We start from the raw sequence: 68,812 nt of genomic DNA on the forward strand, positions 1-68,812 counted from the left end.
CTCGCAGGCCGTCTCTCCGCAGGCCCAGTGTCCCGGCGGGCTGAGGAGCCGCTGCGGGCTGGGGGGCAGCGGGCGCAGGGCAGCCCTGGGAGGAGAGGCGCGGGCTGCCTGTGCCCGCCTGGCAACAGCCACGCCATTGGCCACAGCTGAGCCAATGAGCGGAGCCGGAGGCGGCCTGTCAGTCCCAGGCAGCCTGGGGCGGGGCCGGAGGGGGCAGAGGCCGAGCAGCCTGAGGAGAAATGGGGGGGGGGGGAGTGGGAGGAGGAGGAGAAAGAGGAGGAGGAGGAGGAGGAGAAGAAGGAGAAGGAGGAGCAGGAGGAGCAGGAGCAGGAGCAGGAGCAGGACAAAGAGGAGGAGAAGGAGAAGGAGAAGAAGGAGAAGGAGAAGGAGAAGGAGGAGAAAGAGGAGAAAGAGGAGGAGGAGGAGAAAGAGGAGGAGAAGGAGAAGGAGAAGGAGAAGGAGAAGGAGAAGGAGAAGGAGAAAGAGAAGGAGGAGAAGGAGAAGGAATCTCCCCGTGCGGGTGGGCCTGGGGACAGGGACCTGGAGACCTCAGTGCCCTGGGCCCCAGCATGGCCCAGCTCCCCAGCCCAGCCCCGAGTGCTCAGCCCCAGGGCCAAGGCCACAGGCAGGGTCCGAGCGCCTCCTGCTGCTGCCCCGAGGGTCGCCAGCCCGAGCCCTGAGAGCTGGAGGTGGGTGTCTGATGTGCGCAGGGCAGGGGAAGGCGGAGTGGCCTCCTCTCCAAGAGACGGCTGCAGGCTGTGGAGCGGGCGTGCTGTGGTGGGGACAGAGCAGGTGCCTTTGCTGTCCCCAGGCCTGCACATGGGTCTCGTGCTCATGGTCGGCTCCACCTCTGTTGACAGCCTTTGATAACTGGGGATTTGCAGACATGGAAGTTGTTTCTCCCTCCAGGTGCCTGGCAGCAGCCAGCAGCCGTCGGAGGCCTCCAACAAGGATGGGGCGGCCATTGAAGACAGTGTCCCTGCTGCCAGCCCCCACCAGCATGCCCTGGCTCCGCCGACCTGTGGAACTGCAATAAAACCCGAAGGTGAGGTTTGGGGGGTGGCAGAACCTGCAGGTGGGTGGCCAAGCTGAGGAAAGCCTGCATCGCCCCAGGGTTGGGTTGCCTTTGTTTGCTTTTTCAGCAGTGGTGACCACCCCGACAGTCCCAGGGAATCCCACGGATCTGTGCGAGCAGGGGCCAGACACCTTTGGCGAGGCCCTTCCTGAGCAGGTAGAGGACACCACCACCAACTGTATGCTCACCTGGCTCAACACCACAGACAGCGAGGACACTGTCCCCGATGTCCCTGACAGCCCCAGCTTGACTGCCTTCCCCCACCAGCTCCCCAGGCTCTCCAAATGTGTGGCAGAGGGCGGCTGCCCCAAGGAGCAGGCGGTGGTGGCAGGGCTGGGGGACAGCAAGGACACCGTCCCCGATGACCCCAACTTGTCTGACTTCCTCCATGAGTTCCCCGAGCTCTCCCAGTATGCGGCAGAGGGCGGCTGCCCCAAGGAGCGAGCGGTGGTGGCGGGGCTGGTGGGTGGCGAGGACGCTGTCCCCAGTGTCCCCGACGTCCCCCACTTGACCTCCTCCCTCAACAACCTCCCCCACCTCTCGCACTACAGGGCAGAGGTGGCTGCAGCAAGGAGCGAGTGGCGGCGGTGATGCCCCCAGCTGCGCCCCAGCACCATCCACCCCGCACGGCCCCAGTGCTGGAGGAGGCGCTGCGGAGGCAGCCCCGGGGGCCTTTGACCCGCTTGCTGCTGCCGCTGGGCGCCGTCTCCTGCCAAATGGTGCCCAGCTCCGGAGAGGCGGGTGGCAAGAAGGCCAAGGGCCCTGTGCCAAGCAGCAGGAGAGCGTGGTGAGAGAGAAATGGGAGAGGGATCAGGACAGAGGCAGAGAGGGGAAAGGGTGCGAGGGGAAAGGAGAGGGAAAGGGAGAGGCAGGGGGACAGTGCAGGACACAGAGCAAGGGAAGGACGGGAAGCAGAGGCAGCTGAGCAGGGGAGAGAGGCAGGAAAGAGGGGACAGGCTGCAGGACAGAGAGGAAGAATAAGGCCAGGAAGCAGGAGATGGTGATAGAAAAGATGAGAGAGGTGTAGAGAGAGAAGAAAATAGCAACAGGCTGTAGGGCAGCAGAGGAGGAATTAGAAAATACAGACAGGGAGCCAGAGAGAGTAAATAAAAGAAGGAAGAAAATAGTGATGGGCTAAAGACAGAGAGGGAGGAATTAAAAAATGGGTGCAGGGAGCTGGACAGAGAGCGATGGGGAGAGACCCAAAACAGCAATGATGGGCACCTGCCCCCATTTCTTGAGCAGTCCCCAGGAACTGCATTACTGGGGGCCTCAAGGAATGTGCTGCCTGCAAAAGGCCTGCCCTTGGGCCTAATCCTGCACCCTAACATTGGCATCACCTTGCAGGGTGGCCAGGAGTGGGGAGAAAAGCCCAGCTGGGAGGAAAACAACTGCCCAGCTTTGGGTTTTTTCTTGGTTTGCTTGTTGGTTTTGCTTTTAAAATAATACTATTTAGGCTCTAAATACAACCTGCAAGGAAAAAGGTAGCAGGCATACCAGGCTGGCCACATTTCAAGCCTGAATGCATTCAACAGCCGCACAAACCACCGCTCGCTCCCGCTGTGCACACTCCACCGCCTGCCTGCAGGTACAGGCAGCCGCCCTGTTTCTTGAGCACTCTCCAGGAGCGGCACCACCAGGCATCTCAAAAAACCCTCCTGCCTGCAAAACCTTGAGCAGGGGTTAATGGGGGACAATTTCTCCTCTCTTCAGGCCTGCTGGTTAAAGACTCGTCCATGGAGAGATGGCTCAGGACCACGGCAGGGCCAGCAGCGCTGCTTTCTGGATGCCATGGTGACAATGGGCAGAGGGACCGGTTGTCAAATCCCAGGTCTGGGTACCCGTGTGGGGTGTGAGGGTCCCCCCTGCCTGGCTTTTCCCAGCAAAGTCGCAGCCGGTGCTGTCCCCGTGCTGCAGCCCCGGGGCCAAGGCTGAAGGAGCCGGGCATTTCTGTGGGCGCTGCACCCTGCCGGGCCCCAGCGCTGTCCGCCCTGGGCTTCCCCCGCTGTTCTCTCCATCTCTGCTTTCTGCCAGGGCCGGGGCACCGCAGAATGTCTTGCCCGCTCCCCACAGCCATCCTGACCCACGTCTGCAGCTTGTACATTGTGTCCACAGCACCCAGCGTGTGATTTGGGGGTGGCAGGTCTCTCTTGTGGCACCCTGGGAACAGGGACAAAGCAAACGCCATCGCTCTCTTTTGCTCTTTGTCCCCAGGGTGAGCAAGCGGAGACGTCCCGTGTGCTGGAGAGCGTCCTGCAGGGAGGTGACAGTGGATTGCAGAGCAGCACTGAGACCCGCCTGACAGCCAAGGCGCGCGGTGGCCGCAGAGCAGCCCAGGTGAGCTGGTTCTCTTGGAGGCCCCCAGAGCAGCCACGGCTGCCCCGAGGGGTCTTGCGGGGTGACGGGGTCATCTGCCTGGTGGCTGTGGCACAGAAACGATGAGCTGAAGCCCCGTGGTCATGGCTGGCCGGGTCAAAGTCTCCGAGTGCCTCAGCCTTTCTCCCCAGGGGCGTTTAAGCTGGGCACTTTTCCAGGGTGTGAAGATGGATGGTGGTGATGTCCTGGTGGCTCTGTCTCACTCCCACTTCAAAGTTGTGATGTCCGAGATCCGGGGCCACGTGAAGGCCCTGGTGGAGATCTCCAGGGAGTTTGTGATCCGTTTTCTGCTACTTTAGGGCTACAATGTGCTAGGGTTATGGGGTGACAGGGTTATGGTATGCCAGAGTTTAAGTGAGTTACAATTAAAGCTTGTTTCTGTTATGGAGAGAATCTGGGTTTGTTGGCCCTGGGTTCCTGGGGTTATGTTATTTTTAGCTTACCTTGTGTTCTGTGTGGTCTTTTTTTGTGGCAAGTCTTTTTTTTCAGCTTGTTTGCCTTTTTAGGGTTTGGAAAGGGGCCTTTGGTTTGTGTGCGATGTTTCTTCTGGTTGTTTTTTGCTGTTCTGGTGGATTGTGCTGTGTTTTCTGTCTTGAAAGCGTCATTTCTGGTGTAATATGTCTACTTCATGTCAGGCAGTGTCCCTTCTGGTGCGGTCTGCCTCATTTCTGGTGAGTCGGTAGCTGTGTTGGTAGGTAGGTGGGTAGGAAGGTCCATGTGGTCCATGGAGCATGACTGCCAGCGACTAACGGGCAGTTCTGGGGAGGGGTGAGAGGGCTTCTGGCCCATGGGTAATGACTGGCAGAGGACTAAGTGTGCTTCTGAGCTTGTGTGGACTTCCAAATGCATGGTCATTTCTCGTGCCTTGAGGAAGAGCCCTGGGAAGACACCAGCCGCACAGAAGGACAAGGGTTTCCCCAAGGGTACGTGGCTTTTTGGTTTTTGCTTTTGAGTAAGCAACCTGTAAAGAGGCTGCTGTCATTAATTTTAGTGACATTTTGTCAAGTCCTGGACTGAGTTTCATGTGACTTGAAGCATTGCTGACAAAATGGTGGAGGTTTGTGTGGGTGTTGTGGATGCTTCAGGTTTGAACGCCTGCTCATGGTGGTGACTGCATGCAGTCCTTAGCTCCTGTCTCAAGGCACAGCGTGTGCTTAGGGTGAGGTTCATCATCCATGCTAGTGGATGTGAATCTGTATTTCAGATAGATTTCTTGATCGTTTTGGATAGTGGGGGGTGAATTTCTTGTCAGATCTGATTCCAGCATCCTTGGTTTTGCATCTTCACGTGGCTGGCGAAGAGCTCGTAGGAGGAGTGGGAGAAGGGTCAGTGGTGCCGTTTCCACATTGACCGCTTGTGCTGGAGTTATCAGGGTTCTCTTCCATTGGCGGTTTCTTTGCAGGCATCTCTTGAAGCCACTTGTCTGTTTTGTGAGGGGTAGTGGACTTAACGGGAGACCTGCTTTAACTTTTTTTGGTTGTTCTTGCATTCTTTGGCAATATCTACTTAAAAGTCTACTTCAGGAAAAGAAGAGGAAATCACTTTGTGTTTCTGTGTCTGCCTGAAAGGACTAAGCTGATGACAGAGAGAACTGATGTGAAGAGCCATTTTTTGGCGATATTGGGTGCCCCATCTGACTTGTCTGTCTTTCCCTGTGGGTAGGGTGGTGGTTTGCGCATGGCACTGCTCTGTGCTGCTGGGTCCACGTCCCTGTTGGTTGCCAGATGCAAGGCAAAGGGCTTATCCTCATTTAAAATGACTTGTCTAATTTCAGAAATTGTCTGCATAGAGTTAAAGATGAAAGTCTTCCTCATCTCTTTGTGCACTAGTAGAGAAGCGGTGGGGGTTTTCAGGGCAGTGCCTGTGAACGAGCCTTTAGGAGATGCTGTCCCTTGACCCTCAGATGGGGCAGTGAAGAGTTTGAGAAAGTTGTGGGTGTTTTGGTGTTCACCAAAGCAGGTTTGTTTTTTTTTTTTTTTGTAGCTTATGTTTCTTATGTAGGAGAGCTGGGAGGCTGGGAGGACAGACTGTGGGTAGGAGGAAATGTGCTTAGTTACCTATCAAAGGAAGATAAAATAAATATCTGAGTAAGGGTCAGTGTAGCCATTCAGAGCTCTGGATGTTTAAATGTGGACCTACACTTTTACCACAATGGATTTGCTTACACTTTTTCTTCTCTTCTAGTTCATGCGTGGGTACAGGAAAGAAGGCAGCAAACGTATACACTGGCTCAAATCCCTTTTTCTTGCTGGCCATAAAGGTGCCTGTCACTGGGAGCCTGAGAAGGACACCGTGTTACAATTCTTGATTCCTTATATGCAGTCTTAAGGCTACTCACATATCTGTTTTTACAGTCTAAAAACTCTCTTGGATTTGACCTTGAGGTAGCCTGTTAGCATTCACTTTTGAGTATTTGTTCACGTGAACCCCTGTGCAAGAACGCTTAATGCATATTTCCCAGCTGAGTTGGCACTCTTTTGGTGCAACTTTGCTGCTTTCAGCTGGTTTCCGTCTGGTTTCTTCTAACAGTAGAGCCACTTGTATAGGCGAGGTCACGGTCGGTCAAGTTCTCTTGCGCATGTCTTTGAAGCCATCTTTACATAGGAGCTTTTCTTATGTACCGCAATGTGCTGGTCAGCTTTTTCAGCCGGGCTAGTTCAAAGCCCCCTTCCTCCCACTCCTCCTCCACAACTTCATCCTAATCCTCCTTCTCCTGTTAAATGTCCTTATTCTCCTTTTCATCCTCTTGCTCATCTTCTTCTTGTTTCTCCTCCTCCTTCTTCTCTTTTTCCCCCACCTCCTCCACTGCCTCCTCTTTGTTCTGTTCATCTGTTCATCCTGTATGTCATCCTCCTCTTCCTTCTCTTCATCTTCCTCCTCCTCATCGTCCCATTCCTCTTCGTTTTCCTTCTCCTTTTCCTTCCTCCTCCTCCTCTTCCTGCCCCTCTACCCCCTCCTTCTCGTCCTTCTCCTCTTCCTCCTCTTTTTTCCTCTTCTTTCTCATGTTTGTCCTCCTCCTCCTGTTCTGTGTCTTGTTCCCCTATCTTCTGCTCCTCCTCCTGCTCCTCCTTCTTCTCTTCCTATTCTTCCTCCTGCTCCTGGTGCCACCTGTTCCTCTTCTGACTGTTCCTTGTGCTCCTCCTCCACCTCTTCTTTCTCCTCCTCTCACTCCTCCTCATGTTTGTCCTCCTCCTCCTGCTCTGTGTCTTGTTCCTCCTTGTTCTCATTCTCCTTCTGTGTTCCTCGTCCCCTTCATCCCCTTCCTCCTCCTCGTGCTGTCCATCAGTTCATCCTGTTTGTCTTCCTTCTTGTTCTCCTCCTCCTGTTTGTCCTCCTGTTAATTCTCTGTGATGGGGTCATCACAACGTGGTTGGTTGGGTGCCTGGGAGTCGGTGATAGATGAAGGGATTCCCCGTTTAGAAGAGGCTTTCCATATGCCCTTTTCTCCTGTCAACGTGACAAAAACGACAGGCTGACAGTGGGGGTTTTAAAGGGTTTGTGGGTTGGAGAGAGCAGGGAAATGAGCTTATTCCACTGGGCACTCTGTCCTGTGCTGCTAAAAGGTGGTCTCGGGCTAATCGATTCTGTGTTACCATTTGTGGTGATAAGTTGATTTTTTCCTGTAGGGCTGTAATACTCCCTGCGGTTTCATTACTGGCTTTTTCTAGTTCTCTTGACACATTTGCAGTAGCTCGCTCTAGTTTTGCAACCCCTAAGCGTGGGATAAAAGCTGTTACAGACAGGGGGAACTTAGTGCCACGTGCCATCAGAGGGCTGTAACACTTTTTCCCATAGCTATCAGTGGCTGGGAGCTCCAGAGGCAGAAGAGATGCTGGTTCTAACCTGTGCGGAAGGTGTTATTGCACTCTAGAATCCACTTTTCAGCTCAGCTGGAGGGTTAATCCTCAAGTGCCCTTTCTTCACCTATCCAATATTGCCCTGGTAGTTGTGCAAATAGGGCAGTCTGATCTTCAAAGCAGTCTGAATGATGCAAATGATTTCCTGTGCAAGGGTTAGCATGTGCCGGATTGGGCTGTTCAGGTAAACCAGTGAGGTTGGGACCCAGAGGAGATGGCTCAGAGCATCAGGATCCTCTAGGCCCGTAGTGGCAGCCAAGTACCATTACCTTTAGTTTGATTGTGGCTTCCTGCAGAACAGCAAGTGAATCTCTCTGTGAACATCCACGTTGTCTGGCAGTGTGCAGGGCCGGATGAACTCCCTCCAGGAAGAAATGGCCAGCGTGATGGCTTATTCGAATGGGTTTCATGTAAGGGCTTCTGGAGAATCTCCCTTGCCCACTCAGTGGATGTGGTAGATGGGAAGGTTTGGAGGAATGTGTGGAGGAATGGCGATTGCCTTTAGGGAGAGCTCAGGGTTAGGAGGAAGAGGGCGGGGCCGCTGTGCCCCCATGACGCGCGCCTTTTGTCATAATGCGCTGGGTGAGGTGAGGCGCTGGCGGCAGCCCGTGCACTTGTCGTCCAGGAAAGCCCTGGGCGGAACGCTGAGGCCAGGCGCCCGAGTGGCCGTAGCGAGCGGTCGGGCCTGGGAGCGCTGCGTGCGAGAGAGGGAGCGGAGGAGGAGCCGGGGCCGCGGGGGCCTCTCCCCATCTTGTGGCCGCCCGGCCGGGCTGCAAGGAGGAGCATGTCGTGCGTCCACTACAAGTTCTCCTCCAAGCTGAGCTATGATACGGTCACCTTCAGCGGCCTCCACATCCCCCTGTGTGACCTCAAGCGCCAGATCATGGGCCGCGAGAGGCTGAAGGCGGCCAACTGCGACCTGCAGATCAGCAACGCCCAGACCAACGAAGGTGCGTGGGGGCGGCGGGCGCGGGGCCTTGGGCACCTAAAGCTGCCTGTTTATCTGCAGATGTGTCCTGGTTTTGTCTGGGCCAGAGTTGGTTTTCTCCCTAGTAGCTGGTGTGGTGCTGTGGTTTGGATTTAGCATGAGAATAATGTTGATAGCACACTGATGTTGTAGTTGTTGCTCAGGAGTGTTTGTGGCAGTCAAGGACTTTTCCGCTTCCCATGCTCTGCCGGGTGCAGAAGAAGCTGTGAGGGGGCAGAGCCGGGAGAGCTGACCCAAACTGGCCGGAGGGCTGTTCCATACCATAGGGCGTCATGCTCAGTATAGAAAGTGGGGGGAGTTGGCTGGGGGGCAGCGATCGCTGCTCGGGGACGGGCTGAGCATCGGTCGTCGGGTGGTGAGCAACTGCGTTGTGCATCACTTTGTGCTTTGTATGTTCTTTTATCATTAGTAGAAGCGGTATTACTATTTCTCTTCCTCTGCTGTCCTATTAAACTGCCGTTATCTCAACCCATGGTTTTTACCTTTTTTCCCCCCCAATTCTCTCCCCCATCCCCACGGGGTGTGGGGGGAGGGTGAGCAAGTGGCTGTGTGGTGCTTAGTTGCCGACTGGGGTTAAACCACGACAAGATATTTAAACTATGTTCAGGAGAATGTCTGTGAAGAGACTTAAGAGCACACTGTTAGGGGTCTCAGGAATGCCATTGGATTGCATGGCACGCGTAGGTAGAGATCCATTTCAGGAGTCTTGAATTTTTCTACTACTGTTGAATGAAATTGTCAAGAGCTTTTGAAAAATGGTTACTTTGCCTGAAGGGCTTTGCTGCAGAAGGGTCTGTGAATGTTGTCTTGGGTTGCTAAGGTACTGTCAGCTTCACACATGCCAGCAGGCTGAGTGGCCAACTGGCTGGCGTCACTACTGGAATGGTTGGGTCTGTGTCAAACAGAGCCTTAAAACCAGACTGATGGATGGTCCTAAATGTGATGGAGCCCAATTCTTATCCCCAAGGAGAAAAAATGTTTTGAGATAGGCGAAAGGTGTATTCTGTTATAGCAGGTGAGGAATGGAAAGCAAAGTTTTAGAAGAAAAAGTGATGCTCATAAAGATGTTCCCCCGTAAAGTGTTACTCTAATGTATATCATACCAGTTTTACAAAGTGTGTTGCTTTGTTTCCATACGTAATCAGAATCCGGTGAAGAAAAAGTGTCTGCTTCACTAGGTTCTGTTAAGCGTGGTGTTCCCTAAAGGTGAGGTTAAAGAAGGAGTATCTGTCATGCTTTAAAGAGCATCCCTCTTGTTCACCAGTGAGCAGATCCTCCTCTAGGTCGGTTGTGTTGCCCTTTGACAAGGAGTAAAAGGAGTCTAAAATTTTCAACTTGGTCTATTAGTGACACAGGTGCTTCCTGAAGCTTTCCTAAGGGTGTTTCCCATGTGAAAATGCAAAAATCCCCCCGTGGTTTTCAGAGCAAAGCTAGAGAATACATTTCAGTGTAATGTATACGTATGCCAAATTTTTGCTTGAAATGCATAACCATGAATTTCAGTTTTTATTCATCAGATGTAGATGCTTAAACTCACTAGAAGTAAACAGGATTTTAAATATGACTGGAAAAAAATGATATGATGGACTCTTTTGAAGATCTGGGAAGGCAAACTGGATGGTTGAGACCTATTTTGAATGTCGGGGGGGCAGGGGTGTCCTCTTCCATGCTTCCTCTAGAGGCGTGTTCTATAAAGGCAGAATTCCCTTCAAAAAGCCTGCACTCAGGAACGATGCATTTCAGCTTGCCTCCTCCTCTTAATTTGATCTGAACTTCTTGACCTGTCTTTTAGAATGGATGTTCTCACAATGTTGTGGAAGAACTGTGAACTGCAGAGCTCAGGATTCCTGAGTGCTCTTTCCTGCCCTGTAACATTCTGACTCCAACCCCTTGGAGCATGTGCTATTGTGCTTCTCAGGCAAGAGACAACAAACCAACAACCAAACAACAAACCCCAGCTGGGACCTGACCTGGTCTTAGTGCAGTGGCAGGCTGTCTTCTGTGTTCTGTCAGTCCTGAGTGACCTTGGAGACCAGTGTGCTGCTGGCATTCAAACTGTTTTAAATGAATGGAAAAGATTTTGCTGCTTGTGTGTGATTATCAAACCTGAAGACTTCTAGGAATGTCCCGTTAGTGTGTTGAGACGATAAAAGTGCAGTGTTACATAGAAAGCTTTGCTTTCATCCCTGTGAAGGGATTGCCTGAAGTGCTATGTCATTACATAGTAATAGACATTCTTACAAACTGAATACTGTTTTGTTCTGTATTTGTGTTGTTTTCAGAATACACAGATGCTAATGCGCTGATTCCAAAGAACTCATCAGTGATCGTTCGAAGAATCCCTGCTGGAGGAGTCAAAGGCACCAGCAAAACCTATGTTGTGTAAGTATCCATACAGCATTGTACCCTTTGTTAGGGCTTTCAGTGTGTTAGCTGGTTTTGTGGATATTAGTTTACAGAGGCATTCCGATTGCATCTTTGTTGTTAAAGGTGCTGTTAATTTTGGTTGTCATGAGGTAGATTGTAATGTATCTGTCCCAAAGTCGACTGGGACATGGGGTTTGAACTGGAGCAATGGTAACTTTTAAGATGATTCTCTTGGGCTTCTTCTTGGGCTTGATTTTGCTGAGACCCAAGTTGTAGGTGCTGTTTCCTCTACCTGAGTGGTCATTATTAAATCTTCTTGCTTCTATTGCTTTTATAGTGAAGAGAGATAGGCATTGTAGTGTGAACTCGGAATTTGTTCCCATCTCAGAAGAATCTGATTGTTGGGGTTTGACTCTTTCTTGCCTTTGGGGGAGGGAGGGTGGGATATGGCAGGTATTCTTATGCCCCAGGTCTGGGGTTTTGCATCCTAGCTGTAGAGGAAAGAGCAAGGGTTGCCAGCTGGCGAACCATGCAAACAAGAAGTTCCATTCATAAGGGATTTGTATCAGTTTCCTAAAGACAGCGTCCGTTTCAGGCAAGAGAAAAAGAACACTGTCCCAAAGTGTATTGCCTTTAGTGCGAGTAGAGTGAAAGAATAGTTAATACTTTCCAAACCTGAAGCGCAGGAAGCAGTTTAGCACATTGCCAGCTGTTGCTAGTTCTCTTTCTACATCTGTTTTTACCCTAAGCTGACATCTGTGCTCCAGGTTTTAGTTCTGTATTCCCAAGATTTATGGAGGGCAGATAACTGGGTGTATTGATTAAAATGACAGCCACTCAAATGCCATCCTGCCTACAGCATCATTGCTGTCATTTCTGTATTCACACAGTCCAGTTGTGTATCAGCTGCATTAGCACTGTTTGAATGGTCACGTTTTCCAGCCTTCTTAAAGATAGACCTCTCCACCACAGTTAGTAGGTGTTATTAGCTTGTGGTTTTGCCATGTCCTTCTGATGTGGGTTCCCCATAAATAAAGTATACTGATGAGTTACAGTGTGTCTCGAACAGACAGTACAGCAGCATCCTGGCGCCCATGAAGCACTTGCAAGCAAAAAAACCCTGAATTTGTGTGGCTCTGCATGTAAACTTTGGGCACATTACTGCAGCAGTTGTTGCAGTGCTTTCAGGCACTACTGAGTAATTCTGGACGCCACAGCGTTGTGCTTATAAACATGGCCTTGTTTTGGGGGTTAATTGAAGGATGGATGCTCAGTGCTGCCTTGTGAATGCATCCTCCGTTTCTGGTTGGGTGGCACCCTCTCCTGGTATTGTAATGCTGCCCTAAAGTGAGAGGACAGATGCTGCTGGCATCAAAGCTCAACTAAATCCCTGTGTGTGGGGACAAGGAAAGAATGGCATTGCTGTTGTAACGTTGAAAATTAGCCGTGCAGATTGGCTTTTGATTCCTCCAGCTGGAAACATTGCAGAAACTGCTGGTAGAGTGGTTAATGTTTGGGAATGATGAATGCATGCTGTAATGGTGGAGAGGCCTTGAAAATGTGTTACTCGCCTTGCAGTTTGTTCTTGAAGGAGAATGCACGAAGAAACCCCTGTGTGGTAATCTACAAGTATTTCCTTGTACTTCCTCATCTTCAGGAGGTACGGGCTCTATTTTAAGTTCTGATCACCTCCATTTCTCTTCCAGAAGGCGAACGGAGCCAGTGAGTGGACCATCAAAACCAGTACGTAAAAACACAATCTCACACTTTATTCTACACACTGCACTTAATTCTACACAATGTAGCTTTGTATTAATTTTCCAGTAAGTCACTGAATACTTTACAAAGTACACTGAAAATAAGTTTCCTGTAGTGATGGTTCCTTCTCAAACAAAATTAAGTATTTTTTTAAATTTTGGCACAAGGCTAGAGCCTGGTGCATTTGTGGGTGAAATCCCTGTCATTTGTCCTAACCTCTGCCTGCAGTATGCTTTTGGAGCTGGGTGACTTCAGGGTTGGATGCTGCTTCAATTTCGCAGAGGTTAAGCCTGTCTTTAGTGTACCACCATATGATGCTAAACATATGGAGAAGGAATGATGAACTGGAGTGAGGAATCTTTTTCTGCATGTAGAGATCTTTTTTCCCAGAGTCTGCTAAAAACTGCTGCCTTGAATTCTTCCACTGCGTTAGGCACTAAAGGACAAGAGCGTTTTCCACGGAAGGCTTTCAATCTCTCTTCTGATCCAGTTAGTGACCCCTTGAGGAGAGCCGTTCAGTTTACATTGTGAAATGTTACTCTATGCTTTTGAACAACTTCAGGCATAATAAGCAGTGATTCGAGTGTCTTTCTGCTAAGGTTTTACTGGTGTGAGCTTCACTGCTGCTTGTGGCGTAATAGAATTGAGTATACTGGAAAAGGAGCAAGCGAAGAGTTCCCCTTTTTCCTTGTGGAAAAAGTGCCCTCCAGTCTTAGTTCTCAACAAACACAGCAGTCCATTACGAACCAGTGGCCTGAGGACTTCATTCCTGCAAGCCCTTCCGTAGGGAGCTGGGAGGGAGGAGTGTGGCTGCAATTTATTCTCAGAAATCCCTTTTTAGCTGCAAATTGGCAGTTGTGAGCATTTGACAAGGGTCCCTCTCTGAGATAGTCTGGAGCAGTAAGTTGATCTCAGGCGGGTTTGGTGAGTTTGGTTTCTTCTCATTAACCACAGAGGCACTCTGGAGCTGTCACAGGTTTGGACGCTTTTTTGAACAAATACAGATTACACTGGGTTGGAAATGCCTCTTTCAGTGACACTCAGAGGATATGGTGCAGCCTTTCAGACTGCAGTAGAGGTGAACTATTGCTGTGTTTTGATTGTAGAACTTGAATATGTGTTTAATGTTTTGTGCACAGATCAATGACTCTTCTGGATCTATTTCTCTGGCCCAGCTTATTAAGGTATATCTAGATATATTCTTGTCAAATGCTTAAAACCAAAAGTGTTTGCTTTGTATTTTTAAATCTTATACGGTGATCTATAGCTGGATAACTCTTGTAATGTGAACAGAACTTTAATTTAGATTTTACTAATTTAAAAGTATTTATTTTAACTATAAAATATGTGCGTATTTTGATACTGTCCTGTAAAGAGTAGTTGCCAGTCTGGGAAGATAGAAGGGGAGTACCTTATCAGCCTCAACGTAATGTTGCCATATTACTCACCTTCAAGACACAAAGAAGCAGCACTGCAGAAGCTGTTTACCGTTTTTCATACGTTTCATTCATGTTGTGTTGGAAACTAACACAACTTTCAGAGAAGAATTATATGGTCTGTAAGTTATGGACATTTCAGGGCGGGTTGCAACAGCCAAACGAGAAGCGTTTCTGGAACATGGACGATTGCGTGGCTATTTTTGAATTTCTAGTCACGATAGTTATAGTTCCGTTCTGTGAATGCTGCAGAGTTTCATACATCGTAGTACATCTACAGTGGACAGCACAATCTAATTTGTTTGAGCGCAGGCTGCGTCAATTGTGTAAATGTACCTGACTGTTTATAGGAATATGCCAATGTGTACGTGTGGCATATTAGCAGATGGGACCTTCTGAAACTGTTGCAGTGCCGTGTTTTGCTGTGGAACTGCTTGCGTTCTGTGCTCAACAATGTGTAGCTTTGCCTGGTGATTGCACTAGTGATTGCACGTTGTGCAAAGGCGTAGTGCTAGCCAATGGAATGAGTGGTCTTTCGAGTGACAAAGATTAGAGAAGGCTGGGCCTAGTGCAGAGGAGCTGCTTCTTTCTTCTGAAAATAAAGGCTGGAGTTCATTTCCAAGAAAGAGAAATCTCTTCCCACTCCTAACTTCTTCCCTCACTCACTGCAGAAATTACACTGTGTACCTTTGGCCAAAAAAAAAAAAAAATTAGTTTGGAAGGTATCCACCAGAAGAAATTGGACTCCATTAGTGCTGTGCCTAAATGTGTCCTTGATTCTGTAAACTCATGTGAAGTTTTCCCCTGAAATGTGAAAAATTGTCCAAGTGGTGTAGACATTTCAGCTTTTGAGAACATTTAAAGAAAAATACAGGAAAATAACATAAAGCAGCTCAGAACTGTTACTTGCTCTGACCTCCTGAGTGCAGACTGCCTTAGCATGGAGGCAATGTGTTGTAAAAAGTTTTCCGGTTTGTTATTCCTATGTATTAAATGCCATATTTGAGTTTTGGTCTATTCCTAGGATGCGTTATTTTGTGTTTTGGAAGTGTTCTGTAAACCGTTTGGGTTCAAACAAACTAGTCAAGTATCTGTAAAGTTGTCTGTAAATGTTAATGGCAGTGACTTCATAGATGTTGATCTGGATGATGTTACAGTTGAGAAAAAACTGTCTATATGAATGACTTGACAGATGTTGATGTGAATGATGTTACAGTTGAGAAAAAAACTGTCTATATGAAACAACCATTTAATAAAATATTGAAACTAGATGGTTGCTTTTGTGAATGAATGCATCTAAAAGCAAAAACATGCGCTGTTGATCTGAAAGATAGGTGCTTGAAGGTCCAAGTCATTTACAGTCCCTCCCTTCGTCCCTGCTTATGTCTGGACTAGCGTGCAATAAAAAAATCTGACCAAATACTGGTTAAACAAAAGCAGCTGGCTTCAAGAATTTGAAGACGTAGTTGTGCGTAAGGTTTATGAAGAAGTTAGTAGGGGGGAACATGCAGTTTGGACTGCCTACAGCACATGATGGTGACATTTCTACTGAAAAGAATCCTTTGTCTTGCTGAGGGATTCTAAAAAGTTTGATTCCTTTTCATGCTTCTGTGTCCGAAGCTCAGTTTCAGCAAGCAGAAACCAACTTCCCTGACTCCTAAGTTGAGTGTCCTTTTAATGCTGCAAAACGTAAATCATGATAGTGGCATACATCTTTCTCAATTAAATGTACAGTGGAGATCTTCTCCTTCACATAGTCTGGAGCTTACTATCAGTTCAAAAATACTGGACAGTGTAATTGTTTCTACGCGGAGCTTGAGTCCACGTGGAAGAAAATGGGGCTGGTTCCACAAGCCTTTATGTAAGGTGCAGACAGAGCCTAAGGTTTTGGGTGCCCAGGAATGCTCTTGTCAAGCAGGTTACCAGGCACCCAACCCCCACGTAAGGGCGTAAGGACTCCCCAGAACATCTTCAGCACAACTCTGTTTTATATGAGTAGCTGTTTTGGTGCATCCTCAGCTGGCGTTGTGCTGCTCTTGACGGGACTGGGTGAGTGCTGTGGTCTTTGGCCGTGGGGGCTTCACTGTGTTTCTCATGCGTGTGTCAAATCCTGACCTGTTAAACAGACTGCCAATCTGGCTGAAGCCGATGCTTCCGAGGAAGATAAAATAACAGCGATGATGATACAGTCTTGCCAGGAATATGATCCATCCAAGTAAGTGTTGCTGATGTCAGATCTGTTCTTTGAAGATGATGGAAAAGCTGAAAGGATGCTTGTTGGAACAAGAGAGACACCTTTGCATACCTTTTTCTTTTTTTCCCCAAAATCTTTCAGTTACCTGAAGAAAGCCTTGGGTCCACCTCCACCATCTTACACTTGCTTCCGTTGTGGAAAACCTGGCCACTATAGGAAGAACTGCCCAACACATGGGGTAAGATTGTGGGGGACTGCTGGTGTTCGGTAGTTTGTCATTGTTTTTACCTTGGCAGTCACGGAACAATACAGAAATGCTCCTATTAAGAATTGTTTCTCTTGGGGTGAAACTCAGAGGTTACCTGGCAATGTTGCAAAGCCCTTCAGACTTCCAGGGAAACCTGCAATTACAAATGTAAAATTGGCTTTTTTCCAGGCCATAGACATTAAATATGTCCATAGACCTTTCTCTGTGGACTTTCACGCACATTTTTGTATATTTCAATATCACTGGAAATGTTTCTGGTTTTAGCTCTTTTTAATGACTGGTTGTAGACAGGTTTCAGGATTCCGTCTAAACCCAAGATGTTTCTGTTGACCCCATCTTGTGACTATGTGCGTGTTTTAGGTACACAAGCCTCTGGTTGAGTATTCATGCCATTGAACGTTCGTCACTGAATGCATATGCATGAGGTCTGAATTCAGCCTTCATCTAGAGATGGTGAACACAAGTTTCCCCAGCGAGTGATTCAGAGCAGCGAACTGAGCTCTCGCGCTGAATTGCGCTGGGGAGGAGGAGCGGGTTTGTGTCTCTTCTCCGAGTGGATGGCGAGCGCAGGGGTATTTCCCCCTTCAGGAACCTGAAGTTAAGCCAAAGAATGTCAAATGAGTTCAAAACGCTGCTCAAGCCTTTTGAACGTCCTGGCTCTGTTCTTTTAGGAAAAGAAGTATTTTAGTTGAGCAACCCTTACGCTGGGTACAAGGAGAGCACTAAAGGCTTTTGCTGCTTCAAATAGTCCTTGAAATGTCATTTGAAGTGTGGGTCCTGAGATGAGATATGTCTGCATTTCTTTCCTTAACAGGACAAACAATTTCAGTCTGTTCCCAGAATTAAAAAGAGCACAGGAATTCCCAGGAGTTTCATGGTGGAGGTGGAAGATCCCAACACCAAGGGTGCTATGCTGACGAAAAGTGGAAAATACGCAATACCAGCTATTAATGCGTAAGTAGGGAATTAATTGGACTGACCACAAAGGTAATAAGAGAAACCATGGGTAAATGTTTGCATGGCAATGCAACCAAGTTGGCCAGCATCTGGAATTACGGGGGAGGAAGCATTGTCATTGTAGCTTACCCTTAAAATCTGTGATACTTTCTACCATTAAAATAGGGCGGTCCTTCTGTTCCAGCCCCTGCAAGTTGGTGAAACTTGCGGTATGCTAAGAATCTGTATTTCTGCAAAACGTTTCAGTAGTGTTTACAGCGGAGTCGGTCTCTGTGAACGCTCGTTTTGCTTCTGGGTTATGCTTCAAAGGCTTCCTGCAAAATGTAACAAAGAGCTGTTGGACTGAGCTTTCCTGCCCCCCTGACTTTTATCCAATCCCATGTGTGAAACAGACTGAAGTTTTCCTGTGGCTATAAACTAAGAAAAGACTACTGTGTGCTGACAAGAGTGGCTGTTTTCAAATGCACTTGGTAGCACTTGTGTTTTTCTGTTGTGGATCTCCTTTTGTAGAAGCTGTAACACAGGCTTCCTCCATTAATCAAACGTAATTACTCAGAGACTAACTTTACCCTGAGCCTGCAATTTACACTTACCCTCTGGCAAAGGAGAGGTGGGATTCATTTCACCTGATTTCTAGGTGTCAAGGAATTATTTTTCCAGTCTGAGCTGGTTTCTGAGTTGATCCAATGAATGGGAGAGTTCTGCAGAAGGAAAATTCTTCCGCCCCGCCCTCTTTTAGTGCTGTGGCTACAGAAAAGTAGTTCAAACGAAATGCCTACATGTTAGAAGGCCAATGGGGAGTGAGAAGGATTCCATCTATTCTCTTCCTTTGGTAAAATGCAAAGCTTGGAAAAGTTTCCCTTTACCCATCTTTAACTCTTTCCTTTTTCCTTCCCCACCCTGCCTCCAGGGAAGCTTATGCTAGAGGCAAGAAGGAAAAGCCTCCCTTCCTACCAGCGGAGCCGTCCTCCTCCTCCTCCTCAGCTGATCCTGTTCCAGAGGAGTTGTTGTGTCTCATCTGTAAAGATCTAATGACAGATGCAGCTGTTATTCCCTGCTGTGGGAACAGTTACTGTGACGAATGTAAGTGTTACTGCCCTGTCTGTTCATGCAAAACATCACATCTGATCTTCGGAAAGCAGAAATAGGAGATAACAAAATTACTTTCTTACGTAGATGCTGAACAGGAAAGAATGCTTCCCGTATAATGGGGAAAAAAAAGGCAGAAAGCTTTTTTCCCTTTTTACCTATCTAGTTAAGTCCTCTTTACATGGGAAAGGATGAGTATGAGAAGAGTGCATCACTGTGCAGGTGATTACAGTATTGGATATGGAATGCATTTGGTTTGTCCACAGCCCTTTCCCTCATACAAAATTATACAGCCAGCTCTGGTGCCTGACTGTGCTCTGCAACAAAGGGAGAGTTAGGCATTTAATCCACGTTCTTCTCCACGGGAGAGCTGGTTAAAACCTTCAGAATTCAAACCTACTAATGTTTTTTTGAGACATGTTTTATTCATTAACCTGGAGGTTGGTGACTTCTCGCTGTACTAGAGAGTGGAAAAAAGACTCGTGGGAACATCAGGACACAGCCTACTCTACATCTTCAGGTGTGACAGTAGTGAAATATCAAAGCTGTACGGTTGTGTGCTGCATACGAGACATTTGTGACGCTATTGAACTTTTATAGCTTCATGCTCTCAATTCCAGACCACAGTCACCCATTAATCATAGACGTGTTTTGAGAATTGATTAGAAGCCAACAAATGTCCTCACTTTGGCTAAAACCTGTTTTGATGGTTCTAATTATTCACAGGCATTAGAACAGCGTTGCTGGAATCTGAGGAGCATACCTGCCCAACGTGCCACCAGACAGACGTTTCGCCTGATTCTTTAATTGCCAACAAGTTCCTACGCCAGGTGCCATGATGCCTTTTACGTAAACTGTTTGTAAGACAAGTCTGTTTGTGAAAAGGTGAAAGGGAAGCAAATACTAATTTACATCTCCTTTAAGCAAGGCTAAATGGAACAAGGCCAAATTTACTTCTGAAATCCATGATCTGTTGTTACAGAAGCTTACAGCCTGGCACATTCAGGTCACACTTTTGTTTAAGATGATTGCCTCGCTTTCAGATTTGGTGTTAACACTGAAGTACTTTAAATACAGATACTCTGAGTCACCAGTCAGTAATATCAGTGTCTAATGGGATGTGTTCATATATCTGTATGGCGATTTATTTTACGGTTGATAGCATTTATAAGAACACAAAAGCAATTTTACTCTGTGGAGGCTTTTGTTCATTTATCTACTGAAGTTCCGTATTACCTTTTTGTCAATGTTTTTCTGCCTCTAGGCTGTGAACAACTTCAAAAATGGAACTGGCTACACAAAAAGGCTCCATACCCAGATTCGGCAGCAACAGCCACCACCACCACCACCACCACCACCACCACACCTGCCCGTCACCCCTCCTGCTGCTCTGGTGAGTGCCGCTCAACTGTCTAAACCTTCCCCTCTGTCAATCAGCAGTCTGTTGGAAGAGAAGGTAAGTTTTATTTCAACATATGCGCTGATTCCTGTATTTTCATAGAGTTTATTTTCCAACTGTTTGCATTTATTCACAAGGGCTACCAGGTTCCTGTACAAAGGCAGCCCGCAGTAGCAAGTGTTCTGGGCCCCCAAGGACAACCAATACCCACAGCTGGTAAGTAACTGTAACTTCAGGATTTCCTGAAAAGAATTATCTTCAGACCAACTGAATGGATTTTTTTTCTTTTTTGTCTCCCCACTCCACAAGATCTTCCAATGAGAGCCAAAACAATTTGCTCAGCAGGTGGCAGAGCAGGTTGGGAACTGTGAGTATTTTACAGAAATTCAGTAGATGACCACTTGTAACCTGTTAAACGAGGCCGTAACACATGACTTGTACAGCAGCTGGTTTATAATGAACTGAGTATGCACAGATCGCTGTTTACACGTGCTTTTGCTAAGGAACTGATGAACTATAAAAAGATTCAAGAAGAGCATAGGCATTCGTTTTCCAGGTAACTGCTTTCCATGTCCGTAAAGGAGAAGCAGATTGTCTGGAAGAACCAGGAGGAGTTCCACTCCACCTCTCTCGTTAGGTGGATTGGGTGACTCAAGGGATCAGCAGTGATAGGAGTTGCACATGTAGGTTGCTAGCTCAGCTCTGGCAGAGATTCAGGTTGACCGATAGTTGTCCTTTGGCAGCCGTTGTTAAGGAACAGGCGTCTCTTTTCCTAAAGCTTCTCTGCAGTGACATCCTTCACCTCCTGACAGCCGTGAGAGGCTGGAAACTGAGTAGTGTAGTTGCTGGATTTTCTGTGTCTCCCTATTCTGAGTGTAACCATGACCTCAAAGCACTTTGGAGGAGATACGTGAGAGAAATTGTCTTCATTTCCTCTTTTGTTTATTTCTGGAGGATACATGGAGAGATTTTAACCTGGACTGCAAACTGGTGGCTTTCGCTAGTATTCTGTTGACATTGTTGAACTTTTCGTAGGAATTAAAAGATCAGGCTTGTTTAAGGAAGTCTTAAATTGGTGAAGGACTTTGAGAGGAGGAATGATGCTAATGGACATAGGCGGAATAATGTGAAATAATGTTTCTTTAAAAAAATAATAAAAGAAAAACTTGTGAAGAAAAAACTCAGGGTAGCTGATGTTTTCTATTCCTCAAAATCACTTGGGCAGGAGTCTGAATAACTCTGTTATTCATGCTCTCAGGATCTTTCCTGGAGTAATGGCATTGAGTCACATGAAACCAATCAACAGCTGTGGTAGTTCATGTGATAGAAGTGAGTGGAAATAGCCTTACCCTTCCTGGATGTTCTTACACTAACAAAGCAGCAGCTGTTGTGTCTTGTAAGCAGAAACTCTTACATGTTAGCAAGTTCTTCGCTTTGCAGTAGCATCATGTCAGCAACTGAAAGAAGCTTTGACGTAAGCATATGGAGAGGAAAAAGTAACCCAAACCAAACTTGGGAGGAAAAAACCTGGGAAGAATGACTGTTTTGACTTACCTTCAGTATTCTTTTCTGTGTTGTGTTTTTTTTAAGGTCCATGTCTCCTTGCAGTACTTCATCTTACTCTAGAAGTTCATATACCGACTCCAAATCAAGATCTGGTTCTTCCTGCACTCGCTCCTCCTCTCGATCATATAGACGTTCCTGTTCTCATTCCTACTCAAGATCACCACCATATACAAGAAGACGCAAAGAGAAGAGTGGCAACTCTCATTCTAGGTCAAGGGTACATGGTTCTCACAGGTCAAGGTCAAGGTCACCCCCATCCAGAAGATCCCGTTCACGGTCAAGATCACCAGTATTTAGAGGCCGGTCTCCCACTAAACAGACAACACCTCAAGGGCAAGGAGAAAGGGGGTATTCTAACAGACGGAGAGAAGTTCCACCGTATGATAAGAAAGCTCCCCATGGCAGATCTGCTGCCTTCCGACATCCATCTGAAAAGGAAAGATACAGCGCGTGGGAGAGAAAGGTCGACACCAATCATGAAAAATCTGCTCACATGGAACCTCCTGTGAAAAAAGTGAAGAAGGAGTAGCCAGACACAGACAGTGTTAGAACATCTTCCTTTTAAAAGGATGAGAATACTTTGATACTACCTGTAAAGAGTAGTTCCCACTTGGGAAGCTAGAAGGGGAGTACTTTTTGGGGAGGGGGGCGTTGCAGAAGCCATTCTGGAACATGGACAGTTGCATGGCTATTTTTCTCTTTGTTTGCTAGCTATACTTTACTAGTTATACTTTGTGTATAAACACAAATCACACGCTCATAAATAAAGTTAAGATTCTTTTAGCCTCGTCTATTCCCTGGCATGTCTGTATTACATTTCTAAGTAGCATCTTGCCATAAGGGAACAGAGAAGTCTCAAAAAAAAATCAAACCAAAGGAAAAATCCTGGAGTGGGAGGGAAGACTTAGAGTTAGTTAGAAGGAATTCAAGTAAATGAAAGAGAAAGCAAACCCATTCCCTTCTTGTTTGCTCTGACTGTCCCTGATTTGGGCTGTGGGTGGCTGTCGGCAGGGTGGAAGCCTTGCATCTCTCTTCACAAGTCCTCTCTCCCTCCCCTGTAAAAGCTCTGCAGCCTCAGGTGCTTCTGCGCTTGGAGGCACAATGAGCTGCATTCTTAAAGCTACCTCAGGTCTTGGTCTACAGAGAGGGGGTTTGGTCTTGGTTTTGGTTTGGTTTCTTTTTTTTCATACACATATCCCTGTATGAACTTCGAAGCAGAACCTGGATCTGTGAGTGGCAGGAATAAATCACTGGAGAGCCTGCCAATTCTTGTTGAACAGCAAAGCAGCAAAACTAAAATGAGTGAAGATTTTTTTTAAAAAAAAAAGACGCACAAAAGCTTATGCTTTGCGTTTTTCTTCATTGTGTTGCTTTTATGTTCACTGTCGTTCTGCACTTGCAAATTTGTGCTGCCGTCCTGCTGTTCCTGCAGCCAAAGCAAGCAAGTGGATCCTTTTTGGTTTAGTATGACTATTTCAGTAAGTGCAGGGATCTCTGGTTGGTGTTTGTCCTTAGAGGCTGCAGAAATGCAGAGTCATGCCCGTTGTTTCAGCACTGTCAAGCACAGCTGTGATCCTTCCTGGCTGAACTTTGAGTTTAGCCAAGCCATTGGGTTTTAGGAAACCACTGGAATTTATATGCAGCACTGCAGCAGTGAGATTAGCCTTTTCCTGCTATTTTCTGTCCCCTTTCCCACTTGCTCTGTGTTCGTTTCTGTTTAGTCTTCTGTTGGAAGTGGGAGTTAATACATTGACTGTCAGTTCTGGGTTTGGGGTTTGTCTTTTCTATTTCTGTTTTTTTTTCCCAATTCTTCTGCATTATTATCTTCGGGTTGTATCCAAGTTGCATACATCGCCTGAGGATGGAAACATTTACCCTGCTGCTGGGAGCAGGGAGGGCTCAGGAGCATATCTGAAATGCTTGTACCCCAGGGCAGGCAGTGTGAGAAACAACCAAGATGAACTACAAGCCTGGGTCCATTCCCAGCGCTAGGATATCATTGGTATCAGTGAGACTTGGTGGGGCAGCCGGGTGTCAGCTACAGCTGCTCACATGCTGGAGTGCAGGGCAGTCGCGGGAGAAAAGCGGGAGCCAGGCACGTGCGTTGCATTTGCTGAGCAGGGCTGGGTCCCTGGAGGGCAGAGAGCAGTGGCTTGAAGAATGGCAGCCTCAAAGGGCGTGCAAGGTGCGGGAGCTTCCTGCTGCCACCCTGGCTTGTGGGGATAGAGCTGAGGCACCCAGCCGAGTGCAGCCTGGTCCCTAGGATGGCAGGGCAGGCTCTGCCTGAAAGTGGAAGAGCTGCTCTCAGGGCCCTTGAGGCGTAGCATGGCTTCATGGGCACCAGAGCTGGGCCCCAAACCAACTGGCTCAAGGCTGCTTTGGATTTTGGAATGGACCTGAAGGTGGTGCCCAGTATCTGCTCAGAGCAGACAGAAGGCGGCCTTAGAGCAGACAGCTTGTCTCCTGTGGATACTCTGCTGTTGCAGCCCCAGATTTTGCAGGTGGTTAAGGGGGATGGATGTGAGAGGTGGCCACACTGGACAGCAAATTGAAGGAGGAGTTGGGGTCTTTTTGGGGAGAGGAATCTGGCAGGGACAGCAGTACCCAGGAAACCCCATCAGTAATGGCATGGAAGTCCAAGAAGACCTAGCTAACAGCACCTGAAACACCACATCTGTTCCCAGGTGTGGCAAACGTGGGAGGAAGGGGGAAAAATAAGCAGGGGTAGGTGCGTTGTTTGGGAGGGGGCATGGGCGCAGAAAGGCAGGAGCCAAGGAAGCTGAGGGGGATGTACAAGCATGGAAAGTGGAGAGGAGTGGGGATCAAGGATCCAGCTGCTGCTTGGTTTGCTGGTTTGACTGAGCCCTGCACCTAATCCCCACAGCCCGTCCGACCTTCTTTTGGAGGGCAATTCCAAATCCTTTTGTGCGTGGCCCCACTCTGTGTACCCGGTGCGGGGTGGGTGCAGAGGCCTGGCTGCTGCAGTGGCAGAAGGGAGCACAGGGCATGGGGACCCAGCAGCTGGAAACACCGAGTGTCCAGGGCCAGGTACTGCTGGAGCGCTGTGTGTGTGCAATTCGCGAGTGAACTTGAAGCTGGACGAGCTGGCGAGCAAAGAGGAGAGACCTTTTCAGTCATGTGGATGGCATGTGGCTGCAGCACGGGTACACGGGGTCATATGTTGTTATTATTATTAATACTACTACGACTATTTTACTTCATTTATTTCAATTATTAAACTGTTCATATCTCAACGCACGAGTCTTCTCACTTTTAACCTTCCAAATCTCTCCCCATCCCACCGGGACAGGGAAGTGAGCGAGCGGCTGTGTGGTGCTTAGTTGCTGCCCAGGGTTAAACCACCACACTCTGTGAGCTGCTCCCTTAGAGCCTGCAGTCACCTGCACATGTCTTGGGCCACCTCCTGAAGCCCAAATGTCGCCAGGTGTTTGTGCCTGAACAGCTCCCTCCTGGCCTCCATCACCATTATTGCCGTGGGAGCTGAGACAAGGAGCTCCCATGCAGGTGCCCATGTTGTGCCCACCTGAAGTGAGGCAGGAGGAATCCCCCCTCCTGTGGGTTTGTGGCAGGCATGGGAGGGAGCTGAGAGCCCTTGCAGCCCCAGGACTCCAGGCCCAGGATGAGATGGCTCCACTGACTCTGCTGAACCCGTCCCTCAGCAGGGCTAAAGGAGATCCCTGCCTGTCACTGCCTGGGTGTCCTGTCTAAGGTGGAGACAAGGAAAAGTGATTACAGGTCATAAATCTGACTCAGGTGAGAGAAATGCCACTGCTGGAAATAACTATCTTCCCCAGCTGAGGGAAGGAAAAGTTTTTCTTAAGCATGTTTACAGCAGGATTCCCTGCAGCCCCAGGGACAACACAAGGCAGCCCAGAGGAGCAGAGCAAGGGCTGCCTTGGGCTGGTGCTGTGCTGCTGAGCTGGGCCGGGCTGCTGGGACGCAGGCAGCTCCTGGCAAGCGGGCAGCGCTGCAGAGAGACAGCTCTGCCCAGGAGCAGCTCCTGTGCCAAGCGCAGCAGGGCTGAGGGCAGTGCCTGCAGGCAGGGAGGGGAGAGGAGGGAGGCAGGGAGAGGTTAAAGGCAGTGTGGGGTGGGAGGGTGCTGAGAGCTCACTGCGGGAGAGATCTTCACTGCCTTCTGCATGGTAAGACTCTGGTTGCAGGACAATGAAACTGGTGTTCCTGGAGGGATATCCAAAAGCTGGTATATGCCACAGCAAATACGACCTTTCAGGAGGACTCTCAGAGTTTCTCTAGTGCAGAGGAGGAGGAGGTGCTCCAGAGCAGGGCTTCCTGCTGCACCATCAGAAGGACAGGGCATGACAGCTGCCTTCTATGATTCTGCCAGGGACAGCTCCAGGGTTTTGAAGAGAGGTGTGCAGCCAGGGGTGCCCAGGGCTGTCCTTGCGAGCAGGGTCCCTGCACCCCAGGGTGCTGTGTGCTGGGGCAGGGACTCTGCCGCCTGCCAGGGTCAGCTCTCAGCCTGCCCAAGCAGATCCCCATGGTGCTGCAGGGAGAAGCTGTGGGTGGAAGGAGGGACCCCCAGCAGGGCTGGGTCCTTCTGCTGTCCAGAGTGTTCAGCATGGGTCAGGGCTGCTCAGACTCCTACATCACCCAGAGGACATTTGCAGAGGGTCTTTTTAAAGGTGTATGTCAAGGTAGGGGATTACCTGAAAGGGTAGAAATTTGTCCTTTGAGTTTTCTCTTCTCAGTTGGCTGGATGGGCAGTGGGAGATGGGAATGTATTTCTGTGCTCTGGAGTAGGCAGTGAGAGCCCAGTTCTCATCAGGACTTGTCTGAGCTGCTCCTTGGTCCCTGCACACCCCCAGAGATGTCCCTGGGCAGTGCCCTGCTGCCAGGAGGGGTGTGCAGGGCAGAGCTGAGCACACAGCGCGTGGGACGGGCTCTGTGAGCATGAAGAGGGAGGAGATGTGGGGAGAGAGAAACAGGTCCTGGCCAAGAAGAGCTGCAGGCAGCAGAGAGGTGGGCAGGGAGGCAGAGAGACCTGCTGCCAGAAATGCCGTGGCAGGAGGCATTCACGCATCTCCCTGCCATCCCCTGCAGTGCAGGCGCTTTCCCGGGAGCAAGCCCCTGCTCTCCTCACTCACACAGCACAGCCCCTGCCCTTCCTATCATGGGGACATGCTCAGGAGTTGCCCTTGCAGCAGCCTGACCACCAAAGAGGAGAAACACTCAAGTGTGTGACTGTGCCTCCCTCCCCTGCCTCCCTTGCAAGGCCTCATTTGGCATCTTCTCCTCTTCTCCCTGCTGCCCTTACAGTTCTGACTGTCACACTCACTGGGGTGTGGGGGTGAGGATTCAAGTGCCGCTCAGACACCAGCGCTGTCATGCACCTGTGTCCATGGAGGAAAAGCACCCAACTCGCCCCCTGTGAACCTTCGGGGCTCTGGGTGCTGCAGTGTGTGCGGCTGGCAGGGATCTCACCCTCTCTTCAGGACGTAAGGAATTGAGGAGAGGTGAGTCTTTCCTTGGGAGGTGCTGCTGGGCTGCAGGCTGCCCTCCCGCAGGGCACAGCTCTCCCATGGCCTCTCTCTGTTGCGCAGGAGCCCCATGGAGAAGCCAGCGGGGTGCTAAGGCCCTTGAAATGCTGCTGGGCGGCTGCATGCTGGCAGCTGTAATGAGCCCTCTGCGTCCCTGCTTGGCAGGGCAGAGCTGAGATCCTCCGCAGGTACCAGGAGATGGGCTGAGGGCCTTGGCCGTCTGCCCTTGGAAACTGGATTCCTCTGCTCCCAGCAGTGTCCTGGTTCTTTTGGGGGAAGAGCCGAGGGCGATAGTCCTCCCGCTGAAAGAGCTGCCAGCACAGGGAGCTGAGATCAGGGCTGATGCACAGAGCGGCTGTCCTCCCTCGGCACTAAGGGACCCTCCCCTGGCCTCTCAGGACCCACACGGTTTCCCTTGCAGGGCAGCAGGAATGCCAGGGGTTTCTCCAGTAAAAACACTCCTCAGCTGTGGTGGGGCAGCCAGAGCAGAAGAGACAAAACACAATCCCCACAGCTCTGCTCTAAACTTGGGTAAATCGGGAGCGACAATGCTGAAAAGCTCTTTGATGTCACGAGGGGATTTAACTTGAAATCACCCCGTGTTCCTCTTTTCCTACTGCTGTAGGGCAGGACTGAGTCCTGCAGAGCCCACAGCAGAGCCCCTGCTCCCTGGGGCACCCTCAGCCAGCACCAACCAGGGCTCGTGAACAGGACCTGCCAAAGGTCTTCCTGAATGGAGAGAGGCAGTTTGGGGGGCGGGGGGACGTTCTATGAGAAATGGCTTTGATTTTGCTCAGAGAATTCTCTCCTAATTTGTCACTGTCTTTTCCCTCTTGGACAGTCCCCTACCCCAAGGCAGCAGATGTCCAACAGCAGCTCCATCACTGAGTTCCTCCTCCTGGCATTCACAGACACACGGGAGCTGCAGCTCCTGCACTTCTGGCTCTTCCTGGGCATCTACCTGGCTGCCCTCCTGGCCAACGGCCTCATCATCACCGCCATAGCCTGCGACCACCACCTCCACACCCCCATGTACTTCTTCCTCCTCAACCTCTCCCTCCTCGACCTGGGATCCATCTCCACCACTGTCCCCAAGTCCATAACCAATTCCCTGTGGGACACCAGGGCCATCTCCTACTCAGGATGTGCTACACAGGCCTTTTTCTTTCTCTGCTTCGTTGGAGCAGAGGTTTCTCTTCTCATCGTCATGGCCTATGACCGCTACGTTGCCATCTGCAAACCCCTGCACTACGGGACCCTGCTGGGCAGCAGAGCTTGTGTCCACATGGCAGCAGCTGCCTGGGGCACTGGGTTTCTCTATGCTTTGCTGCACACAGCCAATACATTTTCCATACCCCTCTGCCAAGGTAATGCCTTGGACCAGTTCTTCTGTGAAATCCCCCACATCCTCAAGCTCTCCTGCTCACATGCCTACCTCAGGGAAGTTGGCTTTACTGTGGTTGGTTGTATTCTTTTTTTGGGATGTTTTGTTTTCATGGTGCTGTCCTATGTGCAGATCTTCAGGGCTGTGCTGCAGATCCCCTCTGAGCAGGGACGCCACAAAGCCTTCTCCACGTGCCTCCCTCACCTCGCCGTGGTCTCCCTGTTTCTCAGCACTGCCATGGTTACCTACCTGAAGCCCCCCTCCATCTCCTCCCCATCCCTGGACCTGGTGCTGGCAGTTCTGTACTTGGTGGTGCCTCCAGCAGTGAACCCCCTCATCTACAGCATGAGGAACCAGGAGCTCAAGGAGGCTATTGGGAAAGTAATTTCATGCATGATTTTCAACACTGATATATTTTCCGGTACTGTTCACAAATGATTCTCAGGGTGTCCCATTGCAGGCCTGTCTTTTGGTTTTTGTTTTAGCCATTTTGTTACCATTATCTGTATGGTTATTAGTGTTTATTATGTCTCTACAGAAATGTTTGGATTCATCTGATGCTGACTGAGTAATAAACCTGCTCTCTCTCACATAGATCTGATAGAAAAGTGTATCTTTCTGGGACAGAGCTGACGCTCTCCTAGCATCTCTGTAATAAAATGGGATCTCCCTAGTGAACTAAATGAAGGGTGGGGTCTTCTCCCAGAGCTCATGTTAACAACAGGCTCCAGGAATTTCACCCCAAATGGGGCTTTTTCTCCTTGGAATTGGGAGAGGAAAGCTCATTGTCACACTGGTAGCAGTTAGAGACCAAGGGTTGAAATGTGCACTCACCCATTGGTACGTGCTGACAGTGGAGATGGTGAATGGTCGCTGAGGTACATACCCAGGGCTGTCCCCATGTGACAGGGAAGAAGACATCCTCCAGGAGGGGAATCTGGAGCTGCCTGGAGAGACCGGGGCTTCTCCAGGGAGAGTGTGTGCCTGGGGTGGGCAGTGACTGCAGCCCCACAAAGGGAGAGATCGCCCAAGCTGGAGTCACCCAAAGGGAAGGGGCAAAATCCAGGCGTCTGCAAGGAAACAAAGATGGAAATAACCCAACCCTACACAGAGCAGCTCCAACAGGCAACAGCACCGTTACAGCCCCCACACCACCAGCAGCACTCACACAGCCATGAGCAACACAAGTGGCCCCATCCCGGTGCCCCTCTCAGGCTGATCTGCTGGGAAGGTTGCACGAGTGCTCTGTACGTTCCCGGCAGAACTCACCCACGGGCTCACACAGCCCCACGGTGCCTCCACTGTGGGCCTGGCCGTTGGGTCTGCCCACACTCAGAGGTGTTGCCCACTTGGCAGTTCCAACCCTAACGCTAACCCTTAACCTCACCCCAACACCTAACACTAATCCTAACCCTAACCCTAACCCTGCCCCAGCTCTCGCCGTGCCAGGGAAGCAGGGCCGTGCCGTGCAGTGCCCCGGTGCCCCCGGGTCCTGTTGTGGGCCTCACCCAACAGCTGCTGGAAAAAAAGTATGGACAAAAGGAAACCAAACAGGTCCCATCCCTGCACAATGACAGGGACGCCCCTGACCCCCCACTGCCCCCCAGCCCAGCATGGGGGGTCCAGGGCTGCCCCCACACCCTGTGCTGGGGTGTCACAAATGCATCGGGGCTCTGCAGGCCAGGGCAGGCCCCTGCCGTAGGGGGACACGACCATAGCATCGGGGTTGGGAGGGGCAGAGCTTTGGGGGTGCTGGGGGGAACCCCAAAGGGTTCTGCCCCAGCCCAGCCTTTGGGGATGGCCAGCGCCTGGGAGGGCAGATGGGGGAGTCCTGGGGTGCCCCCCTGCAGCAAAGACCCCCCCCAGGACTTGGGGTGTTACAGCCCCACCGCACCCCCCTCCCCAGGAACCCCCCACCCCGGTGCCCCCGCAGCAAGAATGAGCTGGGCACTACAAGAAATAAACTTTATTCTGGAGCCAGCCCCCCCGCCCCATCCCCCCGCCCTCCCTGTGCGGGCAGGGCCAGGCCCCGCTCCATGCAAGCCTGGGGCTGGCACCGCCACGTGCCCCCGCAGCCCCCACCCAGCCTGGGGCAGGGCCCACCTGGCGACCCCCGGACTCTAAAACTCTACCCATACCCCTCACCCTAAGCCCAAGCCCAAACCCTGACCCTAACCCTAACCCTAACAACTAATACTATCCCTATCGGTAACACTAAGACTAACACTGACCCTAAACCTGACCCTAACCCTAACCCTAACCCTAATACTACCCCTATCCGTAACACTATGACTAAGGCTGACCCTAAACCTGACCCTAACCCTAACCCTAACCCTAACCCTAACCCCCTAACCCTAAAACCCTAACCCTAACTCTAGCCCTAACCCGCTAATGCTAACACTAACCCTGACCCCAACGCCAAACACTAATCCTAACCCTAATCATAACCCTACCCCTCCAACCCCCTAACCCTAAATACCTAAAACTAACATGTAACACTAACTCTAAACGTTAAGCCTAAGCCTAACCCTACCACTAAGCTTAAAACCCTAACCCCCTAACACTAACCTGGATCCTTTACCCTATCCCTATCCCTAACACCTAATTCTTAACCCTAACACTAACCGTAACCCTAAAACCCTAACCCCCTAACCCTAATGTTAAACCTAACCCTAACTCTAAACATAAGCCTAAAACCCTAACCCCCTAACCCTAACGTTAATCTTAACCCTAACCCTAAACATAACCCTAAAACCCTAACTCCCAAACCTAAACCTAGCCCTAAACCTAGTCCAAAACATACCCCTAAACTTGACCCCTAGCCCTAACCCTCTAACCCTAACACTAACCTAACCCTAACCCATAACCTTAACCCTACCCCTAACCCCTTACCCCTAACCCTAAGCCCAAACCTAACCCCTAACCCTATCCCTAAACCAAACCCTAACCCCTAACCCTAACCCTAAGCCTAATGCCCTAAACCTAGTGCCTAACCCTAAACCTAGCCCTAAATCTAACCCTAAACTTATCCCTAACCCTGATGCCTAACTCTAACTCTAACCCTAACACTAAACACGAACCCTAACCCTAACCCCAACCCTAATTTTGACCTTAACCCTAACCCTAACCCTAGCCCTAAATCTAACCCTAAACTTATCCCTAACCCTGACGCCTAACCCTAACACTAAACACGAACCCTAACCCTAACCCCAACCCTAATCTTGACCTTAACCCTAACCCTAACCCCCTAACCCCCTCACACTAACCCTAACTCTAACACCATAATGCCCAAATCCTCATGCTAACCATAACCCTAACCCCCTAACCCTAACACTAACACTAACTGTAATCCCAACCCTAACTTCTAACCCTAACAATAAACCCTAACCCTAACTCTACACCTAACGAAACCCCTAACCCCTAATCGTAACACTAAGACCCAATGCTAACATTAACCCCAAACCATAACCCTAACCCTAACCACTAACACTAACACTGACCCTAACCCAAACGCTAATCCTAACCCTAACCCTAACCCTATCCCCAAACCAAACCCTAATGCTAAACCTAACGAAACCCCTAACACTAACCACTAACAGTAGCCCAAACCCTAACCCCTGACCCTAAGCCTAACCCTAACCCCTAACCCTAAGTCCTAACCCTAAGACCCCAACCCAAAACCCTAAACCTAACCCAAAACCCTAAACCTAACCCTAACTGTAATCCTAAACCTAACTTCTAACCCTAACAATAATCCCTAACACTAATGACCCTAACCCTAACCCCTAACCCTAAGTCCCTACCTGAACAAAGTAATAAAATAATAAAATAGTAAGAAAATGAAAATAAAATAAATAATAAAAGTAATAATAATATACGAAGCAAGTGAGGCACAATGCAATTGCTCACAACCCACTGACCGATATCCAGACAGTTCCTGAGCAGCAATCGCTGCTCCCCGGCCAACCCCCCCCCAGTTTCTATACTGGGCATGATGCCCTATGGTATGGAACAGCCCTCTGGCCAGTTTGGGTCAGCTCTCCTGGCTCTGCCCCCTCACAGCTTCTTCTGCACCTGGCAGAGCATGGGAAGCGGAAAAGTCCTTGACTACCACAAACACTCCTGAGCAACAACTACATCAGTGTGCTATCAACACTATTCTCATGCTAAATCCAAAGCACAGCACCACACCAGCTACTAGGGAGAAAACCAACTCTGTCCCAGCCAAAACCAAGACACCTAGTCAGGAGAAATGAGAGGTGCCGGGGCAGGAGGGACTGTGGGGCATGCAAAGGCTGGGGCAAACCCCAGCTGGGCATGGGCAAAAATAACTGCTCCAAGTGGGGCAGGGACGGGTAGAACGGCATGCCCCATGGGGGGCCAGGGGCACAAAGAGATGCCCTGAGCCAGACAGGGACAAAACCAAATGCCCCATACAGGACAGGGGCAAAACTAGCCACCCCAATTTGGGCAGGAGCACAAAAGGCCACCTGAGCAGGGCCAGAGTACATCCAGGCACCCTGTGTGGGGAAGGGGCAAAATGAGCCTCCGCAAGCAAAAGAGGGGAAAAACCCAGCAGTCCTGAGAGGGACCTGATGAAAGCAAGCCCTGCGAGCAAGGCTGTAGGCAAACGGGATGCCTCAAGCAAAATATAGAAAGAGAAAAGCCTCCCCGAGTGGAGCAAGGGCAAAGCTAACTGCCCTGAGCTGAGCAGGAGCACAGCTAACTGCCCCAAGCAGGGCTGGCGAAAACCAGATGACGCCAGTGGGGCGAGGGCCAAAGCAGCCAGGTCAAGTGGGGCAGGAATAACAACCAGCTGCCGTGTTGGGACAGGAGCAATGCTCACTGCCCTCCCAGCGAGTCAAGGAGTTAAACCTGATGCTAAAGAGCTGTCCACGAATATTTTTCAGAGCTGCAGGGTGAGAGAGCAGCCGGCTGGGGGCCTGGAGCAAGCCAAAGTCAACCCAGGGCAGCTGCTGAAGGGGTTTCTTCGGTAGCGCTACTTCAGAGTCAGCCTGTGGCTGCATCTTGGGGGGCAGATACAATTCATTGCAAAGGAACCTGTAAGAGCCCAGGTGCTTTGCTACACGAGTCCCATGGACAAAGTCCTGTACCTAGGAAGAGTGGAAAAGAAACCCTCAGCAACCGGAACATGCCGGCCAAAGCTGTGAGCAGGCACGCTTACAGCCCTGGCCAGGTTTGCATTCATCCGGCTGGTGCGGCTCGGGGAAGAGGTGGGAGCTCTGCCGATGGACGAACAGCCCTTCGCCAGCAGCGCATGGGGAAGGCCAGCGGCTGCCGGCTGCGGGAGGTGCCCGGGCCGTGGCAGACGCCCTGGTGCAGCCCCATGTCACAAAGGGTCGGTGATGCGGCACCCGCCTGGCGCTTGTGACCTCACCTGGCCAGGGCTTGGCATCCTGAGCAGCTGGCCAGCGAAAGCTAGTTGGGCTGAGCTGGCCTTCGGGATAACTTGGCTCATTCCTTCGCTACTTGCGTGCCTACTTTTTTCCAACCATTTCTTGTTTCCTGCCCACTTCTCCTCAACCTCCATCCTCTTTCAAAGGTAATTATGATTTGCCTTTCAGGACAGATCATAGAGGAGGTAGATACGGGATAAACGTATAGGCTGGTCTATACCTTCTGAGCTCTAGGCTGAGCTATTACACCTTTCTAGGCTGGCCAGGGCTATGGGTAGAGATCGTATTTGCTAATTCTTATTCCTTTACCATATGCTAGGATAGGTAAGTAGGGGGGTGGCAGTGTAGTCGGAGGCATTGGGCTCAGCCTAGAAAGACAAGAAGCCCACCCTGACTGATGCGGTAGGAAGGGAGATGGAAAAGGAGCACGGCAAAGACAGCCGTTAAAGTAGCGGCCGAAAGCCGGTCACTCCTGCATACAGGGTGGGCAAGCATGGGCTGGAGAGCCAGACGGCTCTGGTGCTAACGCTAGCAATGGGTAAGCAGCAGGTCCTCTTCAGAGAAGGTGACACGCAATGCAGTCTTTCCAAAGGGCCTGGGTAATTGCTGTCAGTTGGAGTCCGGTGACAGGGACAGGAGGGCCATCAGCCTGCAGCTCTGCAGCAGTTACAAGTACCACTGAAACACTGCTGATGGCAGATGCTCTTCCGTGGGTTTAGTCTGGTGGTTTTCTAATCATTTTGTTGAGCTAAAATTATTTCTTTGCAATCAGGTGACAGGACTGGCATCGACCTTCTCTTTCTGGAGCACGTCCTGACATCCTTTGTCATCCCAAGCTTTCCCCTCTGTTCCTGAGAGGACCGATGGCTGCAATGGGGAATGACTCCTGTGAGTAACGGCTTCACCAGCAGCCTTGGACTTTGTGAATCCCCAAAGGCAACGGATGTGGCTGGTGCTCCTTCCCTCGGTGTTGATGGGCTGACAACCTAGCATGAATTCTGGGGCGTTTCCTGGTAGCAGCCAGACTTACCCAGGTGTTTTCGATCAGACACAGGAAAATGCATTTTATCACTCCTCTGCCACTACGTACAAGACTTGGAAAGATGACATTGCTCGTAGAAAGATCTGACATCAGTAGGGTTACCTTCTCTGCTAGGTACTTGCTTGTTTTCATCAACTTACAATCAGGAAAAGGGAAGACTTGACCTGATAATCCAATGCAAGGCTCTAGAGGGAAAGGAAGATAGCCTGAGGCACAGAAAGCAGAGCGGGGGTTTGTTGGACTTTCAGTAAGCAGAGGAACAGACTATTTTCCAAAACAGTTTCTTGACCAGTAATTGTCAGTTGGCAGTGTTAGGCTTCCCCCAATGTTTCTGTGTTGGAGGTTAGAGCTGCTTTTCCTGGGAGCTTCTGTACAAACTCGACTTTTTAAATATGCGATTGTGCAACAGCATCAACTCATCTCTTTTCAAATACCATTTCCCTGCAGTCCTTGCCGAGGGAACGGCTCCCACACAAAGGGTCCTCTTTCCCCTGGAGAAGATTTGCATGGCCTGGCCGCAACGACAGAGAGCTGGAGCAGGACTCTACAACCTGGGCAATACGTGCTTCCTCAACTCCGTCCTGCAGTGCCTGACGTACACGCCCCCTCTCACCAACTACCTGCTCTCTCGTGAGCACAGCCAGTCATGTGAGGACTTTTAGGAACAGCTCCTTGTAAATCTGTTGGGCACTTCCCAAGGATTCTCACAATCTGGAATTTCATTTAGGAGAAAAGCAGCCCTTCTTTGTCAGCCCCCCAACTTGCTGTTCTTTGCACACTCAACCCTAGAAGCCTCTTGTCCTATCTAGGTGTGTTCATCTTCAGAAAGGCACCACTTTCTAGCCCCGGGTCTCGGACCCTAGTCCTGCAAGTTAAACCCTCTGTGCTTATTGCACAGAAAACTTCTGTCCGTTAAGCACCCCTCTGAAGAAAGCTTTCTATGTGCTAAAATGTCCTGGGCTTGTTGGGACATTGGCACTTTGGGAGGAGTGGAGACTGTCCTTATAACGTCATTAGGTTTCCCAGTGCTATGGCTATTTTGCTAACCTGAGAAGCTTGCTTCCCTCCCTCCGGCCCACCCTCTTCAGGTTGTCAGCAAGGCTTCTGCATGATGTGCGTAATGGAAGCGCATGTTCACAAGGTCCTGCATTCCTCAGCCAGTGCCATCCAGCCGAGGGCTGTCGCCAGTGTCCTCACACGTAAGTCATTTCAGGTGCTTTGACATGGTTCCTTCCCTTCTTGTAGGACAGAACTAGTAACTTCTTCTTTCTTAGGAATAGGAGAACACTTTGAGCTTGGCGTGCAGGAAGATGCCCACGAGTTTTTATGCTATACTGTTGATGCCATGCAGAGAGCTTGCCTGAGTGGAAGCAACCAGTAAGCACAAGCAAATTACCTTTTCAATGTTCCTGAGCCCTTTGGACTCCTTGATGTACTCCCACCAAGGAAACCCTGCGCCCAGGGTTTTCCGACCAAGAAAACTCTTGGAAGAGATAACTCTCTGCCTTACCATTTGTTTCCAGCTTGGACAGCTCTTCTCAAGGAACTACCATCGTCCAGCAAATATTTGGGGGCTTTCTGAGGTCAAGAGGTACTTTTTAAAAATATTACTGTTCTTAGAATGTTCTGTGGCTCTCTCTCTGTTTGTGGTAAACAGCTTCTAGTACACCGCAGTATGTCCCGTGTGTCTAAAGTGGTATGTGTTGGTCGGTGAAATGGGCAGAGTCAGTCTCCTTCCCAGCCTGATAAGCATTTCTCTTTGCCTTCCAGTAACGTGCTTGAGTTGCAAAGCCGTTTCCGACACCTACGAGGCATTCCTTGATATTCCTTTGGATATCGAGGTAAAGAAGTTTGGAAATTGTGGTGCAAAATGTTTCCAGGTCCCTGCAGGAGGCTAGTTTATCTCCAGTGAACTCTGCTGACTTCAACCTGTGGGCTGTGACCTCACAAGAGCTTGGTGGTGGATGGGGAGGGAACTGGACTTGTGTGCTCCTTCTGGGGAAGCCCTGTAAATGGTCTCCCTGTGCTGGGTGCTGGGTGTCAGCTGAGCAAAGAGTAAGGATGGTACCTACAGCCATGATGACACTGTCATACCACCCTGCTTCGCACTCCCTCAATACGTGTCAGATTGCTGGATGGATGGGGTCGATTGCTTGTGTTATTTTTGACCTGTACCATGGACAACTCTGGTACCACCCAGGGGTAGCTGCTTCTTGGGACAACGCTGGTACTACACGGGTAGCTATGTCTTGGGATTTTGAATTTCCAGGAGCTTAGTGCTCTCCTTTCTTTCTCATCCAGGCAGCCTCCTCTGTCACTGGAGCTCTGGAAGACTTTGTCAAACCTGAGCAGCTGGATGGTGAAAATGGCTACAAATGCAGCAAGTAAGATTATTACTAATGACATCTTCCCAGCAGATACTGGGTTACGGGATAGCATGTCTCAAAGCACTAGTTCTGTTTTGACTTAATTGAGAAACCCAGTCATGAGGCAGCTGGGGTTTTTTTCTTTTCTTTTTCTTCCCCATACAACTAATCCACCTGAACAACCTGGAACTTGGAAAATAATGCATTTGTTTCTAAGACAGGTAATTTCTTTTGGCAACAGCAGCGTCTTCAAGAAAGCATTCAACAGTTTCATTTCCAAGGCTTTTTGGATGCTTGCGTCTCTGTCCAGGAGACCTCAGTCCTCGGAGCAGTAGCAGCCCCCACTGGCTCTCTGAATGCTGTCAAGCCTAGTTCTTGTCTTGTAGACTGCGGGCTGCTGCTCTCCAAAGGGAGCCAGCCTAGACCAAAGCTACCTTCACTGGGAGCGTGCGGACTGAAGGGGTGTAGAATGCAAACACGTGCATACGATAGTTGAGCAAAACAAGCCTTAACTCAACCATCCATGGATGGGGGGCACAGTGGGGAGAAGACAGGCTGCAACAGTTGGGTCTGTGCTTGTTTCAAGGTGTGAACAGCTGGCCACTGCGTCCAAGAGCCTTACAATACATCGTTCCTCCAATGTCCTGACAGTGTGCCTGAAGAGATTTGATGCTTTCTCTGGCAGAAAGATTAGCAAGGTATGTTTACAAGTGCACTGCAACTTTGTCTGCTTGGAAGGAGACCTTTCCTGAGGGACAATCCTTTTTTGGAAGTTGTTCGTGTTTGCACGACAGCTATTGAGTGCAGCCATCTAAGGAAAATCAGTGCAATAGCTATGCCTCGCTCTTTCCCTTGTGGTAAGAGGGAAGTTCCAATGTGAAGATAAGCACCTACTGCGCTCGTGAAGAGCTGGTTTGGCTGAGAATGGTTTTCTGCCACCTCAATGATGAAATGGCAACACCTGGTTTTGATGAACCCAGAAGATCTATTTCTATACCTCTAGCCTGTGGTTGGTGACAAAGTTTTCTCAGGCTGCTTCCTAAAGACTCTCAGGATAATTTGTGAGTCTTCTTGGTGTCCCTTTAGGTTGTGAAGTATCCAGAATATTTGGACCTTGGCGCATACATGTCTCAGGCGGGTGGAGAACCGCTCCTCTATTCCTTGTATGCCGTCCTGGTACACGAAGGTTCTGGCTGTCAGGCAGGACACTATTACTGCTTCGTGAAGGTAAAAGTCAGCTCTGTGATTTGCGTTGGTGTATTGTGTCCTGCAGTGGTGTTCTGTCTGTGGTTTTGTTTTAAAACCCCTGCAGTTCATCTGAAGAGAGCGTTGCCTTTCTTTGCAGGCCAGCAATGGACGGTGGTACAAGATGAATGATGACTCTGTAGGTCTTTGTGACATCAAGACGGTTCTCCGCCAGCGTGCATATTTACTCTTCTATGCCAGGTAATAACAAGCGTGAAGGGGTGCTCAGAATACACTCCCGCTCCTGTTACTGCTCTTGTTGTTGTTGTTGTTCTCCTCCAGTGGGTTTTGCTTTCTGTCCTGGGAAAGAATGACTGTTTGTCTCGTTCAGTTCTCTCTGTTCTGCACTTCGCCTGCTCCTTTCTTCTCCCTCCTTGTCTGGCACTAAACTGTTGTGCTTGTGCAACTTGCTGGCTGTGTGCTCTCTGAGACTGACTAGCTGTGACAAGAGGTGAAAGGGAGGCCTGAGAGGGCACAAAGATGAGTTAGTGCTTGGAAAGGGACAGACATGGCTGGAAGACCATGATCTAATTTCCAGCTTCTAGTTCTCGTTCAGTCTTCTGCGTGCCTTATCAAGTGCTGCCGGAAAATGATAGGATGAGACTGAAGCCACGAGGAGGCTGCAACAACAGCCCTAGGCTAAGATCACCGTTGTTTCTCCAGGCACCATGATTTGACCCCTGGAGCAGGCACTGAATGCCAGGAGACAAAGAGCATTTCCGTGGCAAAGCTGGGTCAGGTGCTGAAGAGTCCATTTTCTGGAGGCACCGTAGCACTGAGGAATCACGAACGCAGACAAAACAGGCAGAGGATCCAAGGGAAGAGAAAAATGCAGGACTCTGCAGGGACTCCCCCTCAGCACTGCAGCGGGAAGAGAGCGCGCTCTGACACCAAGCAGGGGAAGAAGCTGAACAGAAGCCAACCAGACTGTCTGCCTCCCAGGTGGAGGCACGCTTGCCGTGCAGAAATACAGAAGCACACTCGCCATCAGCTGGTGCGCGGCACTGGGAACCTGTGCAGCTCTTCCCACGGGGAGAACAGCAGCCCTGAGAATGGCAGAAGCTCAGGAGGGGAAGCTGTGCACGGCTCAAGTGACCACAGAGCAGACTCGCATTCTGCTTCGGTAGGTGAGCAGCAGCCACGGAAATCCTCACTTGAACAGCGTGTGCTCCCACCGGTGCCAGTTCACCCAGAGTCTGCAGGCTCTTGCCAGGCAAATGAAAAACAAAGATGCAGAAAGAGGAAACTGTCCTGTGCAGAGCGGGGTGAATGTGTGCCCGAAAGTAAGCGGCAAAAGTCAGAAGCGAGCATTCTGGTGATCCGGAATCGCGAAAGAAATGCAAGAAATGCAAGAAGAAAGAGAAATCCAAAGAGAACTCTGGAGAGGAGCACGCAGAAGTAAGCAATGTTTGCAGCATCACCAGCAAATGTTGCCTCACTCTTGCCAGGTGTTTCAGGCGATCAAAACAATAAAATTGCCATCATAACCAGACCCAGTCCTGAGTGGTGCTTCTGATTTCTGTAGAGTGTTTGACCATGCAAGAAAGAACAGAGGGGTTCAGGGTGTTTTTGAAATTGTGTAACTCGAGACTTCCTTTATGAAAGCACCCTTGTGATCCAGAAGGGTGGAAGCTTTCTACACCTGCTGAGCATATTAAATTAGCATGTAGAGATCTCAGGGAAAAAAATGCCCAGGAACAAAGCATCTCCAGTGCTGCTCGATTAGAGGCTCAGGTCACCTGCGTGTGATTCACGTTGTCTTCTCCCAGGTGTGACATCTGGTGCAAGAGACACAAGGAAACCAAGGCATTACAAGCATTGCCACCGATGGTCCCTCCAACAGGGTCATCTTGTTAAGACGATGGGTTTCCACTCTTTTTACTCCTTGTTTTGGTGAAGAAGCTGGTTTCCTGGCAAACCTGGGCAGTGGAGTCTGAGTAAAAAAGACAACGCTTCACCCTGAAGATGCTTCTGCAGTGTCCCACAAGAGCTGCAGTTCATACGCCTTCTGGCCTCTTTCCAAGCCTGTCGCAAGGCGTTCTACATATGAAATCAGTTTCTGAGGCATAACCAAGGCAGAAATGTGTAGGCATTTCTCCTCGCACAAAGTATAAACCACCTAGCTCCCAAGCCTGCCATGACTCACTGCAAAAGGCGCGAAAATGCTTCTCCATCAGCATCGGTTTTCATCTCCAAATGCCACCGCTTGGGACTACCATGACCTCTAGAAATCGAATCCAGCGAGAGAGGCGTTGGGAATGGGGATGTGAGCAGGAACAGGGTCCAGGTGAGCAGCCAAGCACAGGGATCTTTCCTGGCAGCAGTCATCCTCGGGTGACCTGTGTAAAAGTCAGTTCTTTGCTGGCCTAGGAGAGAGGCAAGGACACCTTAGCACAGAATTACCAAGGGAATTTGTTCTCTTTATTTAGCTATGCATATTGCACCTGCATAAAGCTGTTCTCTGTGCCTGCCCTATCATCTTCTCAGGCACATACGACATCAAAAACCACCTTCACGAATCACACAGAAACTCCTGCCCTATCAGCTCCTCAGCCACCAGTAACATCACAAGCACCTGAAACAGCAACAGGCTGGTTCTGGCCACGAGTGACATCACAGACACTTAAGCGGGCGATGCATCTTTTCCTAGCTGTCTGCTGCTCAGTCACAAGTGATATCGCCAGCATCTGCACAAGTCATTTAAAAACTCCTGCCCTAGCGGTTTCTCAGCAGCAGGTGACATCACAAGTACCTGCAGCAGAAGCCAGGTTCCTGCTCCTTCCGCAGCAGCTGCTCTGCCACCAGTGTCTTCCCAAGGACCTGCACAGGATGAGCATCCTCACTTTCCACACGCCCTCTTCTTCCCCTCCATCTCTATCTTGTCTCCTGTCTCTCCAGGCTCTTCTCTGCCAGGCCCTTTTCTCACTCACTCCATGACCTCCCAATGCCTTTCACTGTCACTGTGCTTCTGGGGCAGATGTTACCTTGAAAGCACTGCCCTAGCCATGTCCCCTGCACCTATTTCTCTTCTCCCTCTGCTTTGCGCTCTGGCTGTTTGATGCACTTTTTGACCTCAGAGGCCCTTTTGCCCTGGCTCCCTCCTGCTCTTCAACCCTGTTCCTGCAAGAGAACTGCCAAGCGGTCGCTGTCTCCTCCAGGGCATCTTACCTGCATCTCTCTGACCTGGACAGCTGCTGGGAACTGTCACCATCAGCCCCAGCTGTGCTTCTCCTGGAGAAGGCTTCTCCTTGCACAGGCTCAGCTCTGGGTGTGCTTGGTGTGGAACAGCGTTCCTGAAGGACAAGAGTAAGACTCAAAGTAACTCCTGGGCAACGTCCTGCTGGGAGAGCTGATTTGCAGGCAGCTCTCCCAGCTTGGCAGCAAGCCCCAAGGCTGCTCCAGGGGTGCTCCCTGTTCCCCAGCTCAGCCACAGGTCCCACATCTGCCGCTCTTGTTACCAAAAGGGATTTGCTTGCCTTTTTCTTTTCTTCTAGTTCATGCACAGGCACTGGGAAAAAAGGCAGCAGAAGCACGCGCTAGCTAAAACCCCTTTCTATTGTTAGCAGTAAAGGTGCTCTCAGCTGGGAGCATGAGGAGGTCACCGTGTTACATTTCTTGATTCCTTGTGTGAAATCTTAAGACTATTCATATACTCATTTTTACAATTTACATAACCTATTGGCTTTGGCCACGATATTGTCTGTTACCATTCACTTTTGAGTATTTGTACACGTGAACCCTCTGTGCAAGGGCGCTTAATGCACATTTCTTAGCTGAGTTTACATGATTTTGTTGCAACTTTGCTGCTTTCAGCCAGTTTCGTCTGGTTTCTTCCAGCAGCAAACCCACTTGGGTAGGAGAGGTCACGGTCTCCTATCCAAGTGGTCTCCTATCAATGGATAGAGAATAATGGCCTATATATTTTAATCCCAGTTGGTCCTCAAAAACAATTCATCAAATTCCTAATAGACACCGGTTCACAGATTTCAATATTGACACAACAAGATGCTGAGAAGCTGAGTATATGACCCAGATGGCAAAGAGTTAAAATTACTGGCGTGAACGGAGCAAGTGCTATTTGTCAAACTGCAAAGGTTCATTTATGGCTCCTGGGAGAAAAACACATGCTGTCTACCCATTTTGCAGTGAAAAATCATAATGGAAGTATTTTGGGCTTTGATGTTTTGAATGGCCGAACCTGGCGCCTCCCGGACGGTGGGATGTGGTGCTTTGGTTCAAATATTAATCCTAACCCTGATAAATATCGGGAGGCTACAGTGGGTTTACTCCGTGCAGCCCCTGCACTCCCTAATTCAAAAGTTACTAACGTACCACAATAGCCAATTTCTGCTGCAGCACAAAATGGAATTTCTAAAGTCACAGGTGATTTAGAAAAACGACAAACTATCTCCAGAACCCACTCCCCACACAATTCACCAGGCTGGCCAGTCTGAAAGCTGGATGGGAGATGGCGTCTGACAATTGATTATAGGCGTCTAAATGCCAACACAGCTCCGCTAACGGCTGCAGTCCCCAATATTGCAACCTTTACAGCCACACTAGAGGCAGCTGCACACCCATGCATGGCAGTGCTAGACGTGAAAGGGATGTTCTTTATGGGCCCCTTGCAGGAGGAGGAGAAAGACAGATTTGCTTTTACCTGGGAAGCTATACAATATACCTTTAACAGACTCCCACAGGGATACAAACACTCACCTACACTTGCTCATGCTGCGCTTGCTGAACTGTTGCAAACAGTCACACTTCCCCACAACGTGAAACTATACCAATATATAGACGATATTCTGATCGGAGGACATTCCCCTGAGGAGGTAGGGGAAGCAGCAGCAGCAGCAGGGCAAGCGCTACATAAAGCAGAAGTTGCAATCCCACCTGAGAAGTGTCAGAAACCAAGCAGAGAGGTCAAGTTTTGGGGTTCTTGGTGGATTGCAGGTAGTGTGACAATCCCACCAGACACCCTAAATATCATAGAACAGTCACAGATGCCCCAATCTAGGAAAGAATTACAACAGCTTACGGGTACTTTAGGATACTGGGGAAAACATGTACCTGGAGTTTCCATCATTGCTCGCCCACTTTACTCACTCTTAGGAAAGGGAACACCAACAGAAAACGTTTGGTTTACTGATGCCTCAGCAAAAAGAGTAAATGGGAAATGGCAAGATAAGGCTGCTGCATTAGAAATTACCACTGGCAAACAAGCAATAGAAGAAGGTGAAGGCAGTGCACAAGTAGGAGAATGAAGGGCAGTTGTTCCAGCAGCACAAATGGTGGATACAATCGGCTGTAACAACAATTATAAGAGAAGGCGATGAGGGCACCGTGCCCACTGAAATTTGAAAGGTTATCTGGGATAATGCAACTCAATTCGAAAGAGACTTCCAATCCTGGTGGTGTCTAATCAATTTTACCTATAACCCTACTGACAGTAAAGCCACAGCTTTTGTATTAACAATGCGCAATGCTTCAGTACACACCATATAGCTACCCAATCATTGCGCTGGGGTTAAACCAGAATGGAACTGGACTCCATCCATTAAAACATAGAGTATGGGCCCAACAAAATGGGAATAAATGGCAAACTATTGATGTTGATACATGTGTTGGATGGAACAACAGGGATTTATTTGTGAAAGTAACACCATGAAGGCCCAAGACATGTCTCTTGACACTGAACAAAGTGTTTGTCATTTTGAAATACATCCTGATAATACCCCTGAAACAATACTCATATATGTTCGACATGGATGCCTTTGTACGAGAACCCTTTGCCACTCTGTATCTGTAGATAACACCACTGTAGACATATACATCATCGTTACGTTGTTCCACAAGTATTCCCTGACCTGATCCTCTTCCACCAAGGGTCCCTCTTCCTTGCTCCCGCCTTTCCACCCGCTCTCTGGGACCTGGCACTCCTGAAGGCTGCTCTTGCTAGTAAAGGCTGAGCCAGACAAGGCATTCAGTACCTCCGCTTTTTGCACGTCTGTGGAACCAGGTCCCCTGTCTTGCTGAGCAAGGGACCCACAATTTCCCTAGGCTGCTTTTTGTCCCCTGCATACTTAAGAAGCTCTTCTGCCTATCTTTGACATCCCTGCCCAGATTCAGTTCTGTCTGAGCTTTGGCTTTCCTGGCTTGGTCCCTAGACGCTCAGATAATCTTTCCATGTTTCTCCCAGGATACCTGTCCTTGTTTCCACCCTCTGTAAGCTTTGTTTTGCATAGAGTCATGGAATCAGAATCATTTAGGTGGGCAAAGATCTTTAAGATCATTGACTCCAACTGTTAACCTAAAACTACCAAGTCCACCACAAAACCAGGTCCCTAAGTGCCTCCTCTACATTCCTTTTAAATACCTCCAGGGATGGTGACTCAGCCACTTCCCTGGGCAGCGTCTTCCAATGCTTGATAACCCTTTCGGTGAAGAAATCTTTCTTAATAGCCAATCTAAACCTCCCCTGGCGCAACTTGAGGCCATTTCCTCTTCTCCTATCACTTGTTACTTGGGAAGAGAGACCCACCTCATTACAACCTCCTTTTGGGGAGTTGCAGAGAGCAACCAGGTCTCCCCTCAGCCTCCTTTTCTCCACACTAAACAACCCCAGTTCCTTCAGCTGCTCCTCGTTAAGTCTTGTTCTCTAGGCCCTTCCCCAGCTTTGTTGCCCTTCTTTGGGCACACTCCAGCACTTCAGTGTCTTTCTTCTAGGGAGGGGCCCAAACTGGGCACAGGATTCCAGGTGCGGCCTCACCAGCGCCGAGTACAGGGGCACAATCACCTCCCTGCTCCTGCTGGCCACACTATTCCTGATACAAGCCAGGATGCTGTTGGCCTTCTTGGCCACCTGGACACACTGCTGGCTCATGTTCAGCCGGCTGTCGACCAACACCCCCAGGTCCTTTTCTGCCAGGCAGCTTTCCAGCCACTCTTCCCCAAGCCTGTAGCATTGCATGGGGCTGTTGTGACCCAAGTGCAGAACCCGGCACTTGGCCTTGTTGAATCTGATGCAATTGTCAAGGAGAAAGTGCAAGAAAAGCATGAGGAGAAACAAAAGGAAATGGATGAGGAAAAGGAGAAGGACAAAAAGGTGAAGGAGGAGGAAAACATAGGATGAGGAGGAAAAGGAACAGGATGAGGAGGAGAAAGATTAGAAATGAGCAAGAGGAGGAAGAAGAAGGAGGAGGGGAGACAGGAGGATGAGGTGGAAGAGAAAGAAGAAGAGGAGGAGGAGGAATAAGAGGAAGAAAATTCTTAAGAAGAGTGGGAGAAGAAGGAAGAAGAGGAGGAAGAAAAGGATGATGAGGGGGAGAAAGAAAATGAGGAATATGAGGCAGGAGAAGATGAAGAGGAGGAGGAGGGTGAAGAATAGGAGGAGGAAGAGGAGGAAAGAGAAGGAGAAATAATAGGAGGAAGTAGAAGAAGAGGAGAAGGTGGAAAAGAACAAAAGGAACAGGAGGAGGAGGGTCAAGAACAGGAGGGTAAACAGGATAACAATAACAGGAAGCAGAGGAAGAAAAACAGAAGGAAATAGGAGGAAGAGGAGTTGGAGAAAGAGGAGGAGAAGGAGGGGTATAAGGAGAAGGACGATGAAGAACAAGAACAGGAGGAGGGTGAACACGCAGAGGATAAAAATGCAGAGGTGTATGAGGAGAAGGGGAGAAAGAGAAGGAGAACGAGGAAGAGGAAGAAGAGTTGGAGGAAGAGCTGGATGAAGACAAAAAGGAGGAGAAAGAAAAAGAAGAGGAGGAGGAAGAACTGTAGGAAGAACAGGATAAAGAACATGAGAAACAAGAAGAAGAAGAGGAAAACAAGAGCAGGAAGAGGAGGAGTAGGAGGAGGAACATAAAAAGGAAAAGAAGGGAACACAAGAGGAGGAGGAGGACAAAGAACAGAAGGTAGAGGAGGAAGAAATGGAGGAAGAGAATGAACATGAGGAGGAGAAAGAGGAGGAGGAAGAAGAGCAGGAGATGGAAGAGAGGAAAGAAGAGAAGGTGGAGAAGAGGAGGAAGAGCACGATAAGGAGGAGGAGAATAAAAAAAGGATGATGAGGAAGAAATACAGGAGGAGAAAGGAATAGAGGAGGAGAGGGACGAGGAGAAACGAGAACAGGAGGAGGAATAGGAAGAAAAGGAGGCAAAAGAACAGGAGGAGGAGGAATGGGAGGAGGAGGAGGAAGCACAAGATGAAGAGGACAAGGAGAAGGAGAAGGACAACGATGACGAAGAACCAGAGGAGGAGGAGAGGAGAACGAGGAAGAACAGGGAAGAGGAAAAGGAGGAGGAGGAGGAGGAGGAAACCCCTCCAAATTCAGTCCAGAGCTTCAGCACATCAAAGTTCTTGGCTGGAGCACCTGCTGCATATGTTTGTCCATGGGGATTCACTAAATCCAAGCTTACTGGTGAAGCCACTACTCACAGGACTCATTCCACATCGTGACCATCACTCCTCTTGGGAACAAATGGGAAAGCTCTGCATGACAAAGGCTGTCAGGACGTGCTCCAGAAGTCCAGTAAAAGAAGATCCCCATCACCTAATTGCACAGAAATAATTCCAGCTCAATGAAAAGATTAATGACAATGAAACACACAGAACAGCATCCACCATCAAAACTCCTTCAGTGATAGTTTTAACTGCCGCAGAGCTGCAGGCTGGCGACCTTACCATCACCGTCACAGGACCCCAAAAGAAATGCTAACTGGCAAACAGTAACTCTGCCCATAGCCCGTATCTCTCCAGCCTTCAGAGGCAGAATAGCTCAGCCCACAGCTCTGCAGGTACAGACCAGCCCAGGCTTACAGCCTGTGTCTGCCTACTCCATCATCTGCCCAGAAAGTCAAATCAGCGGCTCCCATCACGCAGCTCCCCCTGCCCAGGGCTGGGGCTGGCAGCACAGACAGGCCTGCATTTTTGGGAAAGCCTTGGGGCCCAGAGCAATTCCCGGGCAGCTCCCTCCCCTCCCCTCCCCTCCCCTCCCCTCCCCTCCCCTCCCCTCCCCTCCCCTCCCTCCGTGAAGCAGGCCCAGACCCCTACATTGTGGCCCTAAACCCCTAATTGTTGTGTTTGGGGGGACTTATTGGTCATATTGGGGTCACTCACCTTTTTTTGGTGGTGTTTCCGGTAGTAATGTGTGACTTCCGGTAATGCTGGAGGCCTTCCGGACCATAGAGAGGAACTTCTGGATCGTAGAGTTGGAAACCAAAAGCTCCTCTCTATGACCTGCACCGTCGAGTTCGACCCTGGAGGTCCAACTCCATGGTACGGCCTATAGAGTCGGCCCTGTGCAGCACAGAGCGGCGCGCCGGAAGCCCCTCTCGTACCCGGAAGTGCAGCTCCATGGTCCGGCTCCCAGGGATGGCCCGCAGCGATCGTGGCGGTTTGCCGGTAGCGTTTGGAAGGCGCTGTCTGTGGTTTGGGAGTCCTGCACGGGCAGAGCGTGGTGTTGTTTTTTTAGGTTGTTCGTTCCTTTTGTTGAGCCTTTGTGTGCTGGATGTGCCTTTTGTTTTGCAGTGGGTGTTTTTACTTGGGTTTATGGGTGTAGATGTTATTTTGTTTGTGTGTAGGAGTGCTGGTGTGCAGGTCGGTTAACAGATTTGTTGACTCTTGTTTGCATATTTGGTGGGTGAAGTTTCCTAATGGTGATGTAGTTTGCATTCCCGCTGGGATTAATGAGCGGTGATGGTAATCTGTGGGGGGCGGTGGTGGGTGTGATGTCAGTAGTCCTGGCTGGAACGCGAATGATTGTGTAGATTAAGGTATAAAAAAAATTAAAAATAATCAGTCTGGTGCAGCAGTAGAAAATGCCATGCTCCCTGGGAGTAAAATTAATTTTTTTTTTTAAATGGTTACTCACAGATAGTATGTAAGTTTCTCCTGCTGCTTCTTTTCTTTTTATAAAAGTGATTTTTCTTTTAGTTTTTTTTTTTTTGTCTCGACTGAGCGTGCGAGCGATGTCAGGGCCGTAGGGAGGCAAGGCAAAGCCGGAGCCCCCGTGTTTGTGGTGCTGTGGAAGCGGCGCCAAGGGAGGGTGAGGGCTGGGCAGAGCTTTGGGTGCTGGCACCTTTGGCGTGGGAGAAACCCCCGGACGTTGGCAATTTGGGAGGTGGGCTGGAGAGCCCTGAGGGAGGGCAGGGCTGTGCACAGCCCTTGCGCTGCTGAGAGAACAGCCCCAGGGCCATGGCCCTTCTCGCAGGCCGTCTCTCCGCAGGCCCAGTGTCCTGGCGGGCTGAGGAGCCGCTGCGGGCTGGGGGGCAGCGGGCGCAGGGCAGCCCTGGGAGGAGAGGCGCGGGCTGCCTGTGCCCGCCTGGCAACAGCCACGCCATTGGCCACAGCTGAGCCAATGAGCGGAGCCGGAGGCGGCCTGTCAGTCCCAGGCAGCCTGGGGCGGGGCCGGAGGGGGCAGAGGCCGAGCAGCCTGAGGAGAAATGGGGGAGGGGGGAAGCAGGGGGGGGAAGCGGGGGGGGTGGGGGGGGGAAGCGGGGGGGGTGGGGGGGGGCTGGGGACCTGCGGGGGCGGGGGTGGTAGGAGAAGGATAAGGAGAAGGAGAAGGAGAATAATGAGAAGGAGAAGGAGGAGGAGAAGGAGAAGGAATCTCCCCGTGTGGGTGGGCCTGGGGACAGGGACCTGGAGACCTCAGTGCCCTGGGCCCCAGCATGGCCCAGCTCCCCAGCCCAGCCCCGAGTGCTCAGCCCCAGGGCCAAGGCCACAGGCAGGGTCCGAGCGGCTCCTGCTGCTGCCCCGAGGGTCGCCAGCCCGCGCCCTGAGAGCTGGAGGTGGGTGTCTGATGTGCGCAGGGCAGGGGAAGGCGGAGTGGCCACCTCTCCAAGAGACGGCTGCAGGCTGTGGAGCGGGCATGCTGTGGTGGGGACAGAGCAGGTGCCTTTGCTGTCCCCAGGCCTTCATGTGGCTCTCGTGCTCATAGAATCATAGAATCATAAAATCGTCTAGGTTGGAAAAGACCTTTAAGACCATCCAGTCCAACCATTAACCTATACTACCAAGCCCACCTAAACCAATCAAGGGCATGGTTGGCTCCACCTCTGTTGACAGCCTTTGATAACTGGGGATTTGCAGACATGGAAGTTGTTTCTCCCTCCAGGTGCCTGGCAGCAGCCAGCAGCCGTCGGAGGCCTCCAACAAGGACGGGGCGGCCATTGAGGACAGTGTCCCTGCTGCCAGCCCCCACCAGCATGCCCTGGCTCCGCCAACCTGTGGAACTGCAATAAAACCCGAAGGTGAGGTTTGGGGTGGCCTGAACCTGCAGGTGGGTGGCCAAGCTGAGGAAAGCCTGCATCGCCCCAGGGTTGGGTTGCCTTTGTTTGCTTTTTCAGCAGCGGTGACCACCCCAGCAGCCCCAGGGAAGTCCATGGATCTGCCCGAGCAGGGGCCAGATGCCTTTGGCAAGGCCCTCCCTGAGCAGGTAGAGGACACCACCACCAACTGTATGCTCACCTGGCTCAACACCACAGACAGCGAGGACACTGTCCCCGATGTCCCTGACAGCCCCAGCTTGACTGCCTTCCCCCACCAGCTCCCCAAGCTCTCCAAATGTGTGGCAGAGGGCGGCTGCCCTAAGGAGCAGGCGGTGGTGGCAGGGCTGGGGGACAGCAAGGACACCGTCCCCGATGACCCCGACTTGTCTGACTTCCTCCATGAGTTCCCCGAGCTCTCCCAGTATGTGGCAGAGGGCGGCTGCCCCAAGGAGCGAGCGGTGGCGGCGGGGCTGGGGGATGGCCAAGCGCCCTGCACCAGGCAGCAGGAGAGCGGGGTGAGAGAAATGGGAGAGGGATCAGGACAGGGGCAGAGAGGGGAAAGGGTGCGAGGGGAAAGGAAGGGGGGAGAGAAAGGGAGAGACAGGGGGAGAGAGCGGGACGCAGAGCAGGGGAAAGGATGGTATAGGAGGAGCGAGAGCTTCCCGTGCTGGCACCTTTGCGGTGGGAGAAATCGCTGGCTGCTTGCAGTGTCAGAACAGGGCTCTGCCCATCATGAGAGTGACATGGGTGTTGGCAGTGTAAGGAGCTAAGCAAGCGCGGAACGCCACTGTTTGCAATCGGCAGAGCCCTGCTCCCACACTGCAAACGTCCAGCGATTTTTCCCACAGCAAACTGCCAGCACTCAAAGCTCTTGCTGCTCATCAGCTTTCGCTGTGTGTTGTTTCACAGCCAAACACACAGTGGCAGAGCGACAATGCTGTCAAGGCTCTACAAGAAACTTGGAGGACAAGATCAGAATTCAGAAAGGTGTTGGATAATCAGAGCCCTAGAGATTAGTCTGCTCTCCATGTGCGCTATGAGTAAGAGAGGAATCATTTTCCCCAGAAGCAGCAAGGGGGTTTGTGGGAGGACGGCCATTCTCACGGGAAGGATGGAAAAACACTGGCACAGGCTTACGGGGCCTCGCCTGCCCCTCCAGGCACTGGCATTCCTACTATGGTCCTCCAGGATGGGCTGCCTTGGGAAACAATGCAATGTCCTTTGTTCAGCCTGGTGCCTTCTTCCTCTTTCCAGGTACAAGCTTGAGACTGTGCCTAAAATGCCAACAGGGAAAGCAGACCTGACAGGACATGTGAAGGCCGCCCCAGAGCAGGGCTGGGGAAAAGGTGGTGGCAGTGGAAAGAAAGGTAAGGGACCAGCGGGTTGCTGGCACAGGGCTGTAGGTTTTCCTTCCTCCACGAGTGGAGGGGATTAGAGCTGAGGTTATCCCAGGATGCCTGGAAGAGGGAGAAGCACCTCCTGTGACTGTACCCGTCATGGTAAAGCTCCAGTGACCCACTGTGCAACAAGGTCTCAGAGCAGCCCTGCACCACAAATGGCCGCTGGGACTGCTGAAGGACACCTTCCCAGTGGCCTCCGCTCCCCAGCCTGGGCTGCAAACTGTGCAAAGCACTAACCCTGCTTCTATCCAGCATGTTCTCAGATGTCTCAGAAGCAATCCCTTTGGTGCAAACCTGCCCCAGCAGCAAATCTGTGTGCACGGGACCAATCCAGAAATGCAAGAGCCGCCTCCTCTTGTGCTAAATGATTCCCCTCCCCAGAATGAGTCCTGCAGACCACGAGTATCTCCCAGGGAACCCCCCATTTCAGCACAGGGAATCCTGGTGCACTGTAGGCATGAGGAGCTGGAGAAAAAAAACTGTCGAAAAGGCCTGAGACCTCCCAGGAAGCATGGCTTTCATCCAAAGGGATGAGAAGGACCACCTTCATCAGTGTTACCACAGGCTTGAGCACACCTGCACGTCACTCTTGCTGGAACTGGGACACAATAGGTACCTCGTTCCCAGAACACCACCAAGATGCTCTTCTGAAGACTTGTCTCATTTCCTGTTTCTAGAGGCTCTTGCCGAGAAGTGTCTCCTTCGTCAAGCAAGGCTTTCTCCGAAGCAGTTACCTGCAATGACTGTAAGGCCAGAGCAGGGCCAGAAAGCTGAGAGGAGTGAGCCTCGTGCCAGGTGAGACGCTTGCATAAACGGATGAGGGTGACCCTGTGATCTTGCCTCTGTCTTTCGGACCACTGGGCAGACTCCAGTGCACTGACCTGCAGGGCGTAGCAGTATGTCCGGGCATCAGACCCTGTTCCTCTTGTTGCTCCAGCAAGAGAGGGCCTAGACCTGGGCATCCAGAGTTTTAGTGGAGCTGTTGGGCACATCTGGGTCTGACGGCTTGGGGTCTTCTCCGTCTCTGTGGACTTGATCACAAGGAGGCCAGCAGAGCGCATTCTGCTGCAGAAGCAGGTGCGCCACTTGGAAGCACAAGATGCGGAATGAGCCCCTCGCGCACTCCTGCCAACGCACGCTGTTGTGTCTTTGCAGGCGGCTACCGCCCATCCAGGGGAGCTCCTTGAAGGAAAAGGAAGAGGAAAAGAAACTAATTCCCCTGGTCAAGCCCAGAACAATAGACTTCATTGCCAGAGCTCTTGAGAGGAGAGGAAAGGTACCTGACATGGGCTGCTGCAGTGAGCGTGTCATACTGGACGGTAGAGAAGCGCTGCTCCATGCATGCTGCTTCTCACAAGATTCTTCACCGTGTGTTCACGGGACCACTGAGCAGTTGCTTTGGTGCTTACTTGAAGCGAGGCGGGTTACTCTGCCATTTGAGAATATACTTTTCACTTCCATTGCTCTCCTGGAACACACCCAAAGACCTTACTTGTGGATGTTTCTGTCAGCAGCGTAACTGCAAGGCTTGTCTGGCATAGCCAGCTGCCAGGTGGTTTTTAGCCTGGTGGTCGCTCGCTTAGCTCCCTGGTCATTACAGACAGGCTCTTTGGTGGAGCCTGCAGGAACCTGGGAGCAAACCAGTGTGGACAGAAAGGCAGAAGAGAAGGGGCAGAAGGGAGGGTAGGAATGAAAAGAGCTCCGGCCTCTGCAGGCCAGACTAATGCTGCCTGCTGTTGCATTTTGGTCACCCTCCAGACAAAACGCTCAAAGAAGAAGGAGACGCTTCCAGAACACATCCAGAAATACTTGGACAAAGAGGAAAAGAAGAAAACAGACAAAAGAAGTAAAGGGCGAACCCTGCCAGGGACCAAAGCAAAGGCTAAGAGAGAGGAGGAGACGCCCAAAGCGAACACTGAGACACAAGAGGAGACGCAGGGGACCCAGGTACTTTGAATTCCTGCAGAAAAAGAGCCCCCTCTGGGTATGAGAGTCTCTTCCTATGCAGGAGTGCAAGTCCTCTGAGCAATTATTAGTCAGCCCTCCGACTAGCACGGAGTCGGGGGAGTGCAGCCCCGACCTCCTGGAGATGATGATGGAGGAGTGGCAAGAGGCCAGAGAAGAGCCACCCACGGTTGACAGGGACGATGCTGTCCCACCTAAGCGGTAAGAGTGCAGCGGCTGCAGCCAAGGCCTGGAAGAGTGGGGTGGTGCTGAGCCACCGGTGGTGGGTCAAGGAAGCCAACCCCTGAGGCATGGGGCCACATAGAGTAGCCGGGGATTTCTCCAGCCATGGGAATGAGCAGGGTTAGAGCCCGATGGCAGGGGCCAGAGCAGGTGCTTGAAAATCCTCCTGCCTTGAAGGGGCTGTGGGGCCGAATGGGGCCATGCACGTGTGGGGCTGGGTGCGGGAAGAGGCAGGAGGGTGAGAGCTGAAGGGTCAGAGAGACGTTGTCCTTGCTGTTGCAGGAGCCTTTCCCCACGGACACACCAGGCCCTGCGGGAGGTGGTGACGTGCGTCCTGGGGCAGGTCGCCCGCAAGCGCAGGGGGCAGAGGGATGACCAGATGGATCTGCAGGACAAGCTCAAGTGGTAAATCTCTGCAGACACGGGCAGTTCTTCCTCTCGCACAGTGCCCTTCCTCCCGCTCCCCGCAGCTCTGGGAAAGAGAGGCGCTTTGCCTGGCACTGGCCTCTCAGCAGAGCCGCCTTCTGCAGCCACAGCAGCCCCGGCTGCAGAGCGGTCTCCCTGTGCTCACACCGCTCCCTCCCACTGTGTGTCTGCAGCGAGCTGGCAGTGCTGCAGTGGTGGCAGTCGGGGAAAGAGGCACGCAGCAGGCAACGACTGCGGGAAGCTGGACCCCAAGCTGCACCCCCTGCTGGTCCGGGGAAGAGGAGAGCAGGAGCGGTACGTGGCATGGGCTCCTGGAGGGACTGTGCCGTATCTGCCTGTAGAAAACACAGTTATACGGATGACATGCCTTACAAGACCCCTTACCGTGTGCTTAGCTGAAGGCTGAAGCACTTCTCCTGGGCTTTCTCGAGAGGCAGCAGGTTGTTCCGTCCGTTTGGCAGACAGCCTTTGCTTCTGCCATCTCCAGAAACAGCCAAGGACTTGATTTGGTGGTGTTTGTAATGGTGACGGCACTGCCAGGCTTGTCTGGGATAGCAAGCAGCGGGGTTGCTTTCAGCCCCATGGCCGCTTGGCTCAGGGGTCATTGCAGAAAGGCTGTGCAGTGGGGCCTGTGAGGACTGTGAGCAAAGCAGGGCTGATGGAGGGGCTGAAAAGAAGGGGCAGGAGGGAGGGGGAGAGCTAAAATGCCCCAGCCCTGCGCCGGGGAGACTGACGCTGCCTGCTGCTGCATTGCCTGGCCCCATTAGTGGTTGAGAATTTCACCCTTCTCTTAGGCTTTCCCCAAAAGAAGCCATGTTTGTTCACCTCCTCTGGAAGTCTTTTCTCTCGGGAGGCAGAGGGCAAAAGCAGGCCCCGGAAGGAACCAGGATTGCCCCGAGAGCTGCCTGACGCCCAGGCTTTGCAGCAGCCCGTGGCAGCACAGCACACACTGACCCAGGCTGTCCTTGCAACAAAGCCCCAGCTGCCCTGCTGGACTGCAAAAGCAGGAGGTTTCCTCCTGCTCTTCAGACGTGGCCACCTCTGGCATGCCCTGGCCTTGCACGTCCTTGCTGGGAGCCAGGGCAGAAGTTTCCCTGGGGACAGGGAGGAGCTGTGCCCCCAGGAGCGCCCTGCCCCACCTCCTCTGTGCCCCCAGGCGTCCCCGGCTGCTTTTTAGCTGCACCTGCTAGTCCCTCTTGCCCCCTTTCACGCTGATGCTCTACTTTCTGATCTTTTGTCTGGTAGCTTTTCCCTTTATGGTCTCACCAGTTTCACCCCAGGCCAACTAGTTTTCTCCTTTCATGGTCTGCTGTCTCCAAGAGTTTCTCACTTTCTCAAGCGGTGAGTTGCACCTTGAGCCATGGTTGACGGAACCAAAAGTGAATGAGCGCTTCTGTAAGCAATGAGACGGCAGACACCATCAATGTCGATCCTCTCCACTGCACACCTTAGGAATCTTGAGAAACCTCTAAAGGCACAAATAAGGAGCAGCTTAGAAGCTGCTTGAATCAGTTTGGCTTGGTTTGGATCCCAGTGAGATCCATGTGTTTAGAGAAGACTTTTCTGAACGACTCCTCAGGTCCTCTGTCGCTTCAGCTGTAGGTGAAGGCATTACTTAAAGATGTTAAGGCAGTGTAGAAAAGAGAGAATATTTCTTTTGAGTTTCCTATTCTGAGAGCATCTGGTAGACCATACCCACTGTCAGAGTCCCACCGACAATTGTATCTCCAAACAGCGATCGGAGGAGCGGAGCAGGCGTAAACATCTTTTGCTTCCTGGTGCTGAGAGAGATTTTCAGAGTGGGGGAAAGGATGTAACTGTGACATGCCGGAAACCGTAGAGATGCGAAGAGAGCGTTACACAGAGCGGGAGAAGCAGGGGACTCCAGGGAGGTCCCGGGGCCATGCTGGCACGTGTGAACACAGGGCTCTGGGATGAGCCGGACGGTACAGGAGGGTCCTGAGGGGACATAAGGGCAGATGGGGGCCTGGGGGCACCCCGAGAGGACCCATAGACCAATGGTGAGCTGGCTCCCTACCCCCCACCGTGGACGCCCTGCCCCTCCCGGCCCGGGCGGCGGGTCACAGTGGGGCCCTTTGTGACGCCCCTCTGTGACACCCCACGGCACCATATATAGCCAGCATGGCCACGGCCCTGCAGTGTCTGACAAGACAGCAACGGGACAGCGCAGGAGCGTGGAGCTGGCGAGGGGACCCGGAGCGCAGCCCACGTCTTTTCCTGCCGCCCCCCGGCAGCCCCGCAGCACTGAGGCGTTTTCCTTAAGCTGTCCCCGCTCCTCCTCCACTTTCCTCCATTTTGCAGGATGGCGGAGAGACCTCCCAGCCGCCCCAGGGTGGCCTGGGAGCAGAAGGGGGCTCCCCAGGAGAGCAGCTCTCCACCGGAGCCCTACGAGGTGTCCATGGTCCAGCCGCTGCAGATCAGTGAGTGAGGGGCCCCCGGGACTGGCAGGGTCAGGGCCAGCGAGAGCAACTGGCTTCATGCTGGGATCCTCTTTCCACAGCACACCGGCAGCAGGGATCCTGTGGGCCATGGGCCACGGCGGCACCTGAATGGCAGGGCTGCTCGGGGATGGGAGCCGGCCCCAGCACCGCCTCCCTCCTCAGCCGTGCCGAGCTTAAAGCTCTTTTCCCTGTTTGGGAAGCTTGTTGGCAAAGACGCTGTGTCCTACCGACTCTTCTGTGCTTCCCCTCCATGTAGGCAAGACGTTGCCAGAGGATAATCCGGAGCAGCCAGAGCCCCAAGCAGGATGGGATTCTGAGAGCACCTGGTTGCTTTCTTTGCTTGGCAGCAGCAACGTGACCACGGTAATGAGCTCCCCCCTTGCTGGGCCTCTTGTCCGTGGCATCGGCAGGAGGCTTGTGTGAGCAAAGGGACCCAGAATCAGTGGGGTTGGCATGGCCTCACTGTCCCTGGTGAAAGGGTTCCTGCCGTCCCCAAGCGGGGACTATCCGAGGGCAGCAATCCATCGTCCCAGCAGCAGTTCAGCCCTCCTGGCCACCAGCAAGCCCTGGTTCTCTGTAGGGCCATCACACGGTGCCCAGGACCCCCACCCTCTTCCCTCACCCTGGGGATCTTCTGCCCTGCAGAGACTGCAACCCCTGCTTCTGGCTTTCCTGCGGGCACTGCTGACAGCGCTGCCGGGCATCTCTCGCCAGAGCTGTTCACGCTGCTCAGCCAAGCAGCACCGTCAGGGTGCTCAGCGGGACATGTCTTCCCTCCCTCCCTTCCTCCTGTAGGTGTTTAGCGAATACCTCCAGCCTTCTCAGATGACAGACATTCTCCTTGTGGCCACTGAGGCCTTGACAGCAGATGACATCTGTGATAGGCAGATGGGCAGCAACGTCCTGGACATGGCTGTGAGAGACCCTGCCTCCTGGCTGACAGATGTAAGTGCTCTGTAGCTGGACTGCCCTGCCCGTGAGGCCTGCCAGGCCTTGTTCTTCCTTTCTTCCTTAACCCAGCTCTCTCGGGCACCTGAAGCCGTTTCAAGGCAGCAGAGAGGGATGGGAAGGGCAGCAACCGTTTCAGTGGCAGCTTGGGAAATGGCTGCACTCCAGTGGCAGCACCATCCTCGCCTGCGTCCCCTCCAGGTGCCAAAGATCATGAGGTGCATCCACAAAAACGTGGAGTGCATCCACACGGTGCCAGCCCGTCACAGCCTGGACTTACTCCTTCTCCTACTGATCGACCGGTGCCCCAGGGAGGTGGTCAGGAGCCTGTTGAAGATCTCTCCAACATGTGACAGGTACTGGCCCCGACAACCTTGAGGCCTTGTTCCCTGTGGGGAAAGGGGCCCAGGCACTCTCTGGCTGCCAGACCCACGGAAAACTGCAGGACATCCTCAAGGAGCAGGGCCCTCCATCCCACCGTGCTTCCCGGCCCCAGTGGGTCAGCCGTGCCCGCAGCAGCCAAAGCTGGCCAAGCCAGAGCCCTGCCACGACGCCCCTCCCTACCCCATGGGGAACACCACCTCAGCCCCCTCCTGCCTGCGCGGGGAGGGCCCCCGGGCACCCCCAGTGATGGGGGCTGGCAGGGCCAGGGCTGCAGCACCTCCTGGGTCCTGAGAGGCTGGCCCGGGCATGGTGCAGTGGCTGAGGCAGCCCTGCTGACTGAGAGCTCTGGGTCTGCAGCGCTGCCCTGACCATGTGGGAGTTGATGATCTCTGCGCCTTGGGCTTTGAGGAGTGTCTTGACAGAGCTGCTCAGCGTGCTCCAGGACCAGCGGCTGCGCAAGGTGTTCCGCTGTGCTGCAGAGGACGCCTGCATCTATCCCTTGTCTGTGAGTGACCGTGCTCAGCTTCAGGGCTGTGCCTGGCTCCCCAGGGAAACGGGCACAGCCTCCTCCCCTTCTGTCTGCCTGCAAATGGCCACCTCCTCCAGTCCATACGGACACAGCCCCCTAGGGTCAGCAGGGACCTGCCCAGCACCAGCCAGACCCCATGCCAGACACTTGGGGCCACCCCGTGCTGTTTCGGCCCTGGTGAAAAAACACGAAGCCTGGCTCTTCCCAGGCAGCACTCCGCTTCCCCCTTGCCTGCGTCACCCTGCCCTACTCTGCAGCCTGGAAACTTGGGGCAGGAGCAGAGAAAGGGGCAGTAGCTGGGCCTGGGGCACAGGTGTGGCCGCTGTGCAGGCTGAGGGGGCTTCCAGGGTGGGGAGATGAGACACTTGCGTCGTGCCTCCTTTGTGCCAGCGCGGTGGCGGGAGCCCTGTGGGCTCTGCTGGTCTCTCACTGCTGTCTTCGTTTTAGCTGCTGGTCTGCGCTGACATTGAAACAGAGGAGTTTGCTGCCCTGTACAAGGCCCAGAGGTACCTGAGGCATCCACGCCCGGTGATGCTCTCGCTGGTGCTCAGGGGCCTCATCACGCTCTCAGAGACACCTGAGACGGTGAGCAGGGTGTAGTCAAGCAGAGCCAAGTTATCAGCCGGGGCCTGGGGCAGCGGGTAACGCGGTGGCTTGGCCTTGGCTGGGTCAGAATGTGGGGTGACAGCTCCAGTCACCCTCCCTGCTATGGAGGGGCCTGGTGGATGCCTGCGGAGCCCTCCAGGCACGGAGGTTTAGCGATCCATCTGCCCCTTGAGGCCGTTTGGAAAAGGGGGTGGCTGAGCAAGGGACACTGCTCTCCTGCGCTCCCTTCCCTTCCTCGCACTCCCCCTGCATCCCCACCAGTGGCCACTGCCTGCCAGGAGGCTGCTGCAGCAACTCCTGTGCCACCTGCTGGGAAGCCGGGTGGGAGGCTGGTGCTCAGCGGCCAGTGCATTTTTGCCAGGGTGGTCTTTCAGCACTTCACAATGAGGAAACTTTGTGTTTCATACAGGCAAGAAAAATCCTGGTCCTGCTGCCCGACATCATGGAGACCCTGCGGGATGTCAACACTGATGGCAAGATGAAGGCCCTGGTATTCCTCACGAACATGATTGGTCACCTGAAGAGGGAGGAGGCCAGCCTCATCGCTCTGCAGCTGGCAGAGAAGATTCTGCCCCTCTTTGATGATGTAAGGCTGCCGTGGGAGCCTGAGCCCTACAGTTGGGTGCTCTGCAGGGACAGCTGCCCTTCAGCCCAGCCCTGTGGGCAGCACTCTGGCAGGGCTCCCCTCCTCGCTCTTCTTGCGGGGCCTTTCAGGGCTCTGGGGCCATTCAGCTGCAGCTGCGGATCTGGCCCACAGCTCCTCTGTTTAGGAGCCGACCCCAGAGCACCTCCCCTCATGCCAGCCACGCTAACGCCCTTGCTCACCGTGGGCAAGGAGCGGCTGTTGCTGACGTCCCCCTGTCCGCCTCCCTACCAGGAGTCCAGCCAGGTGCGGGAGCTCTCCATCAGCCTCTTCAAAGACCTGATGAAGACTGTGGTGGGGAGAAAGAAGAAGATGATGAAGAAGAAAGCGCAGGAGGTCCTGATCTCCCTGTTCCTCCACACGAATGACCAGGTCGAAAGCGTGGCCAAGGTGCAGTGACCAGCGACCACTGTGGTGGGGAAGGGTGTGCTGACACCACGGGGGTGGACCTGGGCATAGGGGGCAAGAGCTGCTGGACGTCAGAGTCTGGGAAAGTGTGTCACCTCAGCGTCCCACTGCTCCCCTCCTTCCCTGCACTGGTCCCACCACTGCCTTCCTCCTTCTGCCCTGCTGCCTGCTGCAGAGGTGGATGGGGAGCTGGGGTCCCTTCCCAGCCCCGCTCTCCCCATTCAGCCCTTCTCCAGTGCAGCCCGTCAGAAGGGTCCCTGCAGATCCAGCATGAGCCGGGCCGGAGAACCTGGCACAGACCTTCCCCAGACCTGCCCTGCCTGACCTGCCACACCTGTCCAGCAGGGCTCGGCCGTGCTGGCCCACGGCCACCGAACACATGAGTCCCTACAGACTTCCCAGCTATCCCTGCAGGTGTGGGAGGCCAGGGCTTTGAGCCCCAATCCCTGTGCAGGACTCCTGGGGGTCTCTGCAGGCAGTGGGGGTTCACGTCCGCTCTGATTCCTTCTCTTGCAGCCCTCCTGCCCTTGAGGAAAGACAGGAAAGACTCAACTCTCGGGCAGCTCCCTGGCAGCTCAGACCGTCTTTGTCCTGACAGGAGCCATACCAACATCCAAATGTTTGGGCCAGGGCACGTCCCAGCTCCCAGCGAGCAGGATGGCCCCAGGAACAAAGCCCTGCTCACCCGGCTCCCTCTGCATTGGGCCAGTGAACTTGGTCTGTGCAGAGGGGGGGCAGCACTTACAAGGGGTGGAGAGCCAGCCAGCTTGTTCCCCAGCCTGGGGCAGGGACAATGGTGGGAAGGGAGATGCAGCCAGTGGCGGACTGGCCCTGCATCCCGGGATCAAAGCTCTGCCCACCCGGAGCCTGGGTGTGAAGGATCTGGGGCAGCCCCGGCTGGGGAGCCAAGCGTGCTGCTGGGGGATGTCCATGGGAGGTGCTGCTGGCTCCATCCTGCCCCGGCGTCTCTGGGACTCTGGCCCTCGCTGCCTACAGCTCTGGGCCCACAGCTCCTTTGCCCTTCAGTCTGCCCCATCCCTGGCGGCAGCTCAGCAGCTCTTGAGGATCTCTGTTCTGCTGGCCGGCAGCACAAGATACCTGAGGTGGTGGCTGCCTCGTGTCCCTGCCCCGGGCACTGAGCCCAGTTCAGACTCTGTCCCCCGCTGCTTCTTCCCGTAAGGGGCTGGGAATGGCTTGGAGCCTGGCCAAGAGGAGGAGGATGCCAGGTCTCCTTCCCTGGGCTGCGGTGCCATCTCCCAGCCTCTGCTCCTCTGCAGGCCTCTAGGGACACCCTCCTCGCCTGTGCAGAGTTCCTGGGGCGGAGGAAGCTCAGCTACCTGGCCGAGACAGGTCAGACAGACCTGATTGGAGAGTGCTTGGTAAGGACGACCCCCAAGCCCCAGGGCTGGGGCTGGACGAGGGCTGCCCCATGTGCCCATGGGGAGGACTGTGCAGCTGTGCCTCGCCTGCCCTGCTCCAGCCCGGAGCCCACAGCCTGGAGCTGCATCCTCCTTCCCTGCCCTCAAGCACGGAGCCCCCAAGGGCTCTTCTCCACGCCCCTCTCCCTTCCCTGCCCCCAGGGTGCTGAAGGAGACCGTGGCACTTGTAAGCCCTGGCAGTGGGACAGAGGGGTCTCGGCACCCCCGGGGCCTCCCTCCTGTGCCTGCGGCTGTCTCTGAACCTCAGCCCCACAGGGCTCCTGACTGGGAGACGGGAATCACGGGGAGGGAAGGGGGGTGCTGGTAGGAGGGAGTACTCCAGGCGTGCGGTGAGGGTCTGTGCCAGCCCTGTGCCCTTGTGCTCTCTCCAGCTACTGCACAACAGGAGCAGGGTGGAAGAATGTGTGCGTCAGAGCCTGCAGTACCTGAAGAACACTCAGGCCACCTTGCGAGAGGCAGCCGTCAGGTTCATCAGTGAGTTACAGCCCCTGGGGACCCACTTCTGGCAGCCTGGCCCCAGTCCCCGCCACAGCACTGGCAGCACTTGGCAGCAAGGGGCAGCCCTGTGGCTCCCAGAGCCCCGGCTGCCCCGTGCAGAGCCCACCACACAGGTGGGCTTGCTGGGAGCCTTGTCCAGTCCCACCGCCCTCGGGTGGGGTCAGCCCTGCTGGGGGAGGGGAGGGTGCGCAGCCAAGCTGGCAGGGCCAGGGGCTGTGCTGCTGGTTGTGCGCGAGGGAGCAGAGGTCTGACAGGAGCTCTGTGCTTAGGGCTTGCCGCACGGCACCGGAGGAAGCTGAGCAAGAAGGGTCTGTTGGATACCTGCAACGGTGAGTAGGGGCAGCGCTGTGCTGGCCAGGGCTAGTGGGGCAGCGGACAGAGCCTGGGCAGGGTGCTGCCATGCCTGGCCCTGCTCCAGGAAAATGCTTCACCGGGCAGAGGAATGTGCCAGGGGCACAAGGGGCATTCCTGTGCAGCAGCTTGCAGCTGGTCTGTTTGTCTCACCTGCTCCTCCTGGCCAGGGAACGAGATGGGTGGGGCTGGCATGGTCTGGAGGGGACTCCTGGGGGTCTCTGCAGGCAGTGGGGGTTCACGTCCGCTCTGATTCCTTCTCTTGCAGCCCTCCTGCCCTTGAGGAAAGACGCTGAACGCTCGGTCAGCTCCCTGGCAGCTCAGACTGTCTTTGACCTGACAGAACCGATACCAACATCAAGATGGAGCCTGCGGTCGCTGTGCTGCTGGCCCTGCTGAGCCTTTGAGAGAGTAAATTCTCCTCTCGAAAATGGCCGTATTTGAATAATGTAGTTTGTTTGTTTTTTAATAAAGCTGGAACAAAAGGCCCAGTCCCATGGTGTCCTTCTCGTGGGGACCACCCTGAGTGTGCTGAGCAGACAGTGTCATTCCTGGCCTCTGGTGGTGCCTGCAGGACAGCACACCCGGACCCAGGGTGTCCTTGCAGCAAAGCCCCAGCTGCCCCGCTAGACCGTAACACGCGGAGGGGAGGAGGAGAGAAGCTTTAGCCCAGCCTGCCCCTCCTGAGACATCTCGGGGCACGAAAAGGCACCCGCGCTCTGCCAAGCTGGCGAGTCGTCATTTGTGCCACCGTCAAAGTCCTTCTCTTGTACTGGGGAGCTGTGCTGGGTTTGCCTGACAGAGAGTTAATTTTCTTCATAGGAGCTAGTATGGGGCTCTGGTTTGGGTTTGTGCTGAAAACCGCGTTGATAACACAGGGATGTTTTTGTTATTGCTGAGCAGTGCTTACACAGAGTCACGGCCTTTTCTGCTTCTCGCACCACCCTGCCAGCAAGTAAGCGTCAGAACCAAGAGGTGCCCCTTGTTTTCAGGGTCCAAAGCGTCATTTTTAGCGCCTAGCCCACCCTTTCGATGCCCAAAGCCTCCTTTTTCGGGCTGAAATCCTCATTTTTCAGGGGCCCAACCTGTCTTTTATGACCCACAGCCTTTCCTTAGCGCCCACAGTTCATTCTGAAGGCCTAAACCCTAAAGGCGCAGCCAGCCGCCTGGCAACGTCTGCCCACAAGTCTGCGGGGAGCCAGTGGAGCCAGGACAGCCAATCGCATTTGAGGAGGCGGGGGCAAGGCAGGTGATTGATGTGTAAGCAGGCAGCCAACCAGAGGAAACATCCCCGCAGGGTAGGGGTGGGCCCCAAATGAGGGCAGAGTGCCAGCCCAGGTGTCCAATCAGAGGTCAGACCTCAGCTGAAGGGCAGGCACCGCGGCCCAGCAGCCTGAGCACCTGGGCCCAATCAGAGGCAGCATCACCTCAGGGGAGGAGGCTGACAGCCCTCCCAGCCAATGCCGGCGAAGACCGAGCTGAGGCGGCGGCCACCTCTGCCCCCGTCTGCCCCCTGCTGTCGCCAGCGCCCAGCCCTGCCAGAGGGCTGCTGTCCTCACCTGCGAGTCCCTGCGTGGCCAAGGCAGGGGAGAGTGGTGGCACTTTGTCCCCCAGCCTCATGTGTAGAGTCCAGAGGTTTTATTGGAGGGTCGAGAGCCTTACCTTCAGGTCCCAGCGCCTCATTTGCAGGCTACAAACCCTCATTTGTGAGTTCCACCCCCGCCTTTTCAGGTTCAACAAGTCATTTTAAGGTCCCAGAGCATCGTTTTGAAGGCCCCCAAGTCTGATTTTGGAGGTCCAAAGCCTCAGTTGTAGAGGCCAAAGCCTTATTTGTAGGCTCAGAGGGGTTTTTTTTTAGCTCCCAAAAGCTCCTTTTCAGGGACCAAAGCCTCATTTTTAGGATTCAGTCCACAATATGGAGGGCCCAAAGCCTCATTTGGAGCCTGCAAAGACCGATTTTTTGGCGGGCAAAGCCTTAGTGTTTGGTACCAAAGCAGCATTTTAGGGCACAAAACCTGATTTCCTTTCCAAAGCCCCATTTTTAAGGCCCAAACCCCCCTTCTGAGGGTCCAAACCCTTCTTTTACAAACCCCTCTAAGCCTCCACTGGGGTGCCCAAAGCCCTATTGTAGGTAGGGACTGAAGCTTCATTTCTTGGGGCCTTAGAGGAACCAAGAGGTTCCCCTCCTTTGCAGGTCGAAAGCCTCCTTTGTAGCACCTGCCCATCCTTTCCAGTGCCCAAAGTCTCATGTTTAAGGCCCAAATCCTCATCTTTAGGGTCCCGACCTGTCGTTTATTACCCGGAGCCTTTTTTTAAAGCCCACAGTTTCATTTTGAGGGTCTCACCCCTCAGTTGTCGGGCAGAAAGCCTCTTTTTAGGCTCCAAAGCTACATCTACAGTGTACAAAGCATCATGCTTAGTTTCCAAAGTCTTAGTTTTGGCTTCCAAAGCCTCACTTTAGGCTCCAAAGCCTCATTTTTATTGTCCAAACTGTTATGGGTTTTCGCACGCAGGCCACTGTAGCGGGGTCCAACCCTAGGATCCCGCTGAAAATGCAAGGTCTGAGTGAAGGCTTCCAGTTACTCTTTTGCTAGTTCTCAGGTTATAGCTCCATGCGCTCTGGTTTGAAAATTGGAAAAGGGGCTCCTTGCTCACCAGCACCATCATATGCCCGTTCCTTCCTCAGTCAGTGGGGGGCCGGCAGCAAGCAGGCGGGTTCTGTGGGAGCACAGGGTCTGCCTCGTGGGTCTAAGGTAACTCTGGGGAGGTGTGTCAGGGCACCACATGGGCAGTGGATTTCTTTCTTTCTGGGATCTTGGCATTGCTGTCTTTTCCCTCCCACGCTGCAACTTTCTTCACAGCCGCAACACTGCTCCCTCTCAAAGCATCCCACCTGGACCCATCCCATTTGTCCGCCTTTGGCCCTTCTGCCTTTGCAGCCCTCCAGGAGAGCCAGCCTTTGGGAGGCCCTTAGCTGTCCCCTCACAGAGCAGAAGGGGGGTTCACCACTGTTCTGGTCCTTTCAGGAGGAAAGGGCAGGACCTTCTCCAGAGGACAGCAGCTCCTCTGCAACAGCCGGCACCAGCCAGCTAACCTGGGCAGGTGCATGGGAGGCATCTGCAGGCTGGCCATGCCCCATCTGGCCAGGCAGGCTCAACATCGCATCCTACGTGGGCTTCTGCTTGCATCGCTGCTTCTGCGGCTGTGTAAGGCTGGTGTCCATAAAGAAAGCTGCATGCCCGGTCTGCTGTCAGCCATTTGACTGTGTGCTGCACACCCTGCCGGAAGAAAAGAAGAAAGAGGAGCACGGATTCAAGCCCTTCTTCCCGCTGCCAGAGGAACGGTGCCAGGGAGAGGGCCCAGAGCAGATCCCTGTAACAGGGCAATGATTTCCGCAGCAGGTTTGTGGACACTACGGACTATGGCCACTCAGCAGGGAGGAGGAGAAGAACTGGTCCTCCAAGTTGTGACCGCGCTCCCAGGGATGCCACAGCTCCTGGGCTCTCCAGCAACAGCTCCCAGTCATCTCCCACACCCGGGGCTGCTTGGGAGCAAACCCTGCTGAGGCAGAGAGCGCAGAGCAGATCCTTGTGGTGGGGCTATGATCTCCACAGCCAGTTTGTGGACACCACGGACTATGACTCCTCAGCAGGCAGGAGGAGGAAGAGGGTTTCAGCATTCCAGAGGTGCATGTCAGAAAAACACTCAGGGCACTTGGGTGGTGATGGGGGCAGATTGCAACCCTGGATGGGGGGGGGGGGCACATCATCTGACTCCTGCAATGCTGGAGAGGAAGAACAGGAGGAAGAATCCAGGAAACACCAAAACTGCCCCCAGCAGGGACCAAGGATCACAAAGGGCTCCAGCAGCCCACCCTGTCCCTCCTCCCAGTGCTGCCTCTGGCCAGTAGGAGCTCAGAGAGAACTTAACAGTCAGAAAAGCCAGAGCCAGAATTAAAACCACTTTGCCTTCCACGTGTGATTTATGTGGTGTTTTCTTCTCTGTAGGTTTTGGGGCAATTGGTGGAAATACCCTGTGTGGGAGATTTATGTTATGTTATGTTATGGATTTTGACAGCTGTGTGCTTGCATGTGCCCATCTTGCAACCTCTTCTTTTAAATACGGTGTTCAAGTCCCTTGAGTGGAAATGGGCTGGATGAGGCGGCAGCAAGCAGAACTGAAAAGCGGCTGAACAGCTGGGCCCAGGGGGTGCTGCTCAGTGGCACCGAGTCTAGTGCGAAGCCAGTAAGTAGGACTGTCACCCAGGGGTCAGTACTGGGTCCGACCCTGTTTAACATCTTCCTTAATTCATGGTCTGGATGATGGGGCAGAGTGCGCCCTCAGCAAGTTGGCAGATGACACCAGCCTGGGAGGGGTGGCACTTTAGGCCAGGGGGTCATTGTGCTGCCACCCTGAGGCACCTGGGCCGGCTGGAGAGATGGTCTGAGCAGGACCCCATGCAGTTCAGCAAGGGGAAGTGCAAAGGGTGCTGTGTGGGTGATGAGCAGTGGCACAGGCTGCCCAGGGAGCTTGTGGAGTCTCCATCCTTTGAGATGTTCCACAGCCCTCTGGACATGGTCATGGACAACTGGCTGCAGGTGGCCCTGCTTGAGCAGGGGGTTGACCAGGTGACTTCGCTCTCCAGGTGACCTCCCGGCCAGCCTCATATAGCCTGTGATTCTGTGAAATGGATGTGTAGAAGAGGATCCAGACACCAACACTGTCGCTCTCAGGTTGCCATCGATAGCTCCACCAGGAAGCTGCAGCCCATGGAGAGGACGTCAGGCCAGAGCAGGCTCCTGGCAGGAGCTGCGGTCCCTGGAGAGGAGCCCAGGCAGCAGCAGGTTCTCTGGGTGTAGCTGCAGCCCGTGGGGCCCAGGCGGGAGCAGGGGAGCGGCGTGAGGAGCAAGGGGCGGCAGAGACAAGGCGCTGTGGGCTGGCTGCAGCCCCGTTCCCTGTTGCCCTGCACTGCTCAGGGGGAGAGGAGGCTGCAGAGTCAGGAAGGGAGGAGAGGCAGAGCCTGGGTAGAGCGGGGCTGGGGGAAAGTGTTGCAGCCTGTCAGTCAAAGGCTCATCTTGCCAGCGCTACTCACGGCGGCAGAGAGAGCAGTCTGATCCTGCTGAGCGTAGGGTTGCTCTCCCGCCTTGCTCCCCCTTGGCCTGGTGCAGCTCGACACGCTGCTGCCACACGCAGGCCAGGCAGTTTGCCTGTTAAGCGCTGTGGCCAGCTGCCGCGGGGGAATGGGGAAATGTCTCTGCTCCGTGCTGCGTGGGAGCTGAGCTCAGCCTTGGTATTGAGGGTGGAGAGTGGGTGCTCTGCAGACAGCTAAAGGCAGGCCTGGCTGTGCATCTGCTTTGCTGCTCTCCAGGTCCTCGTGAGTCTGTGGAGCCCTCAAAGACCAGGAATGAGAAGTGTGCAGCTCCAGCATATGCCACCTGTGGATGTCCCAAGGCAATCACGGAGATCATGCCTGCACCAAGTGAGTAACAGCTCTCCAGCTGTTTGTTCAGACAAGGAGAGCATGCTTTCATTTTGCCCTGTGTTAGTGGGTGTCGTGGTTTAGCCCCAGCCAGCAGCTCAGCACCACGCAGCCGCTCGCTCACTCCCCCTGCCCCGATGGGATGGGGGAGAGAACTGGAGGAGTAAGAGTGAGAAACACTCCTGGGTTGAGATAAGAACAGTTTAATAATTGAAATAAAGTAAAATAGTAATGATAATAATAACAATATAATAATGATAATGATGATAATAATATACAAAGCAAGTGATGCCCAATGCAATTGCTCACCACCCGCCGACTGATACCCAGACAGTTCCTGAGCAGCGATCGCTGCTCCCCAGCCAACCCCCCCGCCAGTTTCTATACTGAGCATGACATCATATGGTATGGAATAGCCCTTTGGTCAGTTTGGATCAACTATTCTGGCTGTGCCCCCTCCCAGTTTCTTGTTCACCTGGCAGAGCACGGGAAGCTGAAAAGTCCTTGACTAGCATAAGCAGTACTTAGCAACAACTAAACCATCAGTGTGTTATCAGCATTCTTCTCCTACTAAATCCAAAACACAGCACTATGCCTGCTACTAGGAAGAAAATTAACTCTATCCCAGCTGAAACCAGGACAGTGATGCAGGGGACCATGTCAGGGGAAGAGGACGGCTGCTGCTGCTGTGGCGGGAGAAGGCCAGAGCAGCCCAGCTGCCCAAAGGGCTGCGAGCCCAGCCCCAGCAGCCCAGAGGAGGTGGGGCAGGGTGCTCCTGGGGGCACAGCTCCTCCATGTCCCCAGGGAAATTTCTGCCCTGGCTCCTGGGCAAGGACGTGCAAGGCCAGGGCATGCCAGAGGTGGCCACGTCTGAAGAGCAGGAGGAAACCTCCCGCTTTTGCAGTCCAGCAGGGCAGCTGGGGCTTTGTTGCAAGGACAGCCTGGGTCAGTGTGTGCTGTGCTGCCACGGGCTGCTGCAAAGCCTGGGCGTCAGGCAGCTCTCGGGGCAATCCTGGTTCCTTCCGGGGCCTGCTTTTGCCCTCTGCCTCCCGAGAGAAAAGACTTCCAGAGGAGGTGAACAAACATGGCTTCTTTTGGGGGAAAGCCTAAGAGAGGGGTGAAATTCTCAACCACTAATGGGGCCAGGGTGTGCTGAGGGGTGAGCTGCCCTGCGCACAGCGGTAGAGGCCCGGAACAGCGCTGTCCGCTCGGCACGCTCAGGGTGGTTCCCGTGTGAAGGAAGGATGCCATGGCCTTGGGCTTGTGCTTCCAGCTTTAATCCAAAAGAGCCGTTGTCTTGAGGAGAGCTTCACTTCTGCCTGGCTGTGCAGGGCCAGCAGCACAGCGCCCACAGGCTCCGCCCCGCTGTTGGCTGCTCCCTTGGAGCTCTCAGGATCAGCAGGGTCTGAGCTGCCAGGGACGAGAGCGAGGGCTCGGCGTCTTTCTCCAAAAGCTGGAGGGCTGCAACAGAAGGAAAGAGAA

General features: G+C 52.5%; 3 protein-coding genes across 3 annotated transcripts; all 3 read left to right on the plus strand.

Annotated features, from left to right (window-relative positions):
* Nucleotides 1–8,092: 8,092 nt before the first annotated feature.
* On the plus strand, nt 8,093–21,859 carry LOC142595821 (E3 ubiquitin-protein ligase RBBP6-like). Its single transcript, XM_075724670.1, has 13 exons — nt 8,093–8,258; nt 10,579–10,678; nt 12,370–12,472; nt 13,561–13,605; nt 15,984–16,072; nt 16,193–16,289; nt 17,134–17,273; nt 18,187–18,359; nt 19,092–19,195; nt 19,630–19,821; nt 19,902–19,980; nt 20,074–20,131; nt 21,355–21,859. The coding sequence occupies exons 1-13, from the start codon at nt 8,093–8,095 to the stop codon at nt 21,857–21,859; spliced, it is 1,851 nt and encodes a 616-aa protein (XP_075580785.1).
* Nucleotides 21,860–27,711: 5,852 nt separating this feature from the next.
* Nucleotides 27,712–28,671, plus strand: LOC142595868 (olfactory receptor 14A16-like). The gene has a single exon (XM_075724717.1). It carries the CDS (start codon nt 27,712–27,714, stop codon nt 28,669–28,671), a length of 960 nt encoding a protein of 319 aa, XP_075580832.1.
* A 6,527-nt stretch (nt 28,672–35,198) lies between these two features.
* LOC142595822 (ubiquitin carboxyl-terminal hydrolase 42-like) lies at nt 35,199–40,160 on the plus strand. Its single transcript, XM_075724671.1, has 10 exons — nt 35,199–35,340; nt 35,781–35,879; nt 35,976–36,069; nt 36,216–36,283; nt 36,463–36,533; nt 36,994–37,076; nt 37,645–37,756; nt 38,145–38,285; nt 38,404–38,504; nt 40,073–40,160. The coding sequence occupies exons 1-10, from the start codon at nt 35,199–35,201 to the stop codon at nt 40,158–40,160; spliced, it is 999 nt and encodes a 332-aa protein (XP_075580786.1).
* The last annotated feature ends 28,652 nt before the right edge of the window (nt 40,161–68,812 follow it).

This window comes from Pelecanus crispus, chromosome 23, assembly GCF_030463565.1.
Source record: "Pelecanus crispus isolate bPelCri1 chromosome 23, bPelCri1.pri, whole genome shotgun sequence".
In the NCBI taxonomy this organism is placed as follows: domain Eukaryota; kingdom Metazoa; phylum Chordata; class Aves; order Pelecaniformes; family Pelecanidae; genus Pelecanus; species Pelecanus crispus.

What these genes read in the sequence shown, in the direction of transcription:
- LOC142595868 (XM_075724717.1), top strand. Translation starts at nt 27,712, where the DNA reads ATGTCCAACAGCAGCTCCATCACTGAGTTCCTCCTCCTGGCATTCACA.
- LOC142595821 (XM_075724670.1), top strand. Translation starts at nt 8,093, where the DNA reads ATGTCGTGCGTCCACTACAAGTTCTCCTCCAAGCTGAGCTATGATACG. An exon ending in ATTCTACACAATGTAGCTTT is followed by an intron (nt 12,473 to 13,560) that starts GTATTAATTTTC and finishes TTTTGTGCACAG; the next exon opens with ATCAATGACTCTTCTGGATC. An exon ending in GCAGTCTGTTGGAAGAGAAG is followed by an intron (nt 19,822 to 19,901) that starts GTAAGTTTTATT and finishes TTTATTCACAAG; the next exon opens with GGCTACCAGGTTCCTGTACA.
- LOC142595822 (XM_075724671.1), top strand. Translation starts at nt 35,199, where the DNA reads ATGGCCTGGCCGCAACGACAGAGAGCTGGAGCAGGACTCTACAACCTG. An exon ending in TGCCTGAGTGGAAGCAACCA is followed by an intron (nt 36,070 to 36,215) that starts GTAAGCACAAGC and finishes ATTTGTTTCCAG; the next exon opens with CTTGGACAGCTCTTCTCAAG. An exon ending in GGGCTTTCTGAGGTCAAGAG is followed by an intron (nt 36,284 to 36,462) that starts GTACTTTTTAAA and finishes TTTGCCTTCCAG; the next exon opens with TAACGTGCTTGAGTTGCAAA.